Source organism: Phoca vitulina, unplaced genomic scaffold (assembly GCF_004348235.1).
Source record: "Phoca vitulina isolate PV1807 unplaced genomic scaffold, GSC_HSeal_1.0 scaffold20, whole genome shotgun sequence".
Classification (NCBI taxonomy): domain Eukaryota; kingdom Metazoa; phylum Chordata; class Mammalia; order Carnivora; family Phocidae; genus Phoca; species Phoca vitulina.
The window spans coordinates 6,819,891-6,891,979 of record NW_022589723.1 but is presented as its reverse complement, the minus strand read 5'-3'; the positions used below and the strand labels follow the sequence as shown (position 1 = coordinate 6,891,979).

Here is a 72,089-nt window from a genome sequence, read left to right as displayed (position 1 = left end):
TGCATCCATATTCATCAGGGATATTGGTCTATAATTCTTTTTGATGGGGTCTTTGTCTGATTTTGGGATCAAGGTAATGCTGGCCTCATAAAATGAGTTTGGAAATTTTCCTTCCATTTCTATTTTTTGGAACAGTTTCAGAAGACTAGGTATTAATTCTTCTTTAAATGTTTGGTAGAATTCCCCTGGTGAGCCATCTGGCCCTGGGCTCTTGTTTGTTGGGAGATTTTTTTTTTACTTTAAAAAAAAATTTTTTTATTGTTATGTTAATCACCATACATTACTTCATTAGTTTTTGATGTAGTGTTCCATGATTCATTGTTTGTAGATAACACCCAGTGCTCCATGCAGAGTGTGCCCTCTTTAATACCCATCACTAGGCTATGTTGGGAGATTTTTGATTACTGCTTCAATTTCCTTAGTGGTTATAGGTCTGTTCAGGTTTTCTATTTCTTCCTGGTTCAGTTTTGGTAGTTTATACATCTCTAGGAGTGCATCCATTTCTTCCAGATTATCTAATTTGCTGGCATATAGTTGCTCATAATATGTCCTTATAATTGTTTATATATCTTTGGTGTTGGTTGTGATCTCTCCTCTTTCATTCATGATTTATTTGGGTCATTTTTCTTTTTGATAAGTCTGGCCAGGGGTTTATCAATCTTATTAATTCTTTCAAAGAATTAGCTCCTAGTTTTGTTGATCTGTTCTACTGTTCTTTTGGTTTTTATTTCATTGATTTCTGCTCTGATCTTTATTATTTCTCTTCTCCTGCTGGGTTTAGGCTTTATTTGCTGTTGTTTCTCCAGCTGCTTTAGGTGTAAGGTTAGGTTGTGTATTTGAGACCTTTCTTGTTCCTTGAGAAAGGCTTGTATTGCTATATACTTTCCTCTTAGGACTGCCTTTACTGCATCCCAAAGATTTTGAACAGTTGTGTTTTCATTTTCATTTGTTTCTTTTTTTTTTTTTTAATTTTATTATGTTATGTTAGTCACCATACAATACATCAGTGGTTTTTGATGTGGTGATCCACGATCCATTGTTTTCGTATAACACCCAGTGCTTCATGCAGTACGTGCCCTCCTTAATACTCATCACTGGGCTAACCAATCCCCACTGCCCCCTCCCCTCTAAAACCCTGTTTGTTTCTCAGAGTCCATAGTCTCTCATGGTTCATCTCTCCCTCCAATTCCCCCTCCCCATTTTTCCCTTCCTTCTCCTAATGTCCTCCATGTTATTCCTTATGTTCCACAAATAAGTGAAACCATATGATAATTGACATTCTCTGCTTGACTTATTTCACTTAGCATAATCTCCTCCAGTCCCATCCATGTTGATGTAAAAGTTGGGTATTCATCTTTTCTGATGGCTGAGTAATATTCCATTGTATATATGGACCACATCTTCTTTATCCATTCATCTGTTGAAGGGCATCTCGGCTCTTTCCACAGTTTGGCTATTGCGGACATTGCTGCTATGAACATTGGGGTGCATATGACCCTTCTTTTCACTACATCTGTGTCTTTGGGGTAAATACCCAGTAGTGCAATTGCTGGGTCATAGGGTAGTTCTATTTTTAAATTTTTGAGGCACCTCCACACTGTTTTCCAAAGTGGCTGTACCAAATTGCATTCCCACCAACAGTGTAAGAGGGTTCCCCTTTCTCCACAACCTCTCCAACATTTGTTGTGTCTTTCCCTGTCCATTTTTGCCATTCTAACTGGTGTAAGATGGTATCTCCATGTGGTTTTGATTTGGATTTCCCTGATGGCTAATGATGATGAACATCTTTTCATGTGTCTGTTAGCCATTTGTATGTCTTCTTCAGAGAAGTGTCTTCATATCTTCTGCTCACTTTTTGACTTGATTATTTGTTTTTTGGGTGTTGAGTTTGAGAAGTTCTTTATAGATCTTGGATACCAGCCCTTTATCTGTAGTGTCATTTGCAAATATCTTCTCCTATTCTGTGGGTTGCCTGTTAGTTTTGTTGACTGTTTCCTTTGCTGTGCAGAAGCTTTTCATCTTGATGAAGTCCCAAAAGTTCATTTTTGCTTTTGTTTCACTAGCTTTTGGAGATGTATCTTGAAAGAAGTTGCTGTGGCCGATGTCAAAGAGGTTACTGCCTATGTTCTCCTCTAGGATTTTGATGGATTCCTGTCTCACATTGAAGTCTTTCAACCACTTTGAGTTTATCTTTGTGAATGTTGTTAGAGAATGGTCGAGTTTCATTCTTCTGCATGTGGCTGTCCAATTTTCCCAGCACCATTTATTGAAGAGACTGTCTTTTTTCCATTGCATGTTTTTTCCTGCTTTGTCAAAGATTATTTGACCACAGAGTTGAGGGTCCATATCTGGGTTCTCTATTCTGTTCCATTGGTCTATATGTCTGTTTTTGTGCCAGTACCATGCTGTCTTGGTGATCACAGCTTTGTAATATAGCTTGAAATTGGGCAACGTGATGCCCCCAGCTTTGTTTTTCTTTTTCAACATTTCCTTGGCGATTCGGGGTCTTTTCTCATTCCATACAAATTTTAGGATTGTTTGTTCCAGCACTTTGAAAAATGTCATTGGAATTTTGATCGGGATGGCATTGAAGGTATAGATTGCTCTGGGTAGCATAGACATTTTAACAATGTTTATTCTTCCAATCCATGAGCATGGACTATTTTTCCATCTTTTTGTGTCTTCTTCAATTTCTTTCATGAGTGTTTTGTAGTTCCTAGAGTATAGATCCTTTACCTCTTTGGTTAGGTTTATTCCAAGGTATCTTATGGTTTTCGGTGCTATTGTAAATGGAATCGTTTCTCTAATTTCTCTTTCTACAGTTGCATTGTTAGTGTATAAGAAGGCAACTGATTTCTGTGCATTGATTTTGTGTCCTGCCACATTACTGAATTGCTGGATGAGTTCTAGTAATTTGGGGGTGGAGTCTTTTGGGTTTTCCACATAAAGTATCATGTCGTCTGCGAAAAGAGAGAGTTTGACTTCTTCTTTGCCAATTTGAATACCTTTTATTTCTTTTTGTTGTCTGATTGCTGTTGCTAGGACTTCTAGTACTATGTTGAACAATAGTGGCGAGAGTGGGCATCCTTGACATGTTCCTGATCTTAAGGGAAAGGCTCTCAGCTTTTCCCCATTGAGGATGATATTCGCTGTGGGTTTTTCATAGATGGATTTTATGAACTTGAGGAATGTTCCCTCTATCCCTATACTCTGGAGAGTTTTAATCAGGAAAAGATGTTGTATTTTGTCAAATGCTTTTTCTGCATCAATTGAGAGGACCATATGGTTCTTCTCCCTCCTCTTATTAATGTGTTCTATCACATTGATTGATTTGCAAATGTTGAACCACCTTGCATCCCGGGGATAAATCCCACTTGGTCGTGGTGGATGATCCTTTTAATGTATTGTTGGATCCTATTAGCTAGGATTTTGTTGAGGATTTTGGAATCCATATTCATCAGGGATATTGGTCTGAAATTCTCCTTTTTGACGGGGTCTTTGCCTGGTTTGGGGATTAAGGTAATGCTGGCCTCATAGAATGCATTTGGAAGTTTTCCTTCTGTTTCTATTTTTTGAAACAGCTTCAGTAGAATAGGTATTATTTCTTCTTTGAATGTTTGGTAGAATTCCCCAGGGAATCCATCAGGCCCTAGACTCTTGTTTTTTGGGAGGTTTTTGATCACTGCTTCAATCTCGTTACTGGTTATTGGCCTATTCAGGTTGTCAGTTTCTTCCTGTTTCAGTCTTGGCAGCTTATGGGTTTCCAGGAAGGCCTCCATTTCATCCAGATTGCTCAGTTTATTGGCATATAGTTGTTGATAATAATTTCTAATAATTGTTTCTATTTCCTTGGTGTTAGTCATGATCTCTCCCCTTTCATTCATAATTTTATTAATTTGGGTCCTTTCTCTTTTCTTTTGGATAAGTCTGGCCAGTGGTTTATCGATCTTATTAATTCTTTCAAAGAATCAACTTCTAGTTTTGTTGATCTGATCTACTGTGTTTCTGGTTTCTAATTCACTGATTTCTGCTCTAATTTTAATTATTTCTCTTCTAGTGCATGGCTTAGGTGTCGTTTGTTGCTTTTTCTCTAGTTCTTTAAGGTGTAGAGTTAGTTGGTGAATTTGGGATTTTTCTATTTTTTTGAGTGAGGCTTGGATGGCTATGTATTTCCCCCTTAGGACCGCCTTTGCAGTATCCCATAGGTTTTGGACCGATGTGTTTTTGTTCTCATTGATTTCCATGAATTGTTTAAGTTCTTTGATTTCCTGGTTGACCCAAACATTCTTGAGCAGAGTGGTCTTTAGCTTCCAAGTGTTTGAATTTCTGCCAATTTTTTTCTTGTGATTGAGTTCCAGTTTTAGAGCATTGTGGTCTGAGAATATGCAGGGAATAATCTCAATCTTTTGGTATCGGTTGAGACCTGATTTGTGACCCAGTATATGCTCTATTCTGGAGAAAGTTCCGTGTGCGCTTGAGAAGAATGGTATTCTGTTGTTTTAGGGTGGAATGTTCTGTATATATAGATAGATATAGATATCTATCTATATCTGGTCTAGTGTGTCATTCAAAGCTCTTGTTTCCTTGTTGATTTTCTGCTTAGATGATCTGTCCATTGCTGAGAGTGGAGTATTGAGGTCTCCTACAATTAACGTATTGTTATCAATATGACTCTTTATTTTGGTTAACAGTTGGCTTATGTAGATGGCTGCTCCCATCTTGGGGGCATAGATATTTACAATTGTTAGATCTTCTTGTTGGATAGACCCTTTAAGAATGACATAGTGTCCTTCTGTGTCTCTAACTACAGTCTTTAGCTTAAAATCTGATTTGTTTGATATAAGAATTGATACCCCAGCTTTCTTTTGAGGTCTGTTGGTATGAAAGATGGATCTCCATCCCTTCACTTTCAGTCTGGGTGTACTTTCAGGTTCAAAATGAGTCTCTTGTAGACAGTATATGGATGGGTCCTGTCTTTTTATCCAATCTGCAACCCTGTGCCGTTTTATGGGAGCATTTAGGCCATTCACGTTTGGAGTGATTATTGAAAGATATGAATTTATTGTCATCATGTTGCTTGTGAAGACCTTGTTTCTATAGATTGTCTGTAAATTTCTGTTCTATATCACTCTTGGGGTCTTTCTCCTTTTATAGAACCCCCCTTAATATTTCTTGCAGGTCTGGCTTAGTAGTTACGTATTCTTTCAGTTTCTGCCAGGCTTGGAAACTCTGCATCACTCCATCCATTGTAAATGACAGCCTTGCCAGGTAAAGTATTCTTGGCTGCATGTTCTTCTCCTTTAGTACCCTGAATATGTCTTGCCAGGCCTTTCTGGCTTGCCAGGTCTCTGTGGATAGGTCTGACGTTATTCTGATGTTCCTCCCTCTGTACGTAAGGAATCTCTTCCCCCTAACTGCCCTTAAGATGGTTTCCTTGGTTCTAAGATTTGCAAGTTTTACTATTACATGCCGGGGTGTTGGCCTGTTTTCCTTGATCTTGGGAGGGGTCCTCTCTGCCTCTAGGATGCGAATGTTTGTTTCATTCCCCAGATTAGGGAAGTTCTCAGCTACGATTTGCTCAAATACATCTTCTAGTCCTCTCTCCCTCTCTCCACTCCCTCCGGGATTCCAATTATTCTGACATTGGAACACCTCATGGTGTCACTTATTTCTCTGATTCTATTTTCATGGATTCTGAGTTGTTTTTCCCTGGCCTCCTTTTTTCCCTTTTTATCTATTATATTGTCTTCCAGGTCGCTTATTCGTTCTTCTGCCTCAGTTACCCTAGCTGTTAGATTATCTAGATTGGATTGGATCTCATTGATAGCATTTTTAAGTTCTGCCAATTCCCCTTTTATTTCTGCCCTTAGAGACTCTATGTTGCCATTCATTGATTTCTCCATTCCAGCCATTGTCTTCACAATTGCTAGCCTGAATTCCATCTCTGACATCTTGGTTATATCTGCATCCATTTGTAAATCTGCAGCATAAGTCATAATCTCTGAGTCTTTTCTATTTTGGGGGCTCCTCCTCCTAGTCATTCTGTTGATGGGTGTTTGAGGGAATGTATAGAGTCCAAATTATTGACCAGAACCCAAGCAAGATGCACCTGTTTTCTTGGGACCTTAGGGTTGCTGGCCTCTTGTTTTCCCAGCCTGTCTTCTGGGGGAGGGGCCTGCTGTGCTGTTACTCAGGCAACCCTGTTTGGGCGGAGTTGCCCTGCGCCCCTGTGGTGGGGGATGGCCTCAGCGGGAATGAGTTTTTGGGGCTTTTGTTCTCTGGCAGCTTTCCCTGGCGGCTTTCTGCGTCTCTTCCGCGAGTCAGAGCAGAAGAGACCATTTCCAACCCTCTGCCTCAGAGCAGAGAGATCACAGTCTGTTCTTCAGTGAGCTCTCCAGGCCACACTGTCTCCGTTTCTGTCCGTGCTGCTATAAACTGCAGCATCCTGGGTTGTGCGCCCCTCTGGAGCGCTCCCAGTCCTGCCTCCAGGTCGGGGCACGTCTCTGCCCTTTGTGCTTCCAGAACTGCCAGCCGCTCCCAGTTCTCACGTGCGCGACCCTGCCGCTCCGGGTTTCCGCCCCGGGGGCTGCAGTTCGCAGGCGCAACCCCGCTGCTCCGGGTTTCCGCCCCCGGGGGCTGCCCTAGAGTCCTTTCCCTGCTGCTACTGGTCGGCGAGTCTGTTCCTGTCCGCAGCCCGTGAGGCTGTTGCTCATCAGCAGTGTAGGATCCCCACGGCCAGGCACCCTCCCGCTGCCGTTTATCCTCCGATATCTGCCCGCGGAATCACGGCTCCCTGCTTCGTACCTCAAAACCAGCCGCCTACGATATTCTGTTTGTAGAGATCCAGATCTTCTTACATCTCAGGCTGGTTTCGTGGGTGCTCAGAGTGGTCTGGTGGATATCCAGCTCAATTCTGGGGACCAGCTGAAATAGGGTCCCCTACTCCGCCATCTTTCCCCCCTCCATTTTCATTTGTTTCCATGAATTTCTTTAATTCTTCTTTAATTTCCTGGTTGACCCATTCATTCTTTAGTAGGGTGCTCTTTAGCCTCCATGTATTTGAGTTCTTTCCGACTTTCCTCTTGTGATTGAGTTCTAGTTTCAAAGCATTGTGGTCTGAAAATATGCAGGGAATGATCCTCATCTTTTGGTACCGATTGATACCTGATTTGTGACCTAGGATGTGATCTATTCTGGAGAATGTTCCATGGGCACTAGAGAAGAATGTGTATTCTGTTGCTTTGGGATGGAGTGTTCTTAATATATCTGTGAAGTCCATTTGATCCAGTGTGTCATTTAAAGTCTTTATTTCCTTGTTGATCTTTTGCTTAGATGATCTGTCCATTTCAGTGAGGGGGGTGTTAAAATCCCCTATTATTATTGTATTGTTGTTGATGTGTTTCTTTGATTTTGTTATTAACTGGCTTATATAATTGGCTGCTCCCATGTTAGGGGCATAGATATTTACAATTGTTAGATCTTCTTGTTGGATAGACCCTTTAAGTACGATATAATGTCCTTTCTCATCTCTTATTATAGTCTTTTGTTTAAAATCTAATTTGTCTGATATAAGGATTGACACCCCAGCTTTCTTTTGGTGTCCATTAGCATGGTAAATTGTTTTCCACCCCCTCACTTTCAATCTGGAGGTGTCTTTGGGTCTAAAATGAGTCTCTTGCAGACAGCATATCGATGGGTCTTGTTTTTTAATCCAATCTGATAGCCTGTGTCTTTTGACTGGGGAGTTTAGCCCATTTACATTCAGGGAAACTATTGAAAGATATGAATTTAGTGCCATTGTGTTGCCTGTAAAGTGACTGTTACTGTATATTGTCTCTGTTCCTTTTTGGTGTATGTTAATTTTAGGCTCTCTCTTTGCTTAGAGGACCTCTTTCAATATTTCTTGTAGGGATGGTTTCATGTTTGCAAATTCTTTTAGTTTTTGTTTGTCCTGGGAGCTTTTTATCTCTCCTTCTATTTTCAATGACAGCCTAGCTGGATATAGTATTCTTGGCTGCATATTTTTCTCGTTCAGTGCTCTAAATGTATCATGCCAGTCCTTTCTGGCCTGCCAGGTCTCTGTGGATAGGTCTGTTGCCAATCTAATGTTTCTACCATTGTAGGTTACAGACTTCTTGTCCCAAGCTGCTTTCAGGATTTTCTCTTTGTCTCTGAGACTTGTTTTCCTATTAGATGTCGGGGTGTTGACCTATTCTTACTGATTTTGAGGGGGGTTCTCTGTGCCTCCTGGATTTTGATGCCTGTTTCCTTTCCCAAATTAGGGAAGTTCTCTGCTATACTGACCCTCTCTTTCTTCTTCTGGGATCCCACTCTAATATTGTTTTGTCTTATGGTATCAGTTATCTCTCGAATTCTGCCCTCGTGATCCAGTAGTTGTTTATCTCTTTTTTTCTCAGCTTCTTTATTCTCCATCATTTGGTCTTCTATATCACCAATTCTCTCTTCTGCCTCATTTATCCTAACAGAGCCTCCATTTTTGATTGCACTTCATTAATAACCTTTTTGATTTTGATTTGGTTAGATTTTAGTTCTTTTATTTCTCCAGAAAGGGTTTCTCTAATAAGTTCCATGCTTTTTTCAAGCCCAGCTAGTATCTTTATAATCGTCATTCTGAACTCTAGTTCTGACATCTTACTAATGTCAGTATTGATTAGGTCCCTGGCAGTCGGTACTGCCTCTTGTTCTTTTTTTTTTGAGGTGAGTTTCTCCGTCTTGTCATTTTGTCCAGAGGAGAACAGATGAATGAGAGAACAAAATGCTAACAGGGTAACAATGACCCCATAAAAATATACACTAAGCAAATCAGAAGAGACCTGAAACCAGGGGAAAAGAAAGGGAAAGAAAGAAAAAAGAAAAAAAGAAAAAATGAATATGATCAAATATGATCAGGCTGATGAATAGATCAGTGCCACACACTAGATTTTGGGCGTATTTTGGTCTGTTAGAAGAAACTGCCTCCCAAAATTTTAAAGAAAGAATAACTTATATATGTACAAAAGTAAGGGTAAATACAATGAAGGGACAGAATATGATTGTAAAGATGAAAATCATAAAAGATTTTATAAAAGGAATTGGTAAGATAAGAAGTTGGTTAGCCTGGTGATGTGCATTAAAGAGGGCACGTTCTGCATGGAGCACTGGGTGTTATGCACAAACAATGAATCATGGAACACTACATCAAAAACTAATGATGTAATGTATGGTGATTAACATAACAATAAAAAATTAAAAAAAGATAAGTTGGTTGAAAAAAGAAAAAAGGGAAAATAAAAAAAAAAGGGAGAGAATGTGATCAGGCAGGAGACTAGAACAAAGCCATACACTAGAGATTTAGGGTATATTTTGGTCTGTTAGAAGAAACTGTATCCCAAAATTTTAAAGAGAAAACAACTTATATATATATCAAAAATAGGGTTAACTACAGTGAAGGGATAGAATATGACTCTAAAAATGAAAAATAAAAAAGATATTTTAAAAAAGGGATTGATAAGATGTTGGTTGAAAAAGGGAAAAAAAATTGAAAAAAAAATAGAAAAAGAAAAAAAGAAAATTAAAAAAATTAACTTCGAAAGACTAAAGTATCATGGGAAAAAAGCCATGAATTCTATGTTCTTTATCCCCCTTTGCCGTTCTCATCTATCATAAACTTGGTCTTGGCTGGATGTTCTTGCTGATCTTCTGGGGGAGGGTCCTATTGCCATGGTTCTCAGATGTCTTTGCCGGAGGCAGAATTGCCCCACCCTTGCTGGGGGCCAGGCTAAGTAATCTGCTCGGGTTTGCTCTCGGGAGCTTTTGTTCCCTGCAAGCTTTCCGTACAGCTTTGTAGGACGAGAGTGGAAATGGCGGCCTCCCAATCTCTGCCTTGGAGGAGCCGAGAACTCGGGGCCCCACTCCTCAGGGAGCCCCCAGAGAAAGCAGTCAATCACTCCTGTATCCCCAGTCTCTGGCCACACTCCGTGCTCACCTGGGCTGTGACCGAGCATTTCTATCTCTGGCACCCGACCCCGTGTGGAGTCTCCAAACCCAGCAGATCTCTGCGGTGCACTCCCGCACCACTCCTCCCTGGGGAGGAAGGGGAGTCTCCCCGGATCTGCTGCTTGTTGGGTCCCTGCTGGAGGAGCAGTGGCCCGACTGTGCCGCGGATCACGGTTTATGGCAACCCCGAGCTGAGAGCCCACTCCTCAGCTCCGTCTCTGCAGCCGGCTTCCCCGCTCCGATACCTGGGAGCTCTGCTGCACTCAGGCACCCCCGGTCTTTCTGTGACCCCGAGGGTCCTGAGACCACATTGTCCCAGTGAGGGTTCCACCCCCCGCTTAGCCACTGGAGCGATGTCCCTCAGTGGAGCAGCCTTTTCAAATTTCTAATTTTGTCTCTGCTGCTCTATCACTTGCCAGAAGCGGCCAACGGAGGCCCCTTCCCCCACCGTCTATCTTCCCAAATATCGCCTCGGATTCACTTCTCCGCACATCCTACCTTCCAGAAAGTGGTTGATTTTCTGTTCAGAGAGTTGCTGCTATTCTTTTCTTTGATCTCCTGTTGAGTTCGTAGGTGTTCAGAATGGTTTGATAGCTATCTAGCTGAGTTCCTGGGACTGGTCGAAATTTAGGTCTCCTACTCCTCCGTCATCTTGCTCCTCCCTCTGCAAATCTTTTCTGCTACCTACTTTTCCATTCTATAACTTATGGTTGTTTCTTTTTTTTTTTAATAAAGATTTTTTTTATTAGAGAGAGAGAGAACACGCAGAGGAAGAGGGAGAAGCAGACTCCCTACTGAGCAGAGAGCCCAATGCGGGGCTCAATCCCAGGACCTGGAGATCTTGACCCAAGCCAAAGGCAGATGCTTAACCGACTGAGCCACCCAGGCACCCCTTTATGGCTGTTTCTATAGCTCTGATCCAGCATCGACTCAAACTTGAGTCAAACATAATTGCTTTTCTCCCAAAATCACCTGTAAGAGTCAGCAAAAGGCAACTTGTGGAGGCAAATATCTACAACTATGTGTGGTAGATTTTAATGGTGACTGAAGTAAGCATGTGGGAGCATACACTGCAGTACCACTTAGGAGATCATCTAAAATTGAATATTAGCTTTTCTGGTCTTCTGAAAGTTTCATGTCCATTTCCATGAACTTGGAGTTCAGGGTATCTTCATGTTATTCAGCTTTCTCTCCTTCTTCCAGGTGTGACAAAAATTCCTTGTATTTTATTATTATAAAGAGCATTTCAGCTCTAGCACTTATCACTCCCCCACAATTCACACTTTGCATAACTCAAGATTTATTAAGGTGCTCTGCTAAAAAAAGGTTCATGTATTTCAAGTATTACCCTTTCTTTTCTCCACTTCCCTATTAGGTTTTATAGGAGCAGGGAGAGAAATATGGAGGATTATTACCCCAGAGTTAAGAATTATGACTTTACCTTAAAAAACAGGAGGGTACAGTTGATTTTGTTTTTAAATAACAATTCTGTTGCAAGAATCTCCATTATGTTACTGCCCCACTGTGAAGAGTTGGGAAATGCTAGTTTACTAGAAGGGCCACTGAAGGAAGACTCAAGAGACTAGGTTCTTATCCTGGTTCTGTCATTAACTAGTTGTGTGATTTGAGGGAAAGTACCCCACTGGGTCTGAAAGAGCAGTCTCTAAATTCCCTGCCAATTCTAGGAATCTATGAGTTGGCTGAGAGTCTCCCTGGTGTCTAATTCTTCTATAATTGTAACCATGGTTGGGATTTCCCCTTGACAGGTGGATGGACATCCTACCGCTCTGGACCATGCCCCACCCTTGGCCAGCTGTCTGGGTCAGTGTCTGCTGTCAGAAACAATAGAAGTTTTATAGGTTAAGCTTTGAACCAGACACAAGCACAGATTCTGATTTTTTCAACTCAGAACTTCAGTTGTTTGCTCTCAGAACTGGCTTCCTTATTTGTATACCTGGTATAATATCTACCTTGGGTAATCATGTTTAATACAATAGTGCAAGGGAAACGTAGTTAAGTGCCTGACATATAATATGCCCTCAGTAAATGGAATTTAATTAATTTATTTTTAAAGATTTTATTTACTTATTTAGAGAGAGAAAGAGAGCACGCAAGTGGGGAGAGGGGCAGAGGGAGAGAGAGAGAGAATCTCAAGCAGACTCCACACTGAGAATGGAGCCCAACACAGGGCTCGATCTCACGACCTTGAGATCATGACCTAAACCTAAATCAAGAGTTGGCCGCTTAACCGGCTGAGCCACCCAGGCGCCCTAGTAAATGGAATTATGATCATTAACATCATATCTGTTACAAAGGGGCCGGGTGAGTGTCTTGGCAGACTATTACTGGGTTTGCTGATACATCTTAGTGTATGTGGTAGAATGTACTCAGGTTACTGTACAGATTAACTCCCAAACTTTGGTTTTCCTGAGTGGTAAATATAATCTGGGTGGGAGAGACGAATGGCTCTGAACAGCAACTTTTTTTTTTTTTTAAAGTTGTGTGAAGGAAGACGAAGGCAGATTGTTTGAAGAGTTGGGAGGGGGGAAGATTTTGAAAATGAGAAATAAGCATGACCAAAGGGGAATTTGATTCAGTTTCTGAAGAGTGATGAGCAACATGCATCCTTTACCTCTGTCTCCACTAATCTTTTTAATTGAAGTGTAACTAACACACAGTGTTATGATGGTTTCAGATGTACAATATACTGATTCACCAATTCTATGACTTACTCAGTGCTCATCACAAGTGTGCTCTTAATGCCCTTTATGTATTTCACCCATCCATGAATCTTAAATTTATATATTTTATAACACTCCTAGAAGTAGCACTGTGGAGTGAGATCTATTTTAGGGATTTATCAAAGTGTGGAATCCTGCTTCATGGTAGGCAGAGACTTGTAAGGAAATCCTTTCACTCAAGACACACATTCTGAAGATTTTAGGCAGATTATAATTGTAGGTAGTGATTCAGTCCTTGGGATAGGGTACTATATCGTCTCTGCTCTTGATGTTCAAACATGGCTTTGGCCTATGAACCTGTGAAAAATGGGACAGATTGGCCATTTATCCTGGACCTTCCACTGTCTGGTCTCATCCAGTAGGGATATACTTTTCCTATGCAAAGAAATGGCTTCTGAGAGCCTGCATACTGTGGAACAGTGCCCTCTGCTGTTCCTGAGGGAACCGTGCAGCCACAATGAAGTCCTGAGGGAAGAGCACCACTCCAGAGCCAAAGCAAGCTGCTCTGTTTTCTGCAACGATTAGGACGCTGACACAGCTAGTCTCAGCTGTAAATATTCGGCAGGAGAAGCAATAGCAGCTTTCCTCCCCTGTACTTGTTTCTAGGCAGGCTCTGATCCCACATTACATATGAATGCCCCCTTCCCATTTTCACTGCAAACACAGAACAGTTTCTATTAGTTTTACTCTTTAATAGAAAGAACTTTTAAAACAGTGATTTTAACCATTGAACCTTGCCTTTGAAACAACTCTACTTCCCGGTATTATAAGGAAGTCGATACCACTTTAAGAAAGCATAGGTGATAGCTGTGATGAAATAAAGGCATATAGCATATAAACCAGCAGTTCATGGTCAAAAGTTTATACCAGTAGGGGATCGTTATATTTTTCTTTCTTCCTTTCTTTTTTCTTCCTCCTTCCCTTTTCTTCCTCTCTCTTCCCTCCTCCTTCTTTTTAATAAAATCGTCTAAAATACCACAGAATCTCCTACAGCAATGATATTACATGATGAAAACTGTTTTGCTGAATTTCTCTACCTTCTGGGAACAATTTTTTTTGGCTGGTTCTCTTTACCCTCTGAGCAGATACTCGTGCTCTGAACCCTCTCAGCTACTATCTTCTGGGTACAACCCCAAACAACACAGTCAACATTTACCTTTACTTAACAAACAGGGAAATTCTGTGGATTTCAAGCTGGCATTAGGGATTCATGTCCTCTACAATAACTTTTGAGCTGTTTTTTCAGCATCATTCCACTTGGCTACAGCAAAGAAAATACAGTGAACAATGAAATATGCATGAAAAAAAGTTTAAAAAATTTTTCTTAAGATAAATGACTCTGAAACCACAATGTGGGAGAGTACTGTTTTTCATGATTCTGAGTTTCAAATTCATGAGTTTAGAAGGTGTGGATTTCTTGCTTTATCATGGGGTAGGACACTAGTAAATGGGAGCTGGCCCACCTTATCTTTCCCTTCTGCCAAGAATGAAATCCAGTTTAATGTGGTATCAGCCAACCAGTGTGAATAAACTGCTAGATTCCACTGGATCCCAGAATTCCAGTGCCATTCAGTGTAGGAATAAGTGGTGCATGCAACGTAGATCTTTATTGACATGGTGGAAGGTATTTTCATTTAGGGTGGTGGGTAAATAACTCAGAGTTATTTGTACTGTCAGATTACAGGTGTTTTGTATTTTACTTTAATAGTTGCCAGGAGAAAAGGGTTTGTTTTTTTCTGAAGCCTGGGATTAAGAAATAATTTACCCATTATAGGTAACTTGTCAAGAAAGAGAGTTGCTCAATTTTATGGTATTTCTATTTGGTTACTTCTATTTAAAATACCTATCTAGGGTAGAAGATGCTTTTAGTCTTTCAGTAGAGAATGACTTTGCTGACACATGGTCAGCTTATTTAGTGCTTGGCCTGTCATTCTTCCTTTCAGGCTAGCATAATCCTTGGATCTGATGTCACCTATTGGACATAGGCATGGGGAATTACCTCCTCTTTTTTTTTTTTTTTCTATTGTGGGACTCAAAATATACGCATGTGATCTGTTTCTTCTTTTCACCTTCCCAAAGATAAACGCTATGTTGTCTTTATCTTTATATCCCCAACACTACACAGTACTAGGGATTTAACTTCTTTTTCTTCCTTTTCTCTTACTTTCCCTCTGCTCTCAAATCTTGAGCAATGTGAACTCATCAGTTTGAGGAACAATTATTTTGGAATGTAGATGAATAGAGATGTTGCCCAAACAGACCAGTTGATACCAAGTTAGAAAACACAGGTTTGACCATAGAAAAGAATGGCAGGTTGAACACTGACTTTCAGTAAATGTATGCTTCTCTTCTCTAGGGACAGAAGTTCCATAAAAGCCTAAAAAGTGCCTGGAAGGGAAGATGTGCTCCTTGGAGCCTCCCTTCGAGGGTTTCATTGGGCCCTTGTATTCTGAGGGTTGAGTCTTCAGAACAGCTCCCTGACCTCCAGAGTGTGGGTGTCCTGAGAGTAGGCAGACTTCCCAGACCAAAGGCTTCCTGGGGATGCAAGGGTGAGGCTGGCAAAAACTGTACTCAATCTTGAGCCTTTAGAAACTGACCCTGGGACAGAGGGCTCAGTATAGGAATGGAAGGAGAGGTGTACCTTGAACTCTGGCACTGAGACCTTAAGCATAGGGCACCCTTGATTGAACTTAACACTGAAGAATGGGACCTACTTCCCTCAGCAAAATACACTGTGCCGGGCCTTAGACTGCACATAAGGCAATCATATGTCCTGGTCTGTTGAGGCGGTCCTGTTTGATTTCTCTTGTCCTGGCATAATTATTAATAGTTTCCTTTTCTATTATCACATGTCTCAGTTTGGATGATAAATTATTTGTTCAACCTGTGCAGGACTAGTTTTCAGTAGTGCCATTGTGTGGCCTCAAGAGGTAATGAACTAAGGGGTCTTTATGTTTGTTCCCTGCTGGTGTGGAAGCCAGAATGAGCCCTCGCTGCTCTTGGATTTCAGAGCTGTCAAGGCTAAGGATAATTTAGGAGGGTCAGGAAGCTTCAAGAGGGAGTTTGAATATATCTTGTTAATAAGGCATGTGGATGCTTTAGTAAGTAAGTGGAAAAATAAGAGGTTTGACCATATGTAGGTTACCCCAAGTTTGTAAAGCAGTTTATATTAATCATATGCTATTTAGTTTAGAATCCTTGCTTTAGCCCTACAAATCTGATTTTTTTTTTTAAGATTTTATTTATTTATTTGACAGAGAGAGACACAGCGAGAAAGGGAACACAAGCAGGGGCAGTGGGAGAGGGAGAAGCAGGCCCCCTGCCGAGCAGGGAGCCTGATGCGGGGCTCGATCCCAGGACCCCAGGACCATGACCCGAGCCGAAGGCAGATGCTTAACGACTGAGCCACCCAGGCGCCCCCAAATCTGATTCTTTACATGGTTCTTTTACTGAGTTTTTTGCAGTAGTTTTTCAGTATCTAATCTATGATCTTGAAAGGTTAAAATTTTTACTGGCAGGAAGACCTATGAAGTGAACTATAACTTTAAGAGTTTATTTAATTGAAAAAGTTGGATGTTGGGGTGCCTGGGTAGTCAGTTAGGCATCGGATTCTTGGTTTTGGCTCAAGTCATGATCTCAGGGTCATGAGATTGAGCCCTGTGTCGGGCTCTGTGGTCAGTGTAGAGTCTCCTCCAGATTGTCTCTCTCCTCTCCCTCTGCCCCTCCCCTGCTTGTGCATGTGCACATGCTCTTTCTTTCTTTCTCAAATAAATAAGTAAATCTTAAAAAAAAAAAAGAAAGATGGAAAAGATTGGATATTTATGTGTAAGGCTAAAACTAGTGATTAAGTGGACATCTGCTTTTGCCTGCCCAGTATCTCTTTTCTTTTCTTTGCAAACTGAGCCCCTTCTTCTTAGGGAAACTTATTCATGTAGTTTAGGTGGGGTTAACTCCCTTATCTCTTTTCTTCTTATCAACCTCCCCAAGAGGTTGGAAATATGATTCATGGATTCATGCTTGACCAATCAGAGTACTCCCATTCCTTTGGCTGCACTGAGTGTTGGGCAGGGGTAGACACTTGGCCTCAACTAAGGCAGTTTCTCTGAAGTTTCCTGCCGGAACTGTTGAAAAGACTGTTTCATTTAGCCAAGGCTGCTAATCTTGTACTGTGGGACTTAAGCTTTTGGCAGTATCTTGCCACTGAAAGGAAAATGCCAATTCAAAGAGAGTGGTGAAACCCCATTAATCTTGCTTTTAGACTTCTGGATCCAGCCATGCTGGGAATCCCAGACTTTTAGTTGCACAAAGCAATATTCCACCCCCCTGCCTTTTTTTTCTTTTTGCTATGAATTTATAAATTAGTTTAAGTTAAGGTCATTTGTAACTAAATAATTCTAATATAAGTAGTGAGCAATCTTCTGCATTGTAGACAGGGATCCAGTCTTTCAGATTTTAAAGATTTTCTAGAAGAATTGGTCAACTCTAACTTTGCTTAGTATCTATGACATTATTCTAAAAATGGTCTAGTTTGTTTACTATCTGGGACTATTTAGCTTATCCTGTAGTCATAGAAATCTATTTACAGAGCTTTTTCCTGGGCAAGGTCAGTCTTGGAAAGACAACATGGAAAGAGAAGGTAATCAAGTAGACAGACCTTGAGGAAAAAACTGAAGAAAACCTTTTCCCTCTGCAAATTCTGCCGTTTCTTAGTGTACAGACTCAGACACCACTTGCCTTTTTTTGCTCAAGGATATTTCTTGGGGATCAGTGAGGTAACATGTCCTCTGTCTCAAGTGTGAGAGATGGAAAGAGGAAGCATCTTAGCTTCCACAGGATGTCCCTGCTCAATATCTTGGGCAGTATGTTGATAAGGAGATCTGGATTTATAAAACTTATATGGAAAAACAAGTAGCCCAGCAGTCTGATGAAAAATAGGGTGGTGAAAAAGACATATTGAAAAATCCTGAAAAGAAAAGGTCAAGAAACTGTTAACCAGAGGTTAGAAAACCAGGAACAAAATAAAACTCATACCTAAATGCATGTCTTGCTCCTTCTTGATATTTAAATGTCTCCCACTAATTGTTGTCTCTATTACCGACAATGCCTTGTAAAGGCAGCTCCTTCCCATATGCTGGCTTGCCTGTTACTCTCTCTTTCATTACCATGTTTTATTTTCTTTTTGCATTTATCACTATCTGAAATTATCTTGTTCTTTTATCTTTTGTTTTATTTTTGTTTCCAACTTGTTTTCCGAAGCATTTACAACAATTTCTAACCATCAGCAGGGTATGTGTTTCTGTGAGTCCATATTTTTTCCAACACTTGATAGCATCAGATTTTAAAAATTTTGCCAAATGGGTGTAAAGTAATGGTCTTAATTTGCATTTCCTTGGTGAACAATGATGCTGAACATCTGTTCTGTTCACAGATCTTATGTGTTTCCTCTTGCCCATTTATCTATTAGTTTGTTTAGGGTAGTCTTATTGATTTGTAGAAGTTCTTTATATGTTCTTGATATCAATCCTTTTCCAGTGTGTGTACTATGAATATCTTCTCTCTATAATTTTCACTCACTCTAAGGTGTTAAAAAACAAAAGTTATTAATTTTAATAGTCTAGTTTATCAATCTTTAATTAGAATCAATGCTTCTTGTGTCTTATTTAAAGAACTGTTCCCTACACCAAGGCCTAAAAGTTGCTCCTGTTTTCTACTAACAGTTTATGGTAGTTTAAAATATGTCCACACATTCTTTGGTATCACGCACTTCAAGAGTCTCTTCTCCCTTAGAATGTGGCCAGGACTTAATGACTTGGTTCTAAAGAATAGAGAATCATGGAAGTGACTGTGTGTGGCTTCCTGGATTACATACTAAAGGCATTGCTGTTTGCTCCTTACTCTCAGGAGGAAGCCAGCTGTCATGCTGTGAGGATACACAAGCAGCCCTGTGGCGAGCTCCATGTGAGGAGGAGCTGAAACCTCCTGCCAACAAACTGCAAAATTTGCCAGATGTACGAGTAAGCTACCGTGGAAATAGATCCTCCAGCCCAGCCAAGCCTTCCACTGACTCTAACTTTGGCCAACATCTTAATTGCAACCTGATAACAGACCATGAACTAGAACTACCCAGCTGAGTGGCTCACAGATTCCTAATCCACAGAAACTGTGAGATGAATGTTTGTTGCTTGAAGCCACTAAGTTTTGGGACCATTTTTTATTTGGCAGTAGATAACTGATGCCAAATTTTCAAGATTTTTTTTTTTTTGGACATTTAGTCCTTAACACATCTGGCCTCGCTTTTTAAATATGCTGTATAGTAGTGATCTAATCTCATTTTTTTTTCTCACCTGGATAACTGTTTTTTTACCCCCTACCATTTTTATTGAACAGTTTTTCCTCTTCTCTCTGATATACAATCACTGTCACATGTCACATATCGAAGTTCTATATATGCACTGTTTCTAATTCATTGGTTGATTTTCTTGTTCCTGTGACAGTATCACACTATTGTAATTACTGCAACTTCATAGAAAGTCCTGATATCTGGAAGGGCATATTCCCCACTCCTTGCTCTTCTTTAAAATTGTCCAGGTTATTTTTGACTCTATTCTTCTATATATAGTATATTTTAGAATAATTGTATTAAATGTAATGAAAACCTTTTGGGCAGTTTGGTTGGAACTGAAGTGAATCATTTGAAGAGAATTGATATATTTATGATATTATGGCTTTCTATCCATGATCATGGTATTTCTCTTCTTTAATTCTTATTATTTTTAATGTTTCCTAATTTCTATAAATTCCCCTATGGTGGTCCTGATTTCTTTTTTAACTGATGAATTATTTTGGCCTTGTGGTTTTACTGTGATTTGCACAAGCAAATCTCCACTTTTTCCTTTCCTGTATTACCCTTATCCAGCTGTGCTAGGCTGCCGTCTGCTGTAGAACAAATTCACTACCTACCTCCACCTACCAGTGAAAAACAGCCCCTTCCCCACCAGTTCCCTTAAGTTTTTCTCTAGAATTGATCTTGGTGACAGGAGGCAGGGTCCGTTATAGTACAGCATCTTGGTCAGAATTAGAATCAGAAACCCTTTACAGACCTCTTCCTAGTATTCTCCTTAAAGCTAAATACAATATTCATGAGAAAGTTCTGGGATGACATTTCTGGGATGACATTCCCAGAGAAAATCTTAGGAATAATCCAGCTTTCTTATCTCTTGAGTCAGTGCCCAATATACCAGTGCCCCATAGGATATTGGAGCAGAGCAAGAGGAGAGATCTTTGTAGTTTGATATGATGAGCTAGACTTTTAGGATGCTGTCAGGTTCTCTTCAGGATACTAACTCTCTTTCAAGGCAGACAGTTCTTATCCTGGGAACCCACATGGGCAGTTCCATGTGAGGCACTGGTGTCAAATTATATGCTAAAGCAGCCTGGGAATTCTAGGGAAATTCTGCTAGCTGTTCTGGGAACATTGTATTTTGGGATATCCAAATATGTAACACTTCACTTATCTGGTATGAAGGGGTATCCCCCATAAGCAAGTTTACCAGACAATTGGAGGTGACATTTAAGCACCAATAATTTTATGTTAACCATTTTGATGGAACTCTTTCTAAATCATATTTCATACCACTTTGAATATATGTTTCTCTATGCTTTCTTAAACAAATTATATTGAACATAATCTGACCTTTTCTTGGAAATGCAGGGACTTCATTGAATCCCAATTTTATTTTGCTATCACAGCGATTCCCTCAGGACTAATATCCACTTGGTTGTTTGAATCTTGAGCTCTTATTCAGTTTAACAAGTATTTTTGAGCAATTATTTTGGGCTGGGTACTGTTGGGTACGATCTCTCTTTCACAATCATTTTCTGTCTTATTTGCTATTAGGCAGGGGAATATGTGCATTTACAAGTTCTGTACTATTTCTAATGTAACATGTTGACATCGTAACAGTATTTGAGGGAGGCACGTCTGACACAATAGTGTGAAAACCCTATTCATCATCTTACGAACCACAAAAGGATCCTCCCATTCATAATCTACTGATGTTATTGGAGAACAAGAACCCATCAAGCTAATTCAAATTGTTAAAGGGAAGCAGGAGTAAGTATCAGTTTGCCACATTTCTCTTAGGTCATAAAATTCCTATTTCTGATTACTATTAGGCTATTCACTTCTAAGATTGGAAAGTTGAGATTAGGAATTGCCTTTGGGGGCACCTGGGTGGCTCAGTCGTTGCGCGTCTGCCTTTGGCTTGGGTCGTGATCCCGGGGTCCTGGGATCGAGCCCCACATTGGGCTCCCTGCTCTGCCTGACGCCTGCTTCTCCCTCTCCCACTCCCCCTGCTTGTGTTCCCTCTCTCGCTGTGTCTCTCTGTCAAATAAATAAATAAAAATCTTAAAAAAAAGGAATTGCCTTTGGACAAGGAAGTCATACATTAGAACTGAGAAACATAGTCATCGATGACACTAGTTTTTTGACTTCACTCTGGGTGTGTGTATGTATACAAGGGTCTCCTTGTCCAGACTTTGTTATCTGCCAGGATGGCTAAGTGGAACTCCCAGTTTTCCAGGAAGTTTACTCAAAGATGTCTACTTACCTTTTGCAGAACCATGTTCCCTTCTTTTGGAGAGAATGATCCTGGGAGAAGAAAGGACATGGATAAATAAGCGATTTTTGGAAGCTATCATCACTGTCAAATAATATTCAGTGAGCCATTAATGTTATATTTAGATAATATCTTACAATTTTTTATATGCATAAACAGATGGAATTTTTAGACAACCATATATATACACGCATGTGTGTGTATGTGTGTGTGTAATTTTGTATCACTTTTTTATATGTTGATAGGAATAATTGAAGCCATAAAATGGTAAGGTATGTCATACAGCTAATAAGTGGCAGAGCCAGGCTTGGAACCTGGGCCCTTCAAATATGCATTCAGGGCTCTTTCAACTATGCTCTTACCTCCTACTTAACCAGTAACCCTTAAAGAAGTTTATAGGTTATGAAAATCACACAAATATATTCTAAGAAAAGTTTTAAGAACTATAAAAAATGTAAAGATGAGGATATATCCTGGATGTCTGTGGCATCTCTTCCAAAATATTTTCTCAGTTATTTCATTTTCCTTTTAGCTTCCTTGTGAGATAAAAAATGAAGAGGAATTACAGTCACATTTTAAAATTGTGAAAATGACACTCACAGAATTAGAATTAGAAAAATACTTTCTGGGTTACAAATTTGGTTCTATAACTTGAGTGAGTTTAAGCAGCATGTCAACTGGTCAGTTGCTCAGGCAGACTCTGTAAAGATAGTTCAAACATCATAGGTCATCGAACCATTATGGGACTTTGGTAATCTTGATGAAGACAAGTCTGCTAGAAGGAATACTTTGATGAGTCATTGGGGGATAGATGGTGGGATATATCAGGGAGCATGCCAAGCTTGGTTCTAGAGAGGTGGGGTCCAATTAATTTCAAGAGTTTTGTTGTTGTTGTTTTTGTTTGTTGTATAATATGCAAGGTTGGGACCAGAATGACTTGTATAATATGCAAGGTTGGGACCAGAGTGACCCATGACTTCCCAATGGGAACCATGGTCACTGTGAACGTGGCCTAATATATATCCAAACATCTGGATGACCCCAAGGACAATGGTTGATTGTTGATATTTGCTTTTTAGGGAGAGATGACTTATTTTTTTCTGACATTATGAAGACCATGTATCTCAATGATAAAATTTCTGGTGAATGTCAATTTTGGCTCTAAAGCCAATAAAAATTACAAAATTAAAGTCTGACAAAAGTTTATCTTTTTGCCCTATGTACTTGCTGCCACAAGATGCCAAGCAGGCCAAGAGGCCTGGTGCTCTACATCCAATTCTGTGTCCTTTAGACTTCTACATATATACTAATGACATCATGGTGTTAAATATGAACAGACACTGAAGTTGTATCATAAAGAAGTAATGACTTCTCATGTTTTAACTCATGGGCCAACCTGATTAGATGGTGTTAGATGCCCTGGTGCTCTGTGTAGTGAGAGATTTGGGACCATGTTGGGATCACCAGGAAAGAATATTGTGATTCTGGGAGATGGGAGGAGTGGTATATGTGTCCTATATTGGCCTTCTCTCCATATAGCGTACCCTCAGTTAATGTTCCTTCTTGCTTCCATCCTGAACTCTGTGAGGTCTTAAGCTAGTTCCTTTGAGAACACATCATTTGCATGGCGCCGAGAGAGGAAAAACCATTGTTCCATAGCATATTCTTTGTTTATGTGTTTAGGGTTGGAATGCTTTAGAATTATGTCTGGTACTATTCTTGGAAAATGCACATGGAAAGATTGGTATGTGTTTGGTGGCTGATAGTGTTTTGGAAACTCCCTTGAAGGCAATGACACCGAGAGAAGCTGAAGGTGGAGTGAAATGCTTACCTTGTTATTTTGGCTGTTAGACTCTTTTCTTACAGAATTCATGCTCAAGACTTTTGATCTAGGGGAAAAAGAACCAAGATAGGGACTGAATAAAGTACATACAAATATTTATACTACATCACAGTTATTTAAAAACAGTTTTATATTCTAAAGCTATACTGTCCACTATTATAGCCAGTGACTATATGTAACTGTTTACATTTAATGACAATAAAAAAATCAGTTCCTCAGTCACAATAGTCATCTTTTAAGGACTCAATAGGTGGCTAGTGGCTACATATTGGATAGCACAGAAAGTTCCATTGGGCAGCCCCATTCTAAAATCTTGGCTTAGCAATGAAGCCATACTTAATGTTCAGGATGGATCTCAGGAGACTTGAAGGTGTCCTTTAATGGGGCAAGGACCTCCAAGTCCTGGTATCCTGGCCTCCAGGCCACAGTGTGGACTGAGTCTACTTAGAGGCTATGTGCAGTTTAGGTCTTTTTTTCTTGATCCTAAGATTCTAAAATATTTAATAAATGGAAATACTTCCCAACTGATTTAAGATTTAACTTCTAAAGAGGGTCAGGAAATGAAAGTGAGGTTTTTTGGCTTTAGTTTCTCACTATTTAGACTCTTTTGATAAATTCAAGGATTAATTTTTTGGAGGTGGGCTTTTCTCTATTATTTCTAATTTTTAATGTTCATAGTTTCATATAGTATGGTTTGGTTTCATAATATGATAGCCCTAGTTTGTATCTAGAGATTAGTTTCATGTCTATTCCATATGGTTGAGTTTCTATATATTTTGGGGAAGTGAGGATGATATTAATTTTAGTTCTTTTTTGTAAAATTTAAATGGAATGCCCTTTTTATCAAGGTGCCAGACCACTAAACCCTTTTTAAAGCACATGTTCCTTCCCTTAATATAAACCCAAATAACTGGTAATGTGAAAAATTATGAAGGAAGGTGTATGTCTGCAGTCTTTTAAGAAAGATCGGAGGACTTGCATTTTAAAATGGGTGTGGCTTAGTAGGGATCTAATAGCTCGCTAAAAGAGGGGAAGGTTATATGGTGTTGGGGCTCACTCAATTCCAAATAGGAATTGGTCAGAGAAAAGTTTGCTCTGACCCAGGCTGAGATGGAGTTACCACTAAAACCAGGATGTTCCTTTGTTTGCCAAAGCTCACACTTCTCTCTCAAGGAACCGAGTCTCTAGTTCTTCTTCTATTTTCCTCAAAGTTTCCTGGTACTTCTTCATAGAGAAATAAAAGAAACCACAGTTACTAGCCAGAAGCTTTATGCTCTTGCTAATCATAATAAGCATGTATTATACTACATTGCCATGTGAATGGTTGGTATTCCCACTGCCATTTTGTCTCCTTTCCCAGTCCCCCAGCCTTCCACTACTCCAGATCTCTCACTGCACGTCACCACTGGGCAGGTGCCTGCAGTTATTGGGATTATAAATAGGAAAAAGTGCTCATTATTAATTTAAGAGCACAGAGCTTGGGAGACTAGGGCACTAATAGAATGATTCTGGTGGTAGAGTGTCGTCCTCCCTAAAGGCCTTTGTAATGCCACCTTGAAGAATTAAAATTGTTGTTCTTTGAAAAGCCTGGTTTCATTTCATCATGTACCTTAACAAACCCATTGCTATTCCTTTACTGAGAAACTGTACCTTTATACAGAGGGCCTGATCTTCACAGAGCTGGGCCACAAATGCATAATCTTCCATTACCTGGGAAGCGAAAATTCAGTCTTAAATTTTGCTCAGTAAATTGCTATAAGAACAGCAGTGTACTTGCTTCCTTTTAGGACCCAGGCCCTAAATGTGCTTTTCTAATTGTTCTAAATATGTATTTGCTGTACATATAAACTCATATCTTTTTTTAAGGATAAAAAAGCTGTATTTTATAGTCCCAATGAGAATTATTTGCAGACAGTTGGGAGAAAAATAGATACTAATTTATTGAAGATATAGATGGAAGGTATCCTATAAAAAATGTTAAAGAGAAGGTGATCTGGGGGGCTGTATTCACACAATCTAATACATTCCTTCAATTTGTGTGACCAAGGATCAAGATTTCCTTCCTTTGGGAGAAGTAACATTGAAGTTATTGTCATTACCTTGGCTAGCTCTTTCTCTTGGTCTGCACAGGAAGCTTCCAGCTGTTGTAACTTGGCCTACAGAAAGGGAAGGAGACTGGTAACTCAGCCAGGCAAAAGCAGGATTCCATTCTGAAATGGGATCTTAAAGGTTATCTTACAGGTGGTTCAAGTACCTCAGGACCAATTTCAGATGTCTTTTTAATGGAGGGGAGTCAAACTTGAGGTGAGATGACTCTTGAGTTGAATTTAAATATAAATATTAGCCAAATGGAGATCTGGAAGAAATATTTCCCATGCAGAGTTTCCAGCAAGGACCAAGACTGTGAAATAGCACAAATTGGTGTGTATGAAGAAGTTATGTGGCAGAAACATAGGGGAGATTGGTAAGAATGAGATGGGGTGGGGAAAGGTAGCCACGTATGAGATTATGTAGGGCCTTATAGCTTCTGGAGAGTTTAATTCTTTATTCTTTTTTTTATTTTAAGATTTTATTTATTTATTTGACAGAGAGAGAGAGAGAGAGAGAGAACAAGCAGGGGGAGCGGCAGGCAGAGGGAGAGGGAGAAGCAGCTCCCCGAGGAGCAAGGAGCCCGATGCAGGGCTTGATCCCAGGACCCCAGGATCACGACCTGAGCCGAAGGCAGTCGCTTAACCAACTGAGGCACCCAGGTGCCTCTTGATTCTTTATTCTAATTGCAGTGAGAAGCCAGGTGAGAGCTTGAAGTTGTAAAGACACAATCTGGTTTGTGTTCTTTCTAAAGAAGAGTTTTTTTCTATGTGTGGAAGGTATATTGTTTAGGGGTAAGTGTAAAAGCAAGAGGACTAGTTAGGAGTCTACTTTAGGCTCCCGGTGAGGGTTTAGGGTGGCTTGCAAAAGGGTGGTAGTTATAGTACTAGTAGATAGAGAGGAGTAGATGCATTTAGGATATATCCTATAGGCAGAGGGGACATATTGCAGTCTTTCCTCCCTTCCCTTTTCAGTTCTATTATTCCCACTCTCATCTAGCTACCATTATTTCGCGTTTGGACTCTTTTAACAGTTCCTTTCCCCTCCAGGGGATTACATCTAGGGCCAAAGAGCCGAATGTCCTAAGGGCTGTATTTTATTTATTTTAAACGGAAAATTTTTATTTTTTCAAATTTTTATTTAAATTCTGGTTAGTTAACATATAGTGCAATATTGGTTTCAGGAGTAGAATTTAGTGATTCATCACTTACATACAACATCCAGTGCCCATCATAACAAGTGTCTTCCTTAATGCCCATCCCCCATCTAGCCCATTCCCCACCTACTTCCCTTCATCAGCCCTCAATTTGTTCTGTTTTTTTTTTTTTTAAGATTTTATTTATTTAGTTAATTGACAGAGTGAGAGAGACAGTGAGAGAGGGAACACAAGCAGGGGGGAGTGGGAGAGGGAGAAGCAGGCTTCCCACTGAGCAGGGAGCTGGATGCGGGGCTCGATCCCAGGACCCTGGAATCATGACCTGAGCCAAACCAACTGAGCCACCCAGGTGCCCCTTGTTCTCTATTGTTAAGAGTCTCTTATGGCTTGTTTCTCTCTCTCTTTTTTCCCCCCTCCCATATGTTCCTCTGTTTTGTTTCTTAAATTCCACATATGAGTGAAATCATATGGTATTTATTTTTCTCTGACTTATTTCACTTGCTAAGGGCTGTATTTTAAAGATTTATTTATTTTAGAGAGAGAGAGAGAGAGAGAGAGAGAGAGAATCCTCAAGCAGATTACACGCTCAGCCTGGTGTCTGACATGGGGCTTGATCCTAGGACCCTGAGATCATGACCTGAGCTGAAACCAAGGGTCAGATGCTTACCTGACTGAACCACCAGGCACCCCTAAGGACTGTATTTTAAAGACAGTGGTCTGAGTCACAAGGAGTTGAGGCAGGCATCCTATTAAACTACTGAACTGATCACCAGCATGCAAGAGGAACAGAAGCAACAGAGATGATGTATATTTCATAGAATTAGAGATACCACCTGAGAATTCTACAAAATACGTGGGCAGAAGGGAGTAATTCAAAGGGTTGATAATACTCTGGAACTCTTTAGGGCTGGGCTGAGTGCTGCCAGGAAAATAAAGGCCAATGTTATACTAGGAACTCCCTATCTAGAGTCTATCGGAATCAGCTCACCTGACGTGGCCAGCATAGCCAGACTTAAAGTGTCACCACTAGTTTCTGGCAGGCTTTCTGTTAGCGAAACTTGTTTTGGGCAGAGGAAGGAAGAAAATCAGTCTCCTGATTGCTGCAGTTTTATGGCAAGGATAGTCAAGGAGCTTCACATTCCTTTCTAGTCTAGTTCGAATTTATTCCTGAGATACAAACAGGCTTCCAGATTTCTTTCTTTCCGAATAAGTTTCCTGGATGGGCATGCCCAAGCAAGCTTACTTGATGCTTTGGACTTCCTCTTTTTTTATGGCTATCAACACTAATTTGGCCAACAGAACATAGGGCAGTAATGCTCTCTTCTTTCATTTTCTATTTTTAGTGTGTCCATATCTTCAGAGGCTTCATGCACACAGTGTGGGCTTAAGTATTGGCTTAACTGTGGGTTTAAGAAGCAAGAGAGATTGAGAAATAGGGACAATCTGTTTAAAAGCCCATTATATATTATACTGTTAAGTAGTGAAACATAATTTTTATCTTTATAGAGACTGAAAAAGTCTCTCTTTATTTGTTCTTATATGAAATATATAAAAATAACTATCAATTTAAGAAAAAAGAAGCAAAGGGGCACCTGGCTGACTCAGTCAAAAGAGCATGCAACTCTTGATCTCAGGGTCATGAGTTTGAATCCCACGTTGGATATAGAGATTACTAAATCATCATCATCATCATCATCATCATTTTTAAAAAAAGAAGCAAAAGAGAAATTAGGTAAGGCAAGGACAAAGAGATAATCCAACAGAAATGATCAAGTAAGAACTTTATCTGCTCTCTGAATAAAAAAGTCTAAATCTTATATCTTTGATCAGATGGGTTGTGGTTGTGCTCAGGTTCTTAGCTCTGGAACACAATTAGGGAAATGCTAAGCACTATATGATGCACTTAGGAGAGGTCACTATATACTTGAAGGACCAATTGAATGAATCCTTTTCTGGATTGGAGTCAATGACAGGGTGTGTAAATTACCTAGCACACAGTAGATTTACAAATCTAAACTCTGCCTCTGTGAATTCATACATGTGCTTCAGCCAGACTTTTAAATAATCACCTTAAAATGGTTTTAGAACTCCCCCAAAATAGTATTTTATATACACAATTTCATTCAATTTTCAAACCGAGGCTGGGAGGGACTGATTAAATTGCCCACCTTCATATATCATTCTAAGTACCTCTGGGGCCAGGATTTAAATGAGGGACTTCAACTGCCTCTAATGTTAATATGCATTTGTGCATTTGTGTTCTGCTCTTTTTGATGGAGAGAGAACAAAATATATGGCTTCAGAGTGAAATTCCTTACTAAGGGCAGAGGAGAATTAAGCACTTAGCAGCTGAGGCTTAAGCCTGGCATGGCTGAAACTACAAAGAATTTGTCCCAACTTTGACAGTGTTTCCACTTGAAGGCTTGTTTCCTGGTCATGCAGCCCAAACCCATTCGAGATTGCTTTTTTGTTTACCTTTGACTCTTCTGGGGATCCCTTTGTATTGTCTTGTTCACACTTGGTTGCCTTATGTGATTTTCTTGTAAGCTATGGGTTCAAATAGAAAAAATACATTTCAAATAAAAAAAAATCAAATTAAAAAATATGGAAGACAAAGACATTCTCTGGTGTGTGGAGCCAGGAACTTGGCCTTGATTAAAGCTGCCAGGAGATGGTTCCTTAGTGGATACTTAGTGTCTTTGGGAACATCTTTATTCTACCCCCATCTTCTCGTTAGTTTTGACCACCAAAACTAGAGTTTGCTCAAAGCAGGAGTACTTCCCTGAACCCCCTAATCCATGCTGGATTACTCAGGGCTGCAGGCATGGGTAAGAAAGTAGAGTAATCATAAAGAAGTCCACTGTGTTTTGACCAGGAGTTGAGGTAGAGGGAATACCTGGACAAAGAAGAGGGAGCTTTTTGGCATTAAGTATTTTTAAAAGTCTCTAGTGCAAGTAAAATTAACCTCTTACCACAAGGGTCCCAGTCAATTCCTTCAACAGAGTGTCTGTTGGAATCCATTTCTTTGTGATAGAATGAAGAACCCATGGGATCACTGAATACCTGGAATACCCTATGCACTCTTTTCACCTGACACTTGCAGGCAAAATCCATGGCACTTAGGTCATGAGGTTCAGCCTCAGGAGAGTGGAGCAGGAGTAGTACCCATCCCCAGCACAGGCCTCATTTTCCGTCCCTTGCCTCTTTGATGACTGGGGCTGTTTGGGGACACCCAGGAGCACAAGAGCCCCATCCCACCTTTCTTTGAAGTTCTGCTATACTGTGGAGCAGAGTTTCATTCTTCCTATCCTGTTGAGAGAAAGAAGCAGAGTGTAAGTGTGCATCTGCACACCATCATCTGCTTTTATTCAATTGATTGTTCTCCATTTCACCCCAGCGATATTTTCCTGCAGTAACTGTACCTTCCTGCATATTGTCAGGTACAGGACCTGTGGTTTGTTCTCAGTATGGACACACCATCTTACCAGGGATCACCACATGCAGGGCTTCCTGGTAATATTAAATATTACCAGAGAAACCCTACCCTCCACACATCCCCTTCCCATGCAAGAACACATTCTGCCATGACTTTGGAGTTGGCTATTCTTTGTATGTAAAAAGGAGACACTATTTTATCTGACAGTGCTGAGGAATAAAACCTATCAAATGACTCTTCCCTGCTTTTTGCTTACGAGTCTAGCTGTTTCTTCTTCCAGCTCCTGCAAGGCTTTTTCCCTCTCCACTGCGGTGCAATTCTCCTTCTCCCACTCCTCATCTTCAGCCAAGTCTCTGGTCTGAGTGATCTCATTTTCCAGCCTGGATAACATAAGCACACACTATGAGGAATGACAGCCTTCAAACTGATAAAACACATGTCAGTTTTAAGGATATTTTGATGTAAATACAAATCTCAAGTCGGAAATCCTTTCTTTCCTGGATCCTTAGGATAAGAATCACTTTAAAGATAAGACAAGCAAGATTCACATGATTCCCATGTCAGACACCCCAGTGTTCTTTCAGCTCAGGTAAGTATCACTCATTCTCTTAGGATTCTTTTTGAAACTTGCTATATTTCAGGGTTTGAGCCACAGACAAACGCCAAAGAATGAAGAAGAATTTTTTTTGTTATATAAGATACAGGTCGCCAGAGTAAGCTGGAAAATTCAGTTTTGTTTCTTTTCCTCCACCCGGTTCTTTGGATTATGAACATCCCTCATGAAGCCCCAACACTCACCTCTGAATCTCGTTTTCTTTCTTGTGGATTTTGAGAAGAAGTTCCTGATTTGCTTCATCTATTCTCTGCATATCCCTTTCAAGGTCCATGTTCAAACTGTTAATGTTCCTCTTTGACTGGACCAATCTTAAGATTTCCACTTTCTCTGACCTATAAACTCAGCCCCCAAAATGAACAAGGGCCAGTTACCTTAAGATCAATAACCTTTGTACCAAAGAGGATACCTAGAAGACATGTAACTCATTAGCCTGGCTATTTCTGGGAGTGTACTTCTCCTTTTTCATTTTTATGAAATTGCATTTCTTAATTATGTTCTACAATTTGTAATTTTAAAGATTTTATTTATTCATGAGAGAGAGGGAGAGGGAGAGGGAGAAGCAGGCTCCCCGCTGCTCCCCGCTGAGCAGGGAGCCTGATGCGGGACTCGATCCCAGGACCCCAGGATCATGACCTGAGCTGAAAGCAGATGCTTAACCATCTGAGCCACCCAGGGACCCTGTTTCAGTAATTCTTAACTCATTCAGCAAGGGAGGTTTTACCCAGCCTTTCTCGTCCAAAGTGCTCAGCATAATAGTGCACCTCCACTTTGGTTCCAGGAGAAGTTTTGCTTCCTTAAATAGCCTTTTGCATTGGAGAGAATGGTTTCTCAAATTGTTCACAAAACCTGCTCATGCGATACACTTTTATCATGTACTTTTATTCAGGTAGCTGGTACATGATTTATGGTTGGACCCTGCTTTATGCAGAGCCACAAGAAGTTTCCACCACTAGTTAGGGCTTCAGCCTTTTCCCACCTCCCACATCTGAAAACTTCTCCACTGCCTGCTAGAAAGCTTGAGAATCTACTATGGGAGTCACTCCATTGAGCACACACAGAAGTAATCCAGGCATTCACTTTCAAGAGTGCAGACATTTTTTTGAAGTAAATTTGAATGAAATAATGGTAACTTAATGCTAGTGTAGTCTAGAAAGTTATCTGGCATACGAGAACCTCTCAATAAATTTTTCATTTTCTTGTGTGCCACTTAATTAATTGGTTTCTCTCTAAAATGATTAACTGGAAATAAGATAGTGAGGCAGAGGGACTTTTGAGTAGGCATGAGGGATGATTTTGAAAAAGAAAAGTCCTACCTTGGAAGGGCTGGCTTGGATGGGGGATTTGCAATGGCTATCACTTCAGGAGGGCATGGGGCCCTTGGGGCAGAGTGCAGTGAAGGATGGATGGATAGGAGCTGAAGGAAAGAGGGAGACTAGAAGATGAAGAAAGGGATCAACAGCAGACATGCTTCATACCTTGGTCCTTGGATGTGGCTTTGCATAATCATGACTACTTACTCATAATCTAGCTGATTGTTCTTGTGTTCTTCCATTGTAGATTCCCTAAAATACCAGCAGAGATGTATCTAATGAATTGGGGAAATAGGTCCATTTATAAAACACAGTAACTACCTGAGAGTCCCAGAAGATAGGAATAAAGTTAAGTTAACTGGTTTCCTTCCTCCCACTTCTACATTTTGGACATAACAAAACTTAGCCTTCTGATTCTTTTGCCCATGATAGGATTATGCCTCAGTAAGGATACAGTGAAGATAGAGGGTTAGTGCTGGAAAATTTAATATATATCCAGCTAGCCATATACTGAGATGATTCACCAACACAAAATCCTTTGAAAATGTTTACATGGCAATAGGAATCAACAGAGGTTATCAATTGTTCTTAAATCTCTTTTTTTTCCCTCTGTGCCCAGCTGCTTCTCTTAAGACCCCATGGGCATGGATACATATGCATAACTGCCCTGAAAAATAATCTCTCTGCTTTCTCGCCTGGCTTCTGCAAGGATCTCCAGATATTAAGATCTCTAGTATTAAATAGGACTCAGAAAAAATAAGCAGGAGTAAATAATTTGGCTTATTCTGATACTTAGTTGCTTCCTTTTCTCTAATAAACTCTACCTCCCTTCTGATGTCTTCTTGATTCTGCCCTAGTCTGTTAGCTTCTGAAGAGTTTAATCTTTCCCCACTGGAACCATCCAATAGAATCTCAGAACCTTCCATCGGGTCATGAGTCGGCTATTGACATAGGTTGGGTGGGGCAGTATGTCACAGTAGGGTGGGTGGCAATGGTTTCTCATCATTTGTGCCAAGTTCAGAGCCTAGATGGATACATGTTTCATGGCCAACTCTTCCCTTTGGTGGTGGTAGTTTCAATGGTTCTGATTTCTAGGCAGTTTGAAGGGATAGCCTCTGTCTTTATTTCTCTGGCAGATTGAGCACTTTCCCTGCCCAAGTATGACTTACGTGGGAGCTCTGGGTCCTAACACCAGCAGCCCAATCCCATAAAGTAGCCAACTAACTACTCATTCATTCAACAAACAGTGAAACTTTGTAGGAGCACCTATTTTTGTCAGGCTCTGTTCTAAGTACTAGGGAGACATAGTGAACAAAATAGCCCAAAGCCCCTGCCTTTATGGAGTTTACATTCTAGGGTGTGTATGTCGGAGGGATGGGAAGGGGTAACACAAGCAACAAAATAAATGAGTAAGTTTATCTTATCTGGTATGTACATTTTGGCCAGATTCTGCACAATTTGTAACTTTTTGCACGTGCAAATCACGGAAACCTGGAAGTTTCAGATCTTGACTTAATAAGGACTGCATTGAGTTGATTTGTGGGCCAGAGTGACTTCTTAACATACTGTAGTTTCTAACAAACTATTTGTAAAATTAATGGCCTCTGATGACCCCCATTACCATCTCCCTTCTTCCTGAAAGAAGGCATTTCATTGCTTTATGAAGCTGTACACAGAAGAGTAATTAAGTAACAATTCAGGCCAATGGCCTCTCCTAGGAATTAATGGTAGGGAGAGTTCATTAACCCCAGCTGGTTATAGCTTCTCCAGGAAATGCCCTGGACCAAGGTTATCGTAGCGATTAATGTATTGGATAGAGACTTTAACTGGGATAAAAATAAAGCTCTATCTATCTCCTTCCTGGGGAGCTTTTCTCCTTGAGGGACTACCAAAGGCAAGCCCATAGGAGCAGCAGAACCCCAAGCTTGGGGCCTTGTATGGGATGAAGACAACAGATTGCCATTAGTGAGAACTGCTAAATCAAGGTAAAAACAGGGCCTTGGGGGCAAATTAAGGTCCTTGATGTAAGCCTTCCTGCTATTTGGGAGGTGGCTTTTGATTAACACCCAGTACAGCTTTGGGGCAGCTGTTTCCACCTTGTTAACTTTTCCATGCCGTACCCTGCCCTGCGCAAAAGAGTCATGGAGAGATGCAGATTTTGCTGCATTGCTGCCAGGGATGCAGTGGCCTTTATGTGGAAGTCTGCTGTGCAAACAGCCTCTCTTCACAGGCTGGACATTTGGGCTCTTTTTGCTGGGGCTTCCCCCTTCTGCACAAGGGCCCCGGTCAGGTACATGGGTCCCTGATAGGCTGTCTGGGCCCTGATCCTTTCTGCTGCCTCATGGGGATGGAGACCTATTTCTTCTGCTCACTTCACTTGTCCTCACTTTACTTTGGCAAAATCAACTCAGATATTTTTACAAATGAGCCTGGTTTTGAGGCTCATAGCCAGGCAAGGCTCTAGAACCTCATTTTAGATCAGTTTTCAAATACAGAATCAAGTACACTATTTTCCTTATGTCCTTACTTATTTTTAGTGACTATTTCTGTACAGTGTTTAGGCTCATAAAATCTTTGAATTTCCTTTCAGAAGTCTTCTCAGAATAGCTTTCTCAAAAGCAGAAATTTGAACTAAACTGAAATGTGAAGCAAAAAAAAAAAAGAGAGAGAGAAAGAGAATATATCAGTAGTTAATGTTGTCATTATTTAATATCCAGTAAACTATGGTAGTTTAAATTGACAAAAAGTTATGTATTTTCTTTTAAAACTGAATCTTTCTAAATTTATTGCGTCATTGCTATTACAACAGCAGTAAGGAACTAAAAATGAAAGTTCATCAAAGATCTCACTTCAGGGGCGCCTGAGTGGCTCAGTCATTAAGTGTCTGCCTTCGGCTCAGGTCATGATCCCAGGGTCTTGGGATCGAGCCCCTGCGTCAGGGTCCCTGCTCCATGGGAAGCCTGCTTCTCCCTTTCCCACTCCCCCTGCTTGTGTTCCCTCTCTCGGTGTGTCTCTCTCTCTGTCAAATAAATAAATAAAATCTTTATAAAAAAGATCTCACTTCAGCAAAAACCCTGTATTTTTTCCAAGTTTTCTTTCTTTTTTTTGCCTGTTAACCATCTTTTATAGTTATCATAGAATAGATATACTGTGGTATTTTGTCTTTTCACTTAATATTTTTTATGAACTTCTCCCAGGTTGCTGCATACTTTCTATAATTATAATTTTATTTTATTTTATTTTTTTAAAGATTTTATTTATTTGAGGAAGAGAATGAGAGAGAGAGAGAGCATGAGAGGGGGGAGGGTGAGAGGGAAAAGCAGACTCCCTGCTGAGCAGGGAGCCCCATGTAGGACTAGATCCTGGGACTCCAGGATCATGACCTGAGCTGAAGGCAGTCATTTAACCAACTGAGCCACCCAGGCTCCCCTATAATTATAGTTTTAATCGCTTCATAAAATTCTGCTCAGTTGATAATATTCATAATCTGCTTCATCATACCCTTCTCATCATACTATTTATCTTTTGTATACCTATCTTCTCTTGAAGGCCAGGATAGTACCTATATTAACTTTTTAGAGCTGCCATAACAAAGTACTACCACAGACTGGGTGGCTTAAACAACTGAGATTTATTTTCTCACAATTCTGGAGGCTATGAGTCCTGAACAGAGACCACATCTCTCAACATTTTCTGGTTCATTCTTCTGTAAGCCTAGGAAAGTATAATAGGAAGAGGGCATTTCCTCGATTGTAACACAGGGCTGGTATTAGGGACCAGCAGGTATTCAGGGTGTCTCACCTGTTAGTGGCATAATTTTTGTTTTCAATGAGGTCATTTCAGAAGTAACCATGCTTAATCTCTGCTTTGATAACTCTGTTTTATTTTAAATTTTCTTCTGTAGCTTTAATTTAAAAAGTTTGCAGTTAGGAAGTGATCATTAAATGGAGGGTTCCTAAAAGGGATAACTAGGGCCTCTGCAAGCTAACATTTTGTAAAAATGTTACACTGAAATCTAGTGTAATTTTATACTCCCTTCTCAGTTCTTCTGTGTTCTTTCTGCTGTGTACTGGGAACACCTTTAAACTTGCCAGTTGGTCCCCTTTGATCGTTGCAGAGAAGTCTTTCATACATTGAGGAGTTAGGATGTCTTTAACTTAACAGAAGTAATATTATGCTGGAATATTTATACTATGAGTGACTTATGTTTAGCTTCGCTTTGGCTATATAATTCATCATTCTTCATTTATTTAGCAGACATTTTTCTGAGTACCTAGGTAGATAACAGGATGTCTCAAAGATGACTCGAGTACTCAGTTTCATGAGGCACTACAATGTGATAAATGTTATGGTGGAGGCAGCTAAAAATTGTGTTGGGATTCAAGTGGGGAGGATCTCACTTTATGAGTGAGGGAAGCTTCAAAGGGGAGGTGCCTTTTGGATTGAGTCTGAAAGGAAGGGAGTAACTTTATAGAGAATAGGAAAAGATCCTCTAAGAGGAGTGAACAACAGGTTCAAAGGCACAGTGAGTGGTGAAAATTCACTGTAGTTTTTCTCTAAAGTAGCACATCCCAATGTGTGGTACATGAACAATTAGTTTTGTAACTGATAGTTTTAGGTGGGTGGGACATGGAGGTAACATTTTTTATTTTAAAAGTTAATTTTAAATAGTGATAGTTAAATATTTAGTAAAGCTACAAGTAGTACATTAAAACTTGATTTAGAAACATTGCTTTGAATGAGAATAAATTTATTGGAATAAAAACGGTATTTGGTTTAAAGAAAAATATTAAGTAGACAGTTGTTCTGGGGGAAGATGAATTGGGGATTAGTGCTCTAAGAGCGTATGTGGCATGGTGCGAAACGGACAGTGAGGTCAGCTGAGGAGCCCTGCATACTTGTGCTCAGGGTGCCAGGTTTCATCTTGAGGCACCCCAAGGGGCATTAGAGACTTTTAGGTAGAAGAGTGACATGGTCACTGTACTTGAGAAAGATAATTCTGGAGCAGTGAAGGATGGATGGGAGGAAGAAGCCCCCAGTGCTGTCCATACTGTGCATTATGATCAGACATCTCAGGGGAGATATTTTACTTTATGTTTCCATTTGGAATGGAAGCTCAGGTTTTTATCATGCATTTTTCCCCACTGGAAATTGTATATTGGAGTTCTTTTCCCTTTATATTACTTTCTGTTGGGTTTATAAAGGCAATATTAAATCTTGGTGAACGATGTCTTATCATACCTGTAACGAGAGGGTTTTTGTCCCTAACTCCTCCACTTTAACTTATGTAGCCAATGCTTTGAATATCTGCAATCTATAGATGGTTTGGCCTCTCCTTGTTCTTTCAAATTGTTTTCATTAGGGCTAATTCTTCCCATAAATGGAAATGTGGCAATCCCATGACATTTCTGGTTGCTTTCAGTCACAAAATGATGTTCCAGTTCAGTAATCAAAGGATCCAGTACCAAGTCATAATAAAAACTCTGCCCTTGGTGTGGAGTGGAGGTTTCTGTCCTCTGGCAGCTGAGGCCTACTGTGGGTAGAAAGATTGTACTGGGAATGGGCTTGTTGACTTATCTCTTTCCATAGGGAGCACATCTACCTCTCCTTTCCTCCAGGCTGGCTATAAGTCAGACCAGATAAAAGAGGAAAGGGGACTTTAAAGTCCTTACTTGACTGATTTTGTTGTGCTGGTCCATAGGACCCATAGGAGTTTAGACCTGATACTTTCTCTTGTAGATGCTCTTTAGTTGTTGGAGGTAGCCTAACCACTCTCATGACATAACTGGAAACTAACTCTGACGGGGACAATTGCATGCATGGCTAATCCATTCATTCATTTGCATCTCCCTCGGCCACTAAGACTTTTGTCATCCTGCCAGCTTCTCTTTGCTGGTCACTTGCCCTCCTGGGTGGCCAAGACTGGCTATATAATTTGTAGAACATAGTGAACTGAGTTCACTCTGTGTAGAACTCTGAGAATGCAGGGTGCTCTCTCAAAAATTAAGAATTTTAAGCCAGTGACAGCAGAACACGTCCACGAAGCTGGCCTTGCAGGTGGCTCTCATGAATGAGACCTGAGGCAATCCTGTGCAGGCAAACACATGCACGTATTCTTTGTCTAAACAGGTTCTGGAACACAGGCCAGCTCCCACTTGTTTACTCTGCTGTCAAAGCAGTTAACTAACCTGTATCATGCCCTTAGATTTTCTAGATGACAGTCTGACAGTGTTCTCCAGTATTCCCTGTGCATTTGAGGACACGTAGGAAGATCTCCTAATGGGCTTCCAAAAACCCCTTTCTTGTATTAATTTCCTATTGTCGCTAAAATAAATCCCCACAAACGTCGTGGCTTAACACAATACAAATGTATTGTGCAGTCCTGGAGGTCAGAAGTCTGACATGGCGCTCAATGGGTAAAATCAAGGTGTTGGCAAGGCTACTTTCCTCTGGAGGCTCTAGGAAAGAATCTCTTTTCTTGCCTTTTCCTGCTTCCAAAGGCTACCTGCATTCCTAGGCTCATGGCCCCTTCTTTCTTTCTAAAAGCCAGAGGTGTAGAATCTTGAAATCTCTCTGATTCTTTGACCTTTGCTTCTGTGGTCACATTGTCTGCTCTCACTCTGACCTTCCTGCCTCCTTCTTACAAGGTCCCTGATGATAACCTCTGGTCCATCCCAAATAACTCAGGATAATATCCCCATTTCAAGATCCTTAAACACGGGGCGCCTGGGTGGCTCAGTTCTTGAATGTCTGCCTTCGGCTCAGGTCATGATCCCAGGGTCCTGGGATCGAGCCCCACATCGGGCTCCCTGCTCCGCGGGAAGCCTGCTTCTCCCTCTCCCACTCCCCCTGCTTGTGTTCCCTCTCTTGCTGTCTCTCTCTCTCTGTCAAATAAATAAATAAAATCTTACAAAAAAAAAGATCCTTAAACACATCTGCAAAGACCAGTTGTCATGTGAAGTAACATACCCACAGAGGATGGGGACATGGACGTGTTTGGGGGAGGGGTCATCATTCAGCCTACCTCACTTATCTTGAGGCAAAGGGAGAAGCAGCCCTCCCATCCTTCCCTTTGAATTCACATCTCACTAGGATAGGGAGGGTCTATATGCCATTGTGGGTATAGGCACAGCACAGCCCTCTGAAGAAATCTTTTCCTGCAATCTTAGCTCTACACTAATTCTAAAAGTTGGTGAGGAGTTTAAGAATCATCTAAGAAGTTCTCCAAATAAACTATTTATACTCAAGTCCTTATCTCAGGGTCTGTTTCAAATTCATCTTTTGTCTTATGCTTTCCTGATTTTACTGTTAAAATATTTCAGTACCAATTAGTATATCAACTTTGGTCCTTACAGAAAGTGTTATGATAGCATTTAAATAGGAAAACAATAATAGATCATTCCATTTTTTTGAGTTAAATGATTCATTTCCCTCTGATGAAAAGTTAATTTAGAAAGTTCTGGGAAGTGATTATTTTCTTCTATGCCCTGCTTTGATTCCTGATACCTTGCAGTTTCCCCACTTACATGATTTAGAGTAAAATCTTCAAGTGTAATCTCAAAGGCAAGGTTTTTTATTTTTTTTCCCTTCCTTTTCAAAATGGGATATTCGAGTAGATAGCTATGTGTAACCTGTTTGACTTTTTCCTCCACAGCCTGACAGCTCCAAGATTCAGTTCTGTGCTAGGCTGCAGGACAACTCCCCTCACTGATTGTAGGAATCTAACTCATGTAGAATCTAGCCAGCCGCCGTGCCTGTTTTCTCTGACTCTGTACTCCCAGCCTAGTACCTGAGCTAGTACATCATTCCCATGACCAGTGTCCTATTTTATTCCTCAGTTTCAGGGTCTGGAATTCTGTCACGAGCCTCCCTGGGAACACGGTACTGATTTATCCTGCAATTAGACTATTTTTGCTAGAACCTGATACATGGATCTCTGACCCTAAATTCTTCCTCAAAGCTGGGCCCATCAGTGCTTCCACAATTTTCCAAGGTTCTGCCTGCCCAAATCCCCATGTCTTTATGGTCTGCCTGCTTACTGGAATATGCCCGTGTTACCATTGGTTGGGTTTCCTTGGTTCTAATCACCTGCCTTGTCCCCCTCCTTTGTCTCTATACCAGCTCTCTAGATCTCAAATGTTTTTTGTACAACCATCCTCTGCTTTGCTGCCAAATCAGAATCTTAATAGCTGTCCCTTCCAGAAGTTGTGTTTTACCCCTGCTTCAGCAGCTTCTCTTCATGTGGAATATTCTGCTGTGGATGGAATGCTTATTGTAATAATATTAATGTATAAATTGGGGTATTTTTTTATGAAAGTGAAAAATGAGATTTTATAATTAGGATATATTTTGAAAATTCTATGCATGGGGTATAGTTTGGTGACACTTAAACACATAAAGCATTTTTGGGAGCTGTTTCACAGATAACAGAGTGTTCTCAAAGACTGAGTTATGCTATAATTCAGTAGAGAGGGTGCTCATCTTTAAATTTGATCTCTTTCTTCCAATACTCATTGATTTTTATTAGACCTCTTTCCTGTAAAAATGTAAATAAACAAAGATAAAGGTGAATGTTTTCTTAAGCTGATTTTAGTTTTGAACAAAACATCTCTGAGAGGTCAAATTCAAGATAATTTCAGAATTCTAAACAGGTTTTATAACCTCTATTGGCAAGAGATCTGTATTTGCAGAATCCATAAAGCTTTTAAGGTATAGTTGATATTGAAACAATAATGACCCTGGAACAGGATATTTCCTGGAGATTAATGACCAGCTGGGAGGGGTTGATGGCCTGAGGTGTAGTTGAGGGCCATTAACCTCAGACAGTCATTAAAGCCCAGGAAATGTCCTATGTCTAGGTCGTTATTGTTATTATAAATTGAAAATGGAAAAAAGAAACAGGCATACAGATGATCTGAAGGGCGCCTCCATTTCCAGTGGTTTGAACAGGGAGCGTTCTGGGAGAATTTATTCCCCCGTCCATTAGCCAACAAATCTGTCTGAATCCTGTGTCACATTGCCCTTCAAGTGATGGGTCTTTGTGCTGGAAATCCCTGAATTCCCCAGACAGAAGAGTTCCCTTGTTGTAGCTACCTTTGCTCAGAGTGACTGGATTAAACAAATAGTAATGATGAATAGCTTTTCTACTGCTCTTTTTTTTTTTTAATTTTAATTTTTTTAAATTTAATTTTATTATGTTATATTAATCACCATACATTACATCATTAGTTTTTGATGTGGTGTTCCATGATTCATTGTTTGCATATAACACCCAGTGCTCCATTCAGTACGTGCCCTCTTTAATACCCATCACCAGGCTAACCCATCCCCCCACCCCCCTCAGCTCTAGAACCCTCAGTTTGTTTCTCAGAGTCCATAGTCTCTCATGGTTTGTCTCCCCCTCCGATTTCCCCCCCTTCATTTTTCCCTTCCTGCTATCTTCTTCTTTTTTTTTTTTTTAACATATAATGTATTATTTATTTCAGAGGTACAGGCCTGTGATTCATCAGTCTTACACAATTCACAGTGCTCACCATAGCACATACCCTCCCCAATGTCTATCACCTAGCTACCCCATCCCTCCCACTATCCACCACTCTAGCAACCCTCAGTTTGTTTCCTGAGATTAGGATTCCTCGTATCAGTGAGATCATATGATACATGTCTTTCTCTGATTGACTTATTTCGCTCAGCATAATACCCTCCAGTTCCATCCACGTTGTTGCAAATGGCAAGATTTCATTCCTTTTGATGGCTGCATAATATTCCATTGTATATATGTACCACATCTTCTTTATCCATTCATCTGTTGATGGACATCTAGGCTCTTTCCATAGTTTGGCTATTGTGGACATTGCTGCTATAAACATTGGGGTGCAATGTACCTCTTTGGATCCCTACATTTTTATCTTTGGGGTAAATGCTCTTAATTGTACCCTACATTGCCATCTACTTGCTTCCCATGGGATCAGCTGTTTTCTTCTCTATTTAGCTGCAGTAAACTTCCCACAGCTAAATTTTAAGCCCTTGAATATGTTGTCTGTGCTTATTTCCCAGGTTGTTGGGGGGTGTGTGAAAGTGCATGTTATTTGCTTTGCTGTTGTGCTGTCTTTAGTCAAGCTACATATGGCATCCCAGCCCAATTCCTTATTTAATTTCCAAAAAGTACTATAATTCAGAGATATTTTTAATTCCCAACTAAGACGCCATGCTTAGTTTTGAATGCAGTAAGTTTCAGCTTTTATACTAATCCTGTAGTGGCAAATTCACCTTCCTCTTTTTTTTTTTTTCAAACAAAATATTCAAAATGGAGAAGTTATCACTTTAGAGTTTCCACTTAGGCTTCATAACAAATAGTTGGATATGAAATATTCAGCTGGAATATTCTGAAATAACTTGCCAAATTTATTTTATTCGTTGGCTATACGAAATTTCATGTAAGATTTATTCCTCCCCCCCCCAAAAAAAATCAGAGCAGTATGACCTGAGGATCATCAGGCTACCATTTCATTTAGTCAGTAGTCACAGCGTCTGAGCCATGTGTTGGATCAGCTCAAATTCATCACTGATGACTGTAAAAAAAAAAAAAAAAAAAAGAAGGAAAGAAAAACTCAAAATATTTCCCTTGATAACATTGGTCAGGAATATCAGCTTTATAGAAGAATAGCATTTCACTGTATAGTGCTAGGCTGCCAGTATTGTTAGGAATTTTATAAATATACGGTCCATTTTCAAAAGGTTCTTCTTCTCCCTGTAGTGGTACCTGAAATTCCTGTTGCTTATGACTTTGGTCTAAGATATTGAAAGTCCCAGTTAAAATAGAAATGCTAAGTTTTCAACCATTGATATTTACCTTAATTTTAAGTTCTTAAATCTTCCAGACCACAAGTAACCTGGGGATTCAATATACTCAAAATAGTAAGATTAATAAATAATAAAGGGAAGTATTTATAAAAGTATTCTTTTTTCAAATCCCTATCCATGCAATCTATGAAATTCCTTTTCTTGGCAGGATCTTCAGAGTAATTCACATTCTTTTTGATGTCCCTAAAAGTCTTTCTATTTCACCATTCCTTCTCATTTTAACACATTTTTATCAAACTTTTTTTTTTTTTTTGTGCTAGTCTGTGCTCTGTTGCTTTCTAGAATCTCTTTATGCTGACATTTCTGGTGAGGTGGGCTGACTTTCATGCAGGCTGCAGAATTTGTTGTTGCCTTATGGTGGCACAACTCATGAAATGAATGTCACCCTATAACGTTGTTAGTGTTAGTCTGGTGAGGTGTGGAGTGTGGAAGAACACTCTTTCCACCAGCTACAACTGTTTTTTTTTTTTTCCTTCCTATAACAATAGTCTGATTTTGAGTTTTTATTTTCATAGTCTGCCTGTTGATTTCCTAATTTATCTTAATTTAATAATTCTTCTTCCCACCCCTTTGACTCCTATATTGCCCCTTCTAGTGGAATTTGGTACAAGTTATTATGGGAATGGGTTGGGAGATATTACAAATGATGTTGTCCACGGTAACCTATATAATCACCCCCTGGCCCTCTACTGAACTAGGCATCTTGAATCTCCCTTTGGGATGAAGTCCCTCCATATTTCACACTGCTGAAAAGTTCCAGGGCCCTCTCTCTGAGTGGTTACATAACCACATTTCTACTCCATCAGTCATTGCTTATTGATGAAGGCCCTGCAATCATCCTGGGTAGTCTACACAGAAGCACTCTGCCATATCTGAACTCTTGCATTACAAGGGGTAGACTAGAGACCCTTTGAGGACTCTGAATTCAGATTGTTTTTTCAAGTATTTTTATTGTGCTTCTGTAAGGGATACCAAAAGGTGTAAGTATCCTGAGTGTCAACCACAATATAATCTAGGCAAGGGAGAGAAAATGAGACAACATATCGGGCTGCCCTTATTCGAAAAGATGAAGGCAGGGGAATACAGAACTATATTTGTTGAAGACTTTCAATTTATTTGGGTATACTCTTCTAATTTACTGCTCTTCTTCACTGTATTATGATGTAATTATGTATTATAGTACTTCATTGTAAATAATTAATAACAGGTACCTTAGTAATATGTTGGCTAAGTTGCAGAAGGTTTCAGTCACTTTTAATTATTAAAATGGTCTTGTTTCAAAATTTTAATATTAAATTAAATTCAAAGCATTTTCCCCCTTCATTCTACACAGAATTGACTTCTTATTCTAGCTTCTGGCCAGGAGTTTTTCTATCATGTTTAGGCAAGGTAGAAGGAAAGGGACAAGAGTAAATGCTTCCTATTTAACTGCCTGTGGTGAGATTGAGTTCTCTCACTGGTTGGTTGTCCTCATTTGTTTGGTTCAAGGTAATCATTACTGCCTTTGGGGGGCAGGCATGTAGTTGTTGGTCCTCCCATATGTAGGTTCTTCGGAGGGTTTCCAAAGTCCTTCCCTTCCTAATGTATACTTCCTGATGTGAGAAATAAGGCTTTACACTCTCCACTTCCTTAACCCCTCCAAAAGTTGTCCACCCTAAAAACCGGGGTCCCTTTCCTGGTGGTCAGTCTTCTTGATGAAGTTTGGAAAGACAGCTAGAATTCAGCAACTTTTCTCCTGTCTATTGACCCTTTGGAAAGTCATCCATCTGTGACATGTCAAATAATGGGGCAGATAGCTTCACAGCTGCCTCTTCTCCCACCATGTTCTCCAATTCTCTTTCTATGGTTCAGGTAGCCCAGGTGTGCTGGCCAAACAGACTGCCAACTGGAAAATAAACTGCCCAACTTCCCTTCCTATAGACACCTCCTGTTCCTAATATGGATTGCTTCTGAACAGCTTCCCGTGGTTTTAGGTAACAAGATAATCTACTTCCCTTCTCCCTCTTGGAATCGTGTCTCTTTAAAAGGCTACTCTCCTCACTACCCTCTAGGTTCTCTTTTTACATTGTCCAGGGAGAGGTGGTAATGCTTGGTAGTAAGGTTGTTCTAAACTGAAGTCTGTTAGCCCTGTAGGGATATTCTACATATCAGAATATGGGGGTCTTAGCTTGTTTTAGTCTTCAGCTTGGTCTTAGATGCAGTTTTGGGGAACCTAGAAAATTCCCAGTTGATAACCTACTTCAATCCAGAGGAAAAAGAAAAGGGGGAGAATATGAAATAAAATCACTATTGCTGTTTCTATCCTAAAAGAATGAAATCAGAGTCATATAACTAAAGGTAAGTGGGCTGAAATTAATATGAACCATTTGGGGGAAATTTGCTGGCCCAGAAAGGGTGCGGCTTGCCAGATATCCTACAAGGAGTCCAGAGGGATGAGACTCCTTTCAAGGACAGCTGGTGCAATATCAATAGTTAACAGAGAAAACAAAAGTCACATTCTGCTCCTGTTGGCTCTGAGAACCTGATCTCCCTCCTGGAAAGGGTAGAACTGAAAATATGAAAATAGAATTAAGTTTCAAGGGAGTAGGGGAAACAGAGAACACCATGATCTTCCCATGACATGATTTTCATTGCTCCAGAGGATAAAAGTAGTTACCAAGAGTTGAGTCAGCATAGTAAATTCAGCATCAGATGCTGAGTCACTATAAAGAGGAACTCTCTATCACCTGGAGCTCTGAGGCCTCTGAGCTCTGTGCCTGCCCAATGCACTCTCACTGCAGGTTTTCAATGAGAGAAGGAATGACTCTCTGTCCTAGATCACACGATGTGATAGCTGTGTTAGGGGAAATGTTGATGCATGGTACCTCTGAAATCCTTTCCAATTAGAGTATTTGAGTCTGTGACAGTCTACACCTACTAAGAGTCCCTATATTTCTGAGAAAATGGGTTTGTTTACTGCCTTTTTGACTTAATGATATAATGAAAATATTTTACTATGCTTTTAAAATCTTCATAAATGTCGTTTTTAAAGACATGATTTTTGAAGTTTCTTATATGTAATGTTTTATCTTTACTTCAGATTATTCCTTAGGATAGATTCCTAAGTGTGGAATTATTGTAACTAAGTGTTGGAGCCTTTAAGTGTATGTGTGTTTGTGTGTATTTATATATATGTCTTTTTTAAAAATTTTATTTTATTATGTTATGTTAATCACCATACATTACATCATTAGTTTTTGATGTAGTGTTCCATGATTCATTGTTTGCGTATAACACCCAGTGCTCCATTCAGTACGTGCCGTCTTTAATACCCATCACCAGACTAACCCATCCCCCCACCCCTCTCCCCTCTAGAACCTTCAGTTTGTTTCTCAGAGTCCATAGTCTCTCATGGTTCATCTCCCCCTCCGATTTCCCCCTCTTCATTTTTCCTTTCTTACTATCTTTTTTTTTTTTTTTTTTAACATGTAATGTATTATTTGTTTCAGAGGTACAGGTCTCTAATTCATCAGTCTTACACAATTCACAGTGCTCACTGTAGCATATACCCTCCCCAATGTCTTTATCACCCAGCTACCCCATCCCTCCCACCCCCCACACTCCAGCAACCCTCAGTTTCCTGAGTTTAAGAATTCCTCGTATCAGTTGAGATCATATAATACATGTCTTTCTCTGATTGACTTATTTCACTTAGCATAATACCCTCTAGTTCCATCCACGTCGTTGCAAATGGTAAGATTTCATTTTTTTGATGGCTGCATAATATTCCATTGTATATATATACCACACCTTCTTTATCCATTCATCTGTTGATGGACATCTAGGCTCTTTCCATAGTTTGGCTATTGTGGACATTGCTGCTATAAACATCGGGGTGCACGTACCCCTTCAGATCACTACATTTGTATCTTTGGGGTAAATACCCAGTAGTGCAATTGCTGGGTCGTATGGTAGCTCTATTTCTGACTTTTTGAGGAGCCTCCATACTGTTTTCCAGAGTGGCTGCACCAGCTTGCATTCCCACCAACAGTGTAGGAGGGTTCCCTTTCTCTGCATCCTTGCCAACATCTGTCGTTTCCTGGCTTGTTAATTTTAGCCATTCTGACTGGTGTGACTCACTGATGTTTTTGATTTGGATTTCCCTGATGCCGAGTCATGTTGAGTACTTTTTCATTGTGTCTGTTGGCCATTTGGATGTCTTCTTTGGAAAAGTATCTGTTCATGTTTTTTGCCCATTTTTTAATTGGATTATTTGTTCTTTGGGTGTTGAGTTTGATAAGTTCTTTATAGATTTTGGATACTAACCCTTTATCTGATATGTCATTTGCAAATATCTTCTCCCATTCTGTCCATTGTCTTTTGGTTTTGTTGACTGTTTCCTTTGCTGTGCAAAAGCTTTTAATCTTGATGAAGTCCCAATAGTTCATTTTTGCCCTTGCTTCCCTTGCCTTTGGTGATGTTTCTAGGAAGAAGTTGCTGCGGCTGAGGTCGAAGAGGTTGCTGCCTGTGTTCTCCTCTAGCATTTTGATGGACTCCTGTTTCACATTGAGGTCTTTCATCCATTTTGAGTCTATTTTTGTGTGTGGTTTATGGAAATGGTCCAGTTTCATTCTTCTGCATGTGGCTGTCCAACTTTCCCAACACCATTTGTTGAAGAGACTGTCTTTTTTCCATTGGACATTCTTTCCTGCTTTGTCGAAGATTAGTTGACCATAGAGTTGAGGGTCCATTTCTGGGCTCTCTATTCTGTTCCATTGATCTGTGTATCTGTTTTTGTGCCAGTACCATACTCATGGATTGGAAGAACAAATATTTTTTTTTTTTTTTAAGATTTTATTTATTTATTTGACAGAGAGAGACACAGTGAGAGAGGGAACACAAGCAGGGGGGAGTGGGAGAGGGAGAAGCAGGCTTCCTGCTGAGCAGGGAGCCTGTTGTGGGACTCAATCCCAGGACCCTGGGATCATGACCTGAGCCGAAGGCAGATGCTTAACGACTGAGCCACCCAGGCGCCCCTGGAAGAACAAATATTGTGAAGATGTCAATGCTACCTAGAGCAATCTACACATTTAATACAATCCCTATCAAAATACCATCAACTTTTTTCAAAGAAATGGAACAAATAATCCTAAAATTTGTATGGAACCAGAAAAGACCCCGAATAGCCAGAGGAATGTTGAAAAAGAAAAGTAAAGCTGGTGGCATCACAATTCCGGACTTCAAGCTCTATTACAAAGCTGTCATCATCAAGACAGTATATATGTCTTTCTTCAGTCTCTCCTTGCCCTCTGTGTGGGGGCCAGTTTCAGATTTTACCCAGGAAGCTCCTGAGGTTTTCAACCAACAGAAGTATCTGTGCAGAATTATATTCCCACAAGCAGTGCTTGAGAGTGCTTCTCTTATCTCATCTTTGCTTCTGTGTTGGATGATTATCACAATTTTGGGTAAATATTTAGGTGAAAAATGGTATCTAAAATATGCTTCAGTTTTATTTCTTTGATTATTAATGTGATATATTTAAAATTTTTCCTATTTATTAGCCATTTTATTTGACTCTTATTATTCATTTTTTATGAGGTAAAATACCAATTTATCTAAGTAACTTATATACTTATAAAAATTTATGTACTTATCACATATATATGAGAAACCTCACCAAAAAGGGGAATTGGGTAGGGAAAGAAACTTTAAAAGATCAGCACACTGTCAGCCCAAAGACTGTAGAGTTCTCAGCCAGACAGAGTGGCCAATATGCCCCAACCCCCCCCTTTTTTTGCCCCCAAAAAGCAAAGTTTCAAAATAGTATAAAATTTAAAAACCATTCTGTACATAAGCTATTCAAGATTTCTCTAGCACTCACTGATACAAAGCATGATGAGATGGCATTTTTAGAGACAGCAGCTTCAGACCCCGAAAAGGGTAATAAGGTGAGTTTATTTCATTTGGCTAAATCAGTGGCAAACACAATTTTCTTTTTTCTTTCAAGGAGGCAGGAAAGCATGTAAGTGGTCACCTCAACATAAGGGGGACATGATGAACCATTCTGTGAGTGGTTGGGAAAGGGGTAAAGAAAGGACAAGGGGTTGGTCTCAGGTAGAGGTCTCAATATCTTATTAATTTGTTTGGTCACTTCTGATGAAAAAAAATTAAAAGTAAAGTTTTTCAAAGATAAGCTGAAAACCTGAGCCATACTCTTTTTTGGCTAACTCCTTCTGGAATCACCTTTCTAATTTGGCTGGTATATTGAACAGAGCAGTGATGTTTCCCAGAATGGGTCTCCTTCTGGGCTCTGGCTCTCAGTAAGGCAGGCCCCTTTTGCTTTCCTTCCTCTGTGGAGAGGGCAGTATGCATTAAGCTGAAAAGTGACTTTCCAAATGTGAGGAAGGGGTTAGACTGCTGCTTCAGAACTGCGGAATTATTTAGAATGTTTTACAAATGGTCACTACATCAACAGCAATGAAAAAGGTAATTACAAAGTGTGTACATCACAGCATACTTTTTTAAAAAAAAGATTTATTTATTTATTTGAGAGAGAGCGAGAGAGAATGCACAGAGGGAGGGGCAGAGGGAGAGAGAGAATCTCAAGCAGACTCCCAGCTGATCATGAGTCCATCGTGGGACTGGTGGGGCTTGATCTCACTATCCTGAGATCGTGACCCTGAGATCATGACCCTGAGATCATGACCTGAGCCGAAATCAAGAGTTGGACACTTAACTGACTGAGCCACCCAGGCGCCCCCATTACAACATACTTTTAAGGACACTTCACATTGTGCTCACATTCCCTTAAATATTATTCCCAAAGGTGCTCAGCCTCAAGCCTGACTGCAATCTCTGGGGAGAGGTGGACACTAGTGAAAAAGACACTGGGGTTGGGGTGGGAAAAATGGCAAAAGGAGAAAGCAGCCTTTCAGTTAAAGGTCAGCCATCAGTTTCAAGGCCAGCTTTGGGCAGGCTGGCCTCAGGCTGGAGCTGGTGTCAGGGGGAAGAGCAGCTGCAGGGTGGGACTGGGGTGCTCTACATACCATTCAGGTCAGGCAGGAGCTGATCTGGCATCCTTTGTGTGCAAAGGTGCTCCTTTTTGGTGCATTTCAGCTTATCTTCCAAATCATCAATTATCTTCTCTAGCTTGGCTACCAATCTCTCAGCAAACTCAGCATGGGTCTCTGCCTGCTTGAGTTTATCAGTAAGAATCTTTATCTCTTCTGCATATTTGTCTCCCTTTTGAGAGTACTTTTCTTCTGCAGCACTCAGACACTTTAGGTTCTGGTCCATCAGTCTTTTCTGCTCATCCACCTCCTCGCAGTGGAGTCTGCCAGCTCATCTCGGTCCTCTGTACATTCCAGGTCCCCCTCAGTAATCACCACCTTCTGAGCCACCCCTTCATACTTCTCATCTGCTTCTTCTGCAGAGTGCTCAGCTTGCTTGAATTGGATTTCCTGGAGTTCCATCTTTTCTTCATCTCTTAAGGCTCAGTTTTCAGTAACCTTCATACTTTTCTTACTCTCATCAGCAGCTTTCTCGGCTTCCTCCAGCTTTTGCAGGGCATGGTCCACCTCTTCTTCAACCAGCTGGATTCTCTGGTTCCAGGAGGCCACCTCAGCCTCAGCCTGCTCCTGGGCCCACCTTTCCACCTCCACTTCCTGCTGTAGGTGCTCGGCCCTCTCCTCTGCATCATTGGCTTGCTGCTGCAGAACCTGCAAGTTGTACTTCACTGCCTCGATGGTGGTGATCCCGGGCATGGTGCCCTCCCGGCCCCTGCCAATGCTTGGCTTCCTGCCTCCTCCGCTCAGAGCTGCAGCCGCTTCTCTGTAATGCTTTTTGGTTATATGAAACAGAAAGCCACTTCAAACTAGCTTAACAAAAAATGGGAATTTCCTGACTCACTGATGGCTCCCAAGAACTACCTTACGTAGTGCTGAGTTCAGGGACTTGATATCATCATCCAGACTCAGACTGTCCGTCTCTCAGCTTGGATGTCCTCTGGACTGATGCAATTCAGTCAGATCTTTCCTCTTGGTGACAAAATGACCATGCAGAGATCCAGTCTTCTTAATCACTCAGTGAAGGAAGTGTCTCTTTTCCAGTCATTGTAGTACAGTCTCTCAAATGAGTCTCACTGGGTGGACACAGCCACGTGCTCATTCCTGACACAGTCATTCTGCCCAGGAATATAGAATGTGGGAATGGCCATATTTACCTTGTTCATCCACTTTTGGAGGGATAGAGACACTCAAAAAAGCCAAGAGGGAGCACATTGTTAGCCCAAAGGAAAATTAAGGTTCTGCTACAAAAAAATTAGGTGTCTTTTACAGTTTTAATTTTGCTCAAGGTGTTTTCTCATATAAAGACAAAGTATTATGTGGTCAAATTAAAGTTTTCTTATAATTTCTTATCTAACTTTAAAGCTTAAAAAGTCACAGAATCAATAAAGTTACTTTCTATTTTCTTCAGTTTTTATGGTTTATATTTTTGCACTTATCTTTTTTTTTTAAAGATTTTATTTGAGAGAGAGAGAGTGAGCATGCAGAGCAGTGGGAGGGAGAGGCAGAGGGAGAAGCAGACTCCCCACTGAGCAGGGAGCCCGATGCGGGACTCGATCCCAGGACCGTGAGCTCATGACCTGAGCTGAAGGCAGATGCTTAACCGACTGAGGCATCCAGGTGCCCCTGCACTTATCTTTTAATTAAACTAGAATTAAATAGACTTAAAAGCTAAATAAATTACTAAATATTTCAGTAATATTTATTGCTGAAACTGATTTATCAACATTTATAATATATAAATTTTAATGAACACTACTTTCTATTTCTAAGTCATTTATTGACTTTTTCTATTTTTTTAAGATTTATTTATTTATTTTTATTATTATGTTATGTTAATCACCATACATTACATCATTAGTTTTTGATGTAGTGTTCCATGATTCATTGTTTGCATATAACACCCAGTGCTCCATGCAGTACATGCCCTCTTTAATACCCATTACCAGGCTAACCCATCCCCCCACCCCCCTCCCCTCTAGAACCCTCAGTTTGTTTCTCAGAGTCTCTCATGGTTCGTCTCCCCTCCAATTTCCCTCCCTTCATTCTTCCCTTCCTGCTATCTTTTTCTTTTTTTTTTTTTTTTTTTAACATATAATGTATTATTTATTTCAGAGGTACAGGTCTTACACAATTCACAGCGTTCACTATAGCACATACCCTCCCCAATGTCTTATCACCCAGCCACCCCATCCCTCCCACCCCCACCACTCCAGCAACCCTCAGTTTGTTTCCTGAGATTAAGAATTCCTCGTATCAGTGAGCTCATATGATACATGTCTTTCTCTGATTGACTTATTTCGCTCAGCATAATACCCTCCAGTTCCATCCACGTCGTTGCAAATGGCAAGATTTCATTCCTTTTGATGGCTGCATAATATTCCATTGTGTATATATACCACATCTTCTTTATCCATTCATTAAGATTTATTTTTAAGTAATCTCTACACCCAGTGTGGGGCTTGAACTTACAACCCAAAGATCAAGAGTTGCATGCTCTACCAACTGAACCAACCTGGTGCCCCTTTTCTGTCTATTCTTATGCCAGCACTATAGCATTTTAGTTATTGTAGCTATGTAATATGCTTTGATATTTGGTGGGACAAATAAACGGCAGGTAGCTTAAATGAGAGGGGGATAGAAAGACCTAGAGTCAAGAGTTTTACCTACTACAATAGAGCCTGTTTTTACCCAGAAGAGGCTGCCTGTACAGTGGGCTCTCTTGGAGCTGAGGTTAAGGAGTAATTAAAAGGAAGAAGAGAGTAAAAAGGTGGGGACATAGGGCCATGGTATCCAAACATCACTACTGTTTTAAAATATGGCAGTGGCTGTGTATTACAAAAGATGTGGTCTTCTCTAATTGGAGCTCAAGGCAAATTATTATGTAGGCAGTTTCTTTTTAGCACTTTTTTTTTTCATTTTTCGTTCTCACTTGCTTTTGGCATCTCCAGGTTAGGCTATTGATGCCACTCATGCTTCAGAGAGTGAGTGGCACCAGTTAGATGTTAGTGCTTTGTGAGCTTGCTGCTTCCAGGACTATGCCAGGGATAGAGGTGGCACCTAACACTGAGAAATGACCTGTCACAGTCACGCTGAAGCCTGTCATGAGGGCTGCTGGAGACCTGCTGGAGACCCACTGGAGACCCACTGGGGACCTGCTGGAGACCTGCTGCCTCCTAATAACATCACCTAAGCAATGTCCTTTTTATCCCCCTTAAGGCTTTTCTGTCTCTACTACAGCTCAGAAGGAATCTTAGAAGGAGTATTATGCCTCTTGCTTAGCCATCAAATGTTTATTAAACTGTCAGAATTTACTGGGCATTGCTTGGGAATTTTAATATAAATAAAATATTATCCCCCTTTTTAAGGAGTTCATTGTCAGGTCCAATAGTTCTTAGTTCCTTACCTTTGCTTTCCCAAAGTTTAGGCTCCCACTCTGAGGCCCTAAGGCGCTTGACATTGCCTTCCATATTTAAACAGATTCTATAACCTTTAGGGTTCCCACTTATGCCTTTTGTGGCAGGAGTGACTCCCCCCCGCCCCCTTACCTCCTTCTATTATCCCAGGCCTGACTTTGTTTTTAAGCATGCAGTATTAGAGCCTTTTTTGATTTCTCCTCCTGATAGAATACTTTGTTTTAAACTCAGTGAGCTCCTTTTGCTAAAGTTGACATGACAAGATCTTCTTACCCTGGACATCTTAAATCTGGACTCTTCAAAGCCTGGGCTTCACCTTACATAGCTCTGTTGTTGAATTCTTGGGAGTTTGGGGTACTTATGATTACATTTTACTCTATTCCTATGAAATTCTGTTGTTGACAGGGACATTCTGGTGGGTCAGATGAACCTGTAGCTGTGTCAAAACCATTTCACTCTCAAGAAGGCACAGTGGCTCTGAGTGCTTCTCAGTGGCCAGGGATATGCTTCTTTCTTCATTGATCCTGTTAAGTGACAAGATCCTGTCTTTTGGGGTGAAAAATATCCATGTGATTATATGCTCTAATTTATCATTCAGTGATCATATTAGCTATGTTGCCTCTTGCATTCCATCATCTGGGCCCCCCTGAGCTGTGAGGCTAATACCCTTCTCAGGAAGGCACTGACTTACTCATCAAAGGGGACTACTTCCTCTCCATACCGCTCTGTCTCCCTGGAAGCCTTCCAACAGGACATCGGCGTTTACAAATTGATTTGCACTACCTTGGCCAGAATGTAATTCTAATTCCAATTTCTTCTCCTGCAGGTCTTCTACAAAATTCCAACTATTCCTGTCTGAGTTTCCCTTTCTTCTTGTCCAATAGTTGCTCTTCAGTTTTATTTGTTTATTTGCTGATTTTTGACAAAAATCTTCCTTTTTACCAAGCTTAATTATTCTTCAAAGCCCTATTTATTTTCCAGTTCTTCCAAGAAGCCTACCTGAATACTCAAACTGACTTCAAAGTCACAATCAATTATATGATACTAATTTGGTACTTATTTATTGAACATCTTGCATCACAGGGTAAGATCATAGGCCTTAGAGACAGTTCTGCTGTTTTCGAGCTGCTTGAATTTGGGCAAGTTATTTACCACTTCTGGGCTTCAGTTTCTTCATTGGTGAAACAGGGCTAAGAATGACCTTTCTTGGTATTGCTAGAGTCCGTCTAGTGTTCTATATGTTGTAGATGATCAAGAAGTGAAGAGGAAGTGCTTGCAGCTTCTTTTTGCCAATGATGGGTTTACTTTAGAAAATATTTCCCTGCTGCTCTAGACAAAATTTCCCCCCTTTTTAAAAAAGATGTATTTATTTATTTGTCAGGGAGAGCGGGAGAGAGAGAGAGAGGGCGAGCGAGAGCATGAACAGGGAGAAGGGCAGGCAGACGGAGAAGCAGGCTCCCCGCTGAGCAAGGAGCCCATGCGGGACTCCATCCCAGGACCCTGGGATCATGACCTGAGCCAAAGGCAGACGCTTAACCGACTGAGCCACCCAGGTGTCCCAGGACAAAATTTCTTATCAATGTTGATTAACAGTAGTCTTTAGCCACAAATCTTACTGAATTCTTAGATTAAGGATCATGATCTCAAAATTTCTGAATTAACAATATAATGAGATTAGCTCAATTAATCTCATTGGAGTTCAAAACAGGGTAATAACAATAGTCATGTACTTCCCTGACAGATATCAGAAGAATGGATAGCACATTGACCAGAGTGTGGCCACATAAAAATTATATCACTTACTGCAACATTCAGAGTGACTGGCTTTTCTCATGAATGGTACTGAAATGAGTTTAAACAGTTTTTTAGGAAGTTTTCTTTATGCACTGGTTTCTCTTAGATTTTCCTAGCAATCTTCTTGGTCATGTTTAATCAGACATATAATGAGGATTGACTTAGTAGCAGGGGTTGTTTTCAGAGAACTTGTTTTAATGTTGTTTCAGGAGAGTTACTGGCTGGCCCTAATTTGACTTATTGCATAGGTCAAGGCATTTCCTTTCATGCCCTCTTATTCTCCCTTTTATGAAGCCTCTCTGCTTAGCTCATAATTTCTAGTTCGAGTTCTGTCACAAGGGAACTGTGGGATCTTAGGACCTTACTTTCTAAACAAAGGGATGAATTAGATGATTCTCAACAATTCTGAAAGTTAGCATATTTCCTTTAACATCACCATCAATTGTGTGTGTGTGTGGTGGAAGAAACAATATATTAACTGTATGTAGGTTATATGCATGATTTTTTTATAATAAACAGTACATGTAATTTTATGCCATTTTCATAACTACCACAGTCAAAATTTGTGGTTAAACCTTTTACACTGCAGCATTCAAATTTTCTTAGCCACTGGCCTTTATAAATGTCTTACTGGTATACTGCTCTTCTTTCTTTTAACCCCATCCCTTTTAGGACTTAGAGTATAACCTTGTTGAGAGTTCTAGGGCTTTGTTTGCATTTTCATTTCCTTTTTGGTTAAATTCATGTATGTGAAACATTACATATATAACATGATATATATTCAATACATAATATATTATATATATGCAATGTATAATCCAATTAAGAGAACAATTACATTTAATATATGTAAATTATACTTTATATATGTAACTTTTCTTTAATTGAATTGTATATTGATTATAATCTATATTGAATATATGTAATTTTATCCTTAATTGAATTGTATATTAAAAGTCAGCTGGAAGATTTTGTCAGATAGATGTTCTAGCTTGAAGGCCAGTCTCCATAACACATAGAACCATCATTCCAACTTCTACTAATTTGAAGAATTTTGAATTATTCTGAGTGATTCAGTAGCTTCTATTGCCTCTGATCGCATTGCCTGTTTGAAATCCATTTCTGTAAACTGACCACAATTTTAAAAATTAATGCTTTATTACGTGTGTGTGTGTGTGTGTAATCTTTTGAAGATATTTTAAGCCAAAGGTTGGAACCCAAATCAAGTTAAAAATTCAACAAATATTAGTTCCAACAATAAAAATAACACAACTGATGTGGTTGAATTGTTGTTTACCTTCAGATGTTACCAGTTTGCACATGTGCAGGCAATAATGACTATTGGCACTTCACAGCTTTTTCTGCTGCCTAGAGGTTGTCAGATTTTTTTTATGCATCTCTTCTGTGGATCTCAATTTCAGAGATGTTACAATGGAAAAATTATATCTTGGGAACAAGAAAGCATGGTGTATAATTGTCAACCAAGTATAACTTACTTTCCCTTGCTGCCCTGTTCCCAAACGCATGTTAGTATTATTTATATTGGTTTATCATAAATATGGTCCTTAAAAGATTTAAGGGTTTGAAAGCCACAAATACTGATGATGCTGGGTATGTCACTAGATTGGTTGAAAAGCTTGGTGAGAGTTTTGGTAGCCTCTCATTCCTCAGGGGAGCCTTTCTGTTAAGGTATCAGAAGCTTTCCCCTTGATTCAGGAAGCCCATTGTCCTGCCCGGGGAGAGAAATTCAATTGGTAGGGCACTTTATAGATCTCTCTTTATCCTCCTGGACAGAGAAGAGAAAGCCCAACACCTGACACTTGGAGAGCTTAAGCCTCTGAATGAAAAATTGCCATGAATTTGAATGAAGATAAGAGAGAAGGGGACAGTGAAAGATGTTCCAGTGGTGAGGGATCATCGGTGTTGGCGGCTGCCCATCTCTCTTATCTCACCTAATAGCGGGTGCCTGCCAATGTTTATTTGTCCATTGCCATTCACCAGCTGCTCCTCTACCATGTTGTTTTCCTTCCCAGATGGCAACATGATGTTCCACGATAAAACTGACACAAAAAACAATGCAAAATTTGTCTAAGAGAGGTTCAGCAAGCTTGAGAAAAACATCTGATATCTCTCAGAGCCCGCCAAGTTCGCAGCTTACAGTGCCAGAGTAATTATGGGATGATTTGAACAGAGGCAATGCATGGCGAAGCCACTTCCAAATGTATCAGGTAGGTTTCCAGAAGAGGCAAACATTCAGCTCTCTCATTCCTCTGGCACCCTGACAGAATCAATGAGCGCTGCCTGTGGCTCCCAGAAGCCTCGTACATTATGGAATCTGTGCTTTACCCCATGCTGCCTAATTAATGGCCCACTATTTTAAAAACTCTTTTATTCAATTAGACTCTGCTTTCAATAAGATAAACACTCTTGCTATCAAAATCCTGGGAAACCAACTTTTATAGGCTGCCTTCTCGCCAAAGCATCTGCTTTTCTGTTGCCCTTGGTCTTTTATTCTGTCCAGTCTTCATTTGGCTGTTTGATTCTGTAAAAATTGACTGCTAATTTTGGGGAATAATATGAAAGGAGAGAGTTTCTCTGCCATCTTGTTACTCTGAGGGCTATTTCCCCCTTAGCCTCTACATAAGAACACAAACTAAAGAGAATCATTTTATTATTATAGATTACAAAGAGCCACAGATGTTATTTAAAATGGGGGCATTGACTGGGTTTCTTATTCCTCACTATTACTCAAAGTACTGCCTTTTTTATGGGTTAACATTACTACATTTTTTGTCAGATCAGATTTTTAGGAGAAATACTAAAGAGTTCTTTCTTCTTTAATTTGATCACATGCCTTTTCATTTGATGCAGAATTATCTGCTAGGGATAACTGCATTCATGTCTGTTTGGCTAGATTTTTTCATAGTTATTATAGTTTATTTGACTTACTTAGAGATAATACTGAGAAAAAGAGTTTTTAAAAATTCTATCTAGCATTCAAGGAATCTGCCCCAAACTGGTTCAACTGTGGAACTGTTGGTTTTAAAATATTGTTAGTGAAAATAAAGAATAGAAAATGCCCAAAAATCTTTGGTGAAAAGTATTATTGTAGTGAATTAATTCATTCTTTCTGACTTATGAGTGGTATAATATATTGCTTTAAATTTAAAATTTAAAAACAGATTTTGCATTTATTTAGTCTGGGAAGGAAGTTTTATTGTAGGTAGTATCTAACAGGAAAACTGGTTCAATAAATGTTGACACATTCCCACATATAGGGAAAGGCTGTTGAAAGGGTTCAAGATTTCCTGAGTAAGACCTGAGTTTAGGTGTTATTGGTGCTGTTAACATTGGCTGAGTCACTTAACCTCTTATAATCTCTATTTCCTTTTATAGAAAATGAAAATATGAGTAATAGTTACCAATTACAAATGTTGCAAGGATCACATCAATTGACAGATGCAAGAGTTTTATAAGTTGTAAAAACATGGTGCAGCTATTAGGTGGTTTCAGTGACGTGTTTCTCTGTTTAGCTGTATCTTCAGAAAGTCGTCCTTATTCTTAGACTATAACTTTCCTTCAGTAGAGGATTTCTTTTTCTTCAATTTTATAATTTGTTCTTGCAGTTTCAGAAATCCTGGAGGATAGGGCAGTGTAGATTTTATGACTGTTGTGAATGTTTGACCTTCTAAGGGAGAGGAAAGATCTGAATATATTAACTTTTGAGGCCATGCTCTAATTCGGTTTTGTAGGAAACAATGTCATTTGACATTTCAACCTTTTTGCAGGACAGATTGTTGGGTATTTTCCAAGACAGCAAGAGCTGAACTTGAACTTTTTCTTCCACTTGACCATCTATATACAGGTAGAACTAATATAATGTCCGTATTCTAGTTCGTATTCATGTTGGATCAAAATGATTCCAAGGAACAGAGTAAGGTCACATTGAGAACTCTCAGAATATTGAGAGGTTGATTTAACTAATTGATGCCTGTTGGAGTTCATGTTCATCTAGAATAGAGCAGGGGTTCTCAATCCTGGCTTAAAATCACCTGTATATCATTTGTGCCTGTTTGGTTTCAATTCTTCACGACTACCGTGGCTTACTTAATTATCTATGATGAAGTAAGGAAATTAACACTGATAGCCAGCAGAACCCATGTCCAAACATTCTGACTTAAATGGTTTGGCATGGCTTTTCATTATCAAAAATTTTTAAGCTCCCCAGGTGATTCTAAGGTACAGTTTGGCTGAGAACCACACATTTAGAAGTAAGTGGCAATAAATGATCTACCAGTTGGTACACATAATGCTTTGGTATTTGGCTAGGTTAGGTTCAGCTAGGCATGATATTTGAGTGATCACTTGAACTAAGATTCCATGATAATGTAAAAAGCATGTTTTTGAGTTATCAATATTGACAGTAAAATTTTACATTTTCCTGCTCATTAATTTATTTAGTTTTTTATATTAAGCTTGGTGTTTCCACATGAAATATTAAACATGTGTCATTAGGTTTTCACCTTGGAACAATGGATAAAATAAATTTCTAAAATGGTAAATATTGACAGATATAGAACCATATACACAAAAGCTTTTGGGGATCAACAGGAAAAGGGGTCCAAAGACCAAAATGTTTGAGGACCACTGCTCTAATGTATTATTCTACTTTAGAGCTCTGTGTGTATCTGGAATTACCTTGTTTATTTGTGCGTGTATTTTGTGACTTTCCTAATTAGAATACACATACACTAAGTACAGTTTATTCACTGCTGGTCTTCCAGTGCCTAGAAGTGTCTGGTACAAAATAGGTACTGTGGTTTGAATTATGTACCCTAAACATTCGTATACTTAAGTTTTAATCCCCATTATCTCAGAATGTGACCTTATTTGTAAATAAGATTGTTGCAGATCTAATTAGTTAAGATGAGCTCATACTGGAGAAAGGTAGGCCCCTAATTCAGTACGATTGATGCCCTTATAAAAAAAGAGAAGCTTGTGCATAGACATGGCACACAGGGACTGAAGTTATGCTACTCCAAGCCACGTTACTTAGAGAAGCAAGGAGAGAGGACTGGAAGGGATCCTTCTCTAGCACCTTCACAGGGAGGAGAGCCCTGCTGACATCTTGATTTCAGACTTCTGGCCTCCAGAACTATAAGACAGTAGGTTTCTGTTGTTCTAAGCTACCCCGTTTTTGGTACTTTGTTATGGCAGCTCTAGCAAATGAATACAGTAGATATTCAATAAAGATTGGTTAAATGCATAAATCATCTACTGCTTCACATGTACTACCACATTTTTCACAACAATCTGATCAAGTAGTGCTATTGTATTCTCTTTCTGCATGTGAGGAAACTGAGGCCAAGGTCACATCTCTCCTTAGCTGGAGCTTCTAAGCTCTGGACTGTGTTGTCTGACAGATATACCAAATAATGGTATATATGAAAACAGGAGCTTGCCGTGAATAAGCAGCAGAATGCACAGAAAGAGTACTCCACTTGGAAGTTCAGTATCTGGAATGTCAAGCATTCAGTCTCTTACTCAATTTAAAGATCCTCTGCCATCTTCACCCTATAATTCCCAGTCTGACTCAGGCTCAGAAATCTGAGTGGGAAAAGAAGGTGTGGAGTCTATCTTTGCTTTCTGTATTCCACCTTGTCCTACTTATTTCCCAAGGTCAGGGGGAGCTGAGAGAGAAGAGGGAAAGGAGGAATAAGGGTCTTTCTTAGTGTAGTGGCCACATGACTTTGTAGCCCTCTGAGTGGTGATGGGATATTATTTTTGGTTCTTTAGAGACCTGTATTATACCATTGTTCCCTGCCAAAAGAAGATTCACCCTCTGGCTGACTCCGGTCTTGGTTCTTTCTGTTGGAGTCACCTAACCCTGGATGGTGACCACTTGGGCATGGCCCTTTGATGGCAACTCCAGGCCTGCTACTTTCCTTGGCATCCATTCTGGCTCAAAGGAAACATTTGGCTCTTTTGTCCCATAAACTCTGAAAGTACAGGCTGCTACCACTATAGCTCTCTCTTATCCTTGGCCATAAAAGGCAACAGTTCCTGCAAGGTTCACACATTTGCATTCTTTCCAGACTAGAATCAGCCTCTAGGTTCTGTGTCCTCCAGACTCCAGGGGTTGTATGTTAAGCCCCCTGAGAGGTTTTCCTGAAGTTTCCCTCACTTGTCTTGAGTGGTTGTGGTGGGAAATATCCTGATACGTCTGGATTTTAAAGTGAGTTTTATGATGTCGCTATAAATCAAATCTTGCTAGGAAAGTTATTATGACCAGAATACCAAAAGTACTGGGCATAATATAAATGTCCATGTTCCAACCCATGGATCCCTCATTTTAAGCAATTGAACTACTCTTACTAAACATCCACTATATGCCAGGCACTGCCCTAGGATAAGAGACAGCCCCAATTCTTCTGTTCTTTCTGAAGATTTTTTTTTCTTTTTATTTGTTTATTCATGAGAGTCAGAGAGAGAGAGAGAGAGGCAGAGGCAGAGGGAGAAGCAGGCTCCCCGCCTAGCAGGGAGCCTGATGCGGGACTTGATCCCAGGACCCTGGGATCATGACCTGAGCCGAAGGCAGACACTTAACCATCTGAGCCACCCAGGCGCCCTCTTTCTGAAGATTTCTTTAGTTCATATTACAGTTTCAGCAAAACTCTTTATTCTGGTTTCTCAGTAATTGAATAATTTGGTGCCTGCCAGACATGCCTTTACCAATCTTTAGGTCTGAAGGATATTAATCTCTTTCCAAAACATATGACTCTTTTGCCCCCTTTCCTTGCATACACACACACACACACACACACACACACACACACACACACACACACACCCCTCCTCTTATGTGCAATTTGGTATGCTTAATAAATTCTAGTGATCAAATAGGGAGTTCTTTAGTCAGTAGGAAATTGTCTAATTTGTCTCTGGAAGAAAAAAATCTTAATTACCTTTTAGAGAATTTGTTTAGTTTTAAATGATATTAGAGTGTGGGTAAAGTTTTCCTTTAGGGAGGTACAAGGCTTAATATGTTAAGAGCCTATTAAGAGCAGTGCATGATTTTTGCATTTATTCATTAGTTTATTCAACAAATATTTATTCACAACCTACTAAATATCAGTCAGCATTCTAGGCACTAGGGGTTTAACAGTGATCAAAACAGAATGAAAAAGGCAAAAATCTCCCATTGAGTTAGCTCTTTATTTGAGCATCAGACTATAAACAAGATATATAAGTAAAATATCCAGTGCTAGGACTTAAGGAGAATAAGGAAAGCACAGGCCGGCAAATGAACCACTAGAGGAAGGGGTGTTCAGTTTGGATAGGTGGGCAGGGAAGGTCTCAGGGAAGGTCTCACTGAGAACCTGAGTTATAAACTGGCCTGTGGGACAGTCAGCCTCTGGCGTGTTCTGGAAGAGGAAGTTCAGAGATCTGGAGGTGGCAGCGGGCCTGGATTAGAGGACTGGAGAGCATTGTGTGGCTGGAATGGAGTGAGTAAGTGTGATAGTGGGAGGTGAGGTCAGAGTTAATGGGGAATGAGGGACAGTCAGGGAGGCCTTTGTAGGTCACAGTGAGGACATCAGCTCTTATCTTGGGGCTCTTGGAGGGCTTTGAGTGGAGAAATGATATGATCTTACAGTTTAGTGGGGTCACCCTCGTTGCTATGCTGAGAATAGACTGCAAAGGTAGAAGTGGAGACCATTCAGGTGGGTTACAATAATCTAGGCAGGAGATAATAGTGGAGATTGTGAGAAATGGTCAAATTCTGGGTGCATGTTGAAGGTAGAGCCAACAGGATTTGCTATGGGACTACCAGATGAGCAGGTGAGAAAAACGAGAGTTAGGGATGGCTCTGGGGCTTTTGGTCTGAGGAACTGGAAGAAGTCATGATGGGAAACATCAAGGAAATATGTGTCAACCTCTCTTCTCTCCACTCATCTCTCCCCAGCTCCTACCCCCGTATTACCTCTTCTACCTTCTTCAGCTCTTTACAGCTCATTCACTGATATCTTGCACCTTCAAGCTCAGGAACATCCCATTTCTTCCTGTGACATATCATTTACCATTTTGTTTAGTTTTTCCATTTATTTATTTATTTATTTTTTTAAAGATTTTATTTATTTGACAGAGAGAAAGACAGCCAGAGAGGGAACACAAGCAGGGGGAGTGGGAGAGGGAGAAGCAGGCTTCCCGCCGAGCAGGGAGCCCCGGGGCGGGGCCCGATCCCAGGACCCTGGGACCATGACCTGAGCCGAAGGCAGACGCTTAACGACTGAGCCACCCAGGCGCCCCTCCATTTATTTTTAATTTATATTTACTAAAGAGAAAAAAAAAGGCACAAAAACTCCGTAAGAGCTAAATATAATATGGTGAGAATTATGGCCTTTCAATTCAGAGCTCCTGTTGTCTTCTCTTAATATATAATGAAGCCAAAAGATTGATGGACTGGATATTAGGAAATCCACATTATTGTTTAGGCTCTCTGATCTTGGGTAATAAGCAACTATTTTATGGATTTTAATTTTGTCATCATTAAAACCCAACAAAGGGTAAGTGGCTGGTGAGGTCATTTCTGGAGCTAGTAATTAGATGATTACATCTTCATCCTGGGCATTTCTGCTGGTCAGAAGTAACATGGCTCCATGAATGATACAGAATCCTTGGAGTTGGTTCATATTGATGAGATATCACTGATAATATATAAACAATTTATTAAGTACTTATTCTATTCTATGCTACAGAGAATATCAAACATGAGAAATTTACATTCTTTACCATAAACACCTAATCATAGTCATTTACACAATCAGCCCACTGAAAGGCATTATGTGGTATGGTGACAGAAGGTCAAAATAGAGGAATAAAGATTAATTCTAACTAGAGAGTGTTCATTAGAAAAGACTCAAGAAATTGACATTTGAATTTCATCTTGAAGAAAGAGTGAGATTTTTATAAATAGAGATGAAAAAAAGAACATTAAGAAGGCTATAGTATGCTGATGGAAAGGTATGCTAACAAGTTTAGAGAATAGTGAATCATTTAGCTTAGAGGTCAGGGATGTATTAGAAAGTCTTGAATGTCACCCAGAGGAGAGTGGCTTTGATGTCCAGGAAATGGCCAACCTCAATATTCTTTCAGGCCTTCACACCTTGTTTCTACTCCATACCATCACTATATGACCCTACTTTGTTCCCTGCATTCTCTAATTAAGCTAAGCTCCTTGAACAGTGCATTCCCTCTCTTGTACATGACATTCATTTCACTTGGCTTTCTCAAGCCCTGTCTACATCTTGCTCTGTAGTCCTGCTGTTCAATCCCAGATCTGCAGCCATAGGACATTTGGAAGCAATGGTTAGTGAACACCTTTGTATATGAAATCTCTAGGCCATTTCTTAATCACCAGTGAATTTAGGCTTTCACTATTCTATTAAAATATCCAGATACACATATGACCTCACTGATATGAGGAATTCTTAATCTCAGGAAACAAACTGAGGGTTGCTGGAGTGGGGGGTGGGGTGGGAGGGATGGGGTGACTGGGTGATGGACACTGGGGAGGGTATGTGTTCTGGTAAGCGCTGTGAATTGTGCAAGACTGTTGAATCTCAGATCTGTACCTCTGAAACAAATAATGCAATATATGTTAAGAAAGAAAAAAAGAAGAAGAAGAATGTAGCAGGAGGGGAAGAATGAAGGGGGGGAAATTGGAAGGGGAGAAGAACCATGAGAGACAATGGACTCTGAAAAACAAACTGAGGGTTCTAGAGGGGAGGGGGTTGGGAGGATGGGTTAGCCTGGTGATGGGTATTGAGGAGGGCACGTTCTGCATGGAGCACTGGGTGTTATGCACAAACAATGAATCATGGAACACTATATCTAAAACTAATGATGTAATGTATGGGGATTAACATAACAATAAAAAAATTAAAAAAAAAATATCCAGATACATTCGATCACCTTTTCTTTTATAACTTCATTCTTTAATTCTCCAATACTCTCTCCTTGTGTCATGAAGTCTAGAAACAATTCAATGATTTACTAATTGCCCTTAACAATTCTATTAATAATCTTAAAATGTATAACATGAAGCACTGCTTTTGCTTTTGCTGTGTAAGTTTGGCATTGTAAGGACTTATGTAAGTTGATCAATAACACAGGAGGAAATGTAAATATACATTTTATTCCTAAACAAGGAATATACATTACTTTTACTTAACCCAAATAGGACCATTAATGATCTTTGTTTATGTACCGTGAGCCTACATCAGGGGATTTTTAAGATGTGGGAGTACATGAGAATGGATGAGGAATAACCTATAACTTTCTTTTCACTAAATGCTCACAGAGATTTTACATTTCTCTTAATTTTCAGTGTAGGCAATAAACCACATTCACTTTATCAATACTTGCGGATTTGTCACCAGTAACTATCATAGATTTTTTGGCATATTATTGTTGCAGGTCTCTCAAAATGTCATTTATGTTCATCACTATTTTAAATTATGGTAGTTATTAAATCCACCATTAGATATTAATGTTTAATAAGTTAAAGAAGCACATATTTCATAATAATTTTTTATTTTAAAATGTTTTGATGTCTTTACATATAATTGGTTTCTTTGTTCTTTGTGTTTTATTATATACATTTAAAAATACTATTCTCAGAAAGGATCCACAGATCTCACCGGACTGTTAAAGGAGTCCATGGCACACAAAAAAGTTATGAACCCTGGACTACATAATGTTTTGAATTAGATCTAGACTTATTGATAGATAGATTGATAGGCCATAAGGACAGACTTCCTCCTTTGCCACTCCTATTTTCATGAATAGGTAGATGATCCAGAAGCAGTGGACACTCTTAACATATTGCTAATATAGCTATAGCAAAGGATTGAGCATATTTTTCATAAAACCTCCTTTTCTGTTTAAATGGTTATGCATGGTGATCAAATACAGAGTGCTTCAACCCGGATAGAAACTTTAAAAACCTGGCGCAATCTTGGAAATGTTAATAGATATGTCATATTCAGTATCATATTTTCTTTGTTGAGTATGTATTTAACAAAGGGGAAATGCTAACAAATTGTTTCTACAGAAAAGATTTATTGGTTTGTCTCTTGATTTGAATAGTTCCTCAAGCAGTTATGCTTTGTGATTATGTATGAATATACCAACACATTTATATGTATAGGTCTATATTTATGTACACATACATGGACATACGTAGATATCAAAGTTTTATCTACGGTGCAGTGGAGTCATTTTTGTTAATGATATACTTTATAGCTAAGACTTAAAATGGGAGTTTTCCATTGCCTTAAAGACTAATATTCTCTACGTATAAATTTCTCTGCTTCTTATCATATAGGGTTTGAAAAATGATTTTATAAAATTTCCACCAATTACTTTGTCTAATTAGATTGTATTACTATGTCACATTGCAATTTAGTCATCAGTTCCTCAAATATTAGTATTAAAAAGTAAAATTTTGGATTTTAAAATTTACTTTTCAAAAGAATTATTTCTGGCAAAGATATTTGCTCTATTTATATACAACACTGTTCATATACTACACTATTACAATGACACATTACTTTTGATGCTTTGCCACAACTTCTGGTTGAGAGCAAGGTTCCTATTTTAGTTACTTTATAAAGCTTTCTTGCACTAGGAAAAGGCAGAGGTGATTTATACCTTCGATATACCCCTTCCAACAAATAGTCATTTAAAAGATTATTTGTTCATATATTTTTTCTATGCAGATATTGAATAGACTCTGGTGTGTCATCTATTACTATCTTGCTGTAATAGGTTTTATTCTATTCATGTGTATTGGGTGTCTCTAGTTGGGTTTGTGTTTCAAGTTACTTTCTATAAATGTCAGCTATTCAGGTAGTCAGTTAAGTGGACTGACTCCCTGTGGTTGGGTTCCATGGTCCTTGGCATCTATTGTCTTTCCAGCCTTTCTAGTGAAGTAGCTGCCAATGTGCCCTGGATCGGGCAGATGCTCAGTAAATGTCAATTCATGACAAATGGCCCTATCTGATCAAAATGTTCCTGCTACATCTTCAAATCTCTTTTGATGTAGGTGCTGATAAAACTTTATTTGGTCATATAAGTGGCCATTATAGACCCATTTTATGCTGTGTGATTTAGGTTATATATGGGATAAAGGCAACTTTGTTTTGGAATTTCAGAAAGTCACATTTAGTAAAGACATGGTATAATATCTGAGGTATATGTCACATTAAAAAATTTCACTGTACTTTATCAGGCACCATCTCCAACACCCATCCACCATACTTAGCACTAATCTGAATGGTAAAGTTGCTGTGCAGATCACCTGAGAAAATATTTAGGATATCACTCAAGATATCTTAATGCTCAAGGATCTCTCTCAACAAAGACAGCATTTACCATGACATCGTATTATAAAGTTTGGTGTAGACTTAGTAGGTTTTGGATTTGTTACCTATGTATAACCAGGTAGAGCTCTTTGCCAAGGTAGAAGTCTGTGGGTTGCAACTAACGTTACACTGCATTTTCTACAGATATTTAAAAGGCAGAGACCTAGTAAGAGGACCATAAAACTCTGAGTTTCTCCTCTTGCCTTTGAAAAACTTATGCTACCTAAAAACTTTTTGTTTTGTTTTGTTTTGATGTTTGCTTTGCTGAAACTCTTTAAGTCCTAAAAGTTTACCAGGGAATTAAAACAAAATATATGGAAGGAAGAAAATCCATTCCAACAATGACGTAACTGCAGATTTCTTCCATATGAATTATTTCACATCCCTCCATCCTTTCAGATGTTATAGAGCCCCAACAAATGCCAGGCACTGTGCTAGGTTCTAGGGGGTATAGAGATGAACAGTATATAGTCCATGTCCTCAAGGAATTGACAAGCTATTTTGTAAATAGCTAACTATAATATAGGAAAGAATGAAATAAATACTAAATGGAGAGAGAAGAGAAGATAACTATTGGCTACAACCTGTCCTAAGAGACAGCTTATATGACAGAGAACCATGTGTTCCTTGATGAATTGCTATTAAAATCTAGTGTTCGACTGAGAAGTTAAGAATGTGCTGTGTTTGCCAACCAGGGTTGAGAGGGATCTTTAATGAAATTCATTTAATGAGGCTCTCTGAAAGCAGAAGTACTTTTACTAGAGGCAACTTCCACTTGTCTAGTCATTATTGTGGTTTGCTTATGACTAAAGGGCTTTGTTGTAAACACATTCTTTTTCCAAAGGGCTCGTTTGACAATAGAAGGGGATTGCAGTTCTCTCTGTAGGCCAAAAGAGGGCACTTGGAACTCTCTGAATGGCTGTTACAAACTGCAGCAGAGCAGGCATTTGGCTCAGATTTGTCAGGATGTTTTCTGACTCCCATAGATTAGATCTGATTAAAATATAGTTTTGGAACCTGGACAAGATGTGGAACTTATGGGTAGGTAGGCTCTGACTTTGGTCTTTTGAAACCGAAGACACATATTTATTTAAGTACATCTAATATTAGTGATTCACAATCTTACTCCCTTTGTATATATAGAGTAGTAATATATTAGTCTCAAAGGAGCTGCTGTCTTGATAGTCACAGAATATAGCAGCAAAAGACTAATGTTTATATTCACCCTTAAAACTTACCTTTATAGAGCTGTTGCCAAAATTCTGCTCATTTGTGCTTTGTTTGGACATTTGATTATGGAAGCTTCTCTCCTTCCTTTTATTTCCTTTAAAAGTCCTCCATTTCTCAGCTGGAAATGTTGGACTACTGTGAGGTCTATAGGCCTATGGTAGCTCATAAAGTTCTGAAGATAGGGCCATTAAGCTTGAAACTAACATCCTGAAAATTGGTTTATGGAGCCAGTATAAACATGACTGACTAACTTTGTTCACGATTGCAAGGATTAGTTTTATTTTTGTTTTGCCTTTAAGGGCAATCCTGCCTAGAGGCCAGGATGAACTGGGAGATCTCTTGAGGTAAGATCAAGGACACTATAAGAATTTCCATTAATCCTTTAAAAACAAAATAATGAATTGGCCAGAGCATGGATGTGAACTGGGATTCTTGAGTTTTGGCTTCCATCCAAAGTGGACTGAATTGCAGAGAGATCTGAGAGCCTCACCATTTTGCATTTTTAGTTGTCTTCCCAATTAAATGGAAAAAAAATAGATTTGCTCTCATTCATTTGGACTTTTCCAGGAGGATTAATTTTCAGAGGCACTAGCATAAAATCTACAGGCCTGTAAGGACCATTTGTTTCTTTTTTATCTCTATCCTCAGTGACAAGCACAGTCTCTGGCTATAGTAGTAACAAATAATGAATATATTTGTTGAATGACTGAAGGAAGGAAATAAAAACAATACAATGTTTTCTTAAGACAGCACACTATATTGATACTCCATTGACAAAAATTTTCCAAGGACAGTGCTGATACCTTACATGTGTATACTGCGTAAGATCTTACAAATACCTTTTGTGTATATTATTTCAGGTTGATCCTCAGTTCTGTAATTGAAGAAACCAGAGTTCTGAAATTTTAACCAGTTTTCAAGAGCAGACATAAGTAGGATGACCATATCATTTATTGTTCAAATGAGGATAGTTTTGAGAATGAAAGGGAATAGGATTAATTAAGTATGTCATTCAACAATACAGACTGGACTGTTGTGGGAACATGAAGTGAGCACTTGTATCTGGGTCTTCTGACTCTGTTCGGTACACTGTGCTCTCGGAGGTATAATTTCTGCATATTCCCCTTGTCAGCAGGGTCATAATAAACAATGATCATGAGGCATTGCAAGATTCTATAGTACCATATGAATCTTACAGAACTGAGCTGTATTCAACACGGTTTTGGTGTTAAGTGTATTTTTTCTGTTTTATTTTGTTTTATGATTCTTTAGAAATTGGCAAACTATAGAAGACTGAAATACTTGGTTAGTTTAAGCACTCAGTATCCTTATTGCACCAAATAATAGAGGGTTCTGTGTATCCTTTACATGTTCACTAACATTTTATATATGCCAAGGAGTTTGATAGTCTTCCCACTTTATAGATGTGGGAGATGTATTTGTGATTTGGCCAATATAATCAATCTGCCATCACGATTAGACTCAATTATAAACTCCTTTTAACACATAGCTTATTTCATGCAAAAATGTAAAATGTACCTTACCCTGCCTTCATGGATAGGTATCTGTGGATATGAACATACCATCGCATTTTCACATTTTCACCTTTTCTATTGTATTTTGTACTTGATAGCCCTGGTTCTCTTGTGCATATGTATGCCTCACATATTTGATTTACACGTAGAATCTAAAATAACTTGTGCTTTAATTACAGTGAAGGAGGTCAGGAGAGTTCCCAAGGATATAATAAAAATAGCAATTTAGAGGGTAAAAATCATCAAGAACAGGGTACCTGGACTTATGTTATGTTGTGAAGATGTTCTTAGCAAAGTACTGTGATCTCCATGGGCCCCACTATGCTCTCTATCATTCAGGCTTTATCTCTTTGAGTTGTTCTTCTCCTCTTTACCTTAATTACAATTACCTGTTGCTGTCTGAAATTGGTTAGAGTGAATTGGGTTATGCTAGAGTAACAACCTGAAATTTTCCATAGCTTATAACCACAAAGGTTTAGTTTTTGCAAGTCCATCTGGGTTGACTGCTCCATGTTGTCGTCACTTTGGGACCTAGGCTGAAGGCACAGGCATTGTGGATACATGGCCAGTTTCATGGTACAAGGAAAGAAGAAATGGCCAATCACGCTCTGACTCCAAAAGGCTTGTCTTAGACATGATACATGTTTCTCTTGCTTACCTGTATATATCCAAAGCAAGTCATAAGGCCAGGTATGATGTCAACAAGGTGAGGGGTCGGGGGCAGGGACCACAAGGAGGGGAACTGGAGTATTTGACAGATGAGTAATGCAGTCTACCATGGTCTAGACTAAATGTCTTAGCTGAGATACTTTGTTGGAATCACATCTTGCTTCAGAGAACCATTAGGATTCTTACTTCTCCTTATCCTTTTATCAATAAGAATTTGACTTTACAAAAACAGTTTGAGATTAAAAACTGGGAGATTCTCATCTTGCTAAATTTCAGTGCTATTTGGCGTGTCTATTCTCCAATCACTATTTCTTATCAAATAATAGGTGCAAATCATTAAGCTAGAGTACCAGCCGTGTCTTAAGGGAAATTACAAAGAAATGGTTTAAAAACATGTACAATCAATTAGCTGTAAAAGAATAGGTATTTGTAATTCCAGACTCAAGGAAACTTCGTCTCATTGAGATCATCAGATAGTTTTGGATTTTGAATTCTAGTTTTTTGTATTATTAATTAAAAATACTTATTTAAAAAAAATCAAATTTCCTGAATCCAAGGGGTGCTGTTTTATTAACATTATCTTATTACAGTATTTAGTATTAAATTTTGTCTTTACCTTTGTCAACTCTAGTACAGATTGTTCCAGAGTAGAGGAAATTAGGTGTTTGCCTACTGCCTTAATCTTATACTTCTTTTGGAAAAAGCAGAAATTGAGTTTGTGAACTCTGCTTTTGCCCTATGAATCATGGAGAAGTTCACTGAGGTGCTTGTGACCAAGAAACAGTGTGTTGGGTGCCAGTGAAATTCAGAGAAGTCCCCTGCGTTAAGTACAGATAGAACTTGCTGGAGGGTGTCTACTTCCGGGTCCCTGCACACTATTGGCTAGAAAGCCACGCATTGGCCACTATGTGGAAGGAGAAAGAAGAAAAAAAAACCAGAACCCGTAAGAGAAGTCATCTGGTCTGTCCCTCCAGTGCCCTTTCCTGACAAGGCTTACCATTGTGGCATCTTGCAAAGGAGAATGTTTACAGGGGTCCAGCTGCAGTATCGCAAAGCAAAGAAGGGTGTATTTTGAGTTGAGAGGCAGTAAGTTGATAACTGGTACAGTGACTGTGGAATTTATTGTTTAAACTAGAAAGCAAAGAGAGAGCAATTAATATTTACTGTGAGACAATAGGTATATACTAGTACTGTCCTAGAAGAAACTAGAGACGTTTACCCTATATGGGAACTAAGCCTGACGGGTGAATAGAATCTGGATAGGGAAGAGTAGTGTCACTGAAGAACACTGTGGGTGCAGGGAACAGTGT

At 39.6% G+C, this 72,089-nt stretch overlaps 1 protein-coding gene, 1 non-coding gene and 1 pseudogene across 2 annotated transcripts; all 3 read right to left on the bottom strand.

The window, feature by feature from the left end:
* Window positions 1-17,501: 17,501 nt before the first annotated feature.
* Window positions 17,502-32,050, bottom strand: TMCO5A (transmembrane and coiled-coil domains 5A). The gene is made up of 10 exons (XM_032417532.1): window positions 32,012-32,050; window positions 30,677-30,826; window positions 30,135-30,258; window positions 29,701-29,751; window positions 28,918-28,989; window positions 25,298-25,354; window positions 24,849-24,908; window positions 24,358-24,422; window positions 23,002-23,244; window positions 17,502-17,700 (listed from the first exon to the last, which is right to left on the bottom strand). The coding sequence occupies exons 1-10, from the start codon at window positions 32,044-32,046 to the stop codon at window positions 17,502-17,504; spliced, it is 1,056 nt and encodes a 351-aa protein (XP_032273423.1). The 5' UTR covers window positions 32,047-32,050.
* On the bottom strand, window positions 20,670-20,771 carry LOC116640859. Its single transcript, XR_004301087.1, has one exon. It is a non-coding gene; the product is annotated as a small nucleolar RNA U13 (small nucleolar RNA).
* A 17,634-nt stretch (window positions 32,051-49,684) lies between the features above and the next one.
* Window positions 49,685-50,409, bottom strand: LOC116640606 (annotated as a pseudogene).
* Between the last annotated feature and the right edge of the window lie 21,680 nt (window positions 50,410-72,089).

Bases quoted from the DNA above. Each gene is read 5' to 3' on its own strand.
- TMCO5A (XM_032417532.1), bottom strand. From the start codon at position 32,046: ATGGAAGAACACAAGAACAATCAGCTAGATTATGA. The intron at 30,259-30,676 runs GTGAGTGTTGGG...TATGTTATCCAG, and splicing joins AAAGAAAACGAGATTCAGAG to GCTGGAAAATGAGATCACTC. The intron at 25,355-28,917 runs GTAAACAAAAAA...CCCTTTCTGTAG, and splicing joins GATCCCCAGAAGAGTCAAAG to GCCAAGTTACAACAGCTGGA.